This window comes from Aulonocara stuartgranti (assembly GCF_965226115.1).
Source record: "Aulonocara stuartgranti genome assembly, chromosome: 3".
NCBI lineage: Eukaryota > Metazoa > Chordata > Actinopteri > Cichliformes > Cichlidae > Aulonocara > Aulonocara stuartgranti.
Window position 1 is genome coordinate 78,924,963 of NC_138941.1, and position 72,089 is coordinate 78,997,051.

Sequence of the window (72,089 nt, forward strand, 5' to 3'; positions counted from 1 at the left end):
CAGATCTGGTTGACATTCCTGCTGTCAGCATGCCAATTGCACGCTCCCTCATTGCTTGTGGCATCTGTGGCATTTTGCTGTGAGACAAAACTGCACATTCCAGGGTGGCCTTTTGTTGTGGGCAGTCTGAGGTACACCTGTGCACTACTCATGATGTCAGATCAGCATCCTGATGTGGCACACCTGTGAGGTGGGATGGATTATCTCAATATAGCAGATGTGCCCACTACCACACATTTGGACTGATTTATGACCACTGTTTGGGAGGGATGGTTATATTGTGTATCTGGAATGAATTTTAGGTCTCTACGTCCATCCCATGGGGAATGGGAGCAGTAACAAAGGTGTTGCGTTTATATTTTTGCTGAGTGTATGTTAAAAAAAACCCCCAGAAAAACTGGAAATATACACAACAATAAGAGTAACAGATAAAAGTTAAGAGCATGTAGAGGTTTAAAGATAAGGACTTTTACACAGGTGAGTTTTGAGGGTGGACTTAAAAAGAAAAGTGACTAAAAGCGTGACTAAAGTGACTAAATTATGGAACGGTCTAACGGAAGAAATAAAAGACAGTAAAAACATAAAACAGTTTAAAGTAAAATATAAAAACCTAATTTTAAATAAGTATAAGAATGAAGAAAACGGGGTTAACCCAGGACGGTAATGTTGCTGGTAATGGTGTTGTGGTTCTTTTTTGTTTTTTTTGTTTTGGTTTGGTTTGTTTGTTTTCCATAACTTGTGTATCTGCAAATATACACATTCTGTATTTTTCATATGAAAGAAACTATACTGTGGTGGGGCTTGCTAATTTCTTGTTTTTGATTTATGTATGTTTTGTTTTGTTTTGCTTTACTTCATATGTTTCATATGTTGTTTGTTTAATTTAAGACAAAAAAAAATTAAATGAATGAGAGGTAAAACTTGAGGGTGTACGGACAAATAAGTGAATACTTCAGCCTACTCCTTTTCAAACAAATAATGGAATGATATTTTGTAATGATTGTGAAGGCACATGTTTGAAATGTTTGAAATAAAAATGAACTGAACTGAACTGAACTGAACTCTCTAATAAGCAGAAGATAGTAAGCATGTTTTGTTTTATTGCCCTACCTAGAAAGTTATAACTGATTAAGACCCCCAAACACAGATCAAACACAATCTAATAGAACTAAGATGGCAGAGCGCCCAGAGTCAGCAATTAGAAGGAGGTCATTGAAAACTCTTAGTAGGGCAGTTTCGGTACTGTGACGCGGTTTGAATCCAGACTGGAATTTATCACTTATACCGTTTATCTCTAAATGGGTCTGCAGTTGCTGAAACAATATTTTCTCTAAAATTTTTGACATGAATCGGCCTGTAATTTGCGATTTGTTATAATAATAATACTACTACTACTACTAATAATAATAATACATTCTATTCAAAAATAGCACCTTTCAGAAAACCCAAGAACACTGTACAGCAAATAAAGCAGATATATGTTAAACAAAAACAGAAAAACTGGAAATATACATAACAATAAGAGTAATTTTTTTGAGTAGTTTTGAGGGTGGACTTAAAAAGAAAAGTGACTAAAAGCCCCCCATTGTAATAAGACAAGCGGAAAGAACAGAGAGAGAGAAAGAAAAGATGAAGATCTGAGGCACTGAGATGGGAAGTTCATCTGTACTAAATCAGAAAGGTATGGTGGAGAGAGACTGAATGAATAGCCTTAAATGTATAAAGGATTATTTTAGAATAAATGCGAAATTTAACTGGGAACCAGTGAAGCTGCTTCAGGATTGGGGAGATGTGGTGGGTAGAGGAAGTCCTAGTAATAATACAGGCAGCAGAGCTCTGGACACGTTGGAGCTTGTTGATGGATTTTTTTTGTAAGGCCAAATAATAGTGAATTACAGTAGTCAGTTTGAGAGATGACGAGATTATGGACGAGCTAGCGGCCGTCCCAGTGCGTTAAAGCAAGAGACTTTTGCTAAGAACTCAGGTTGATGTTTAGCGCCCCATAAGAACATCTCAGTGCGTTAAAGCAGGAGACGTTTGTTACGGATTAATAGAATCGGTGTTTCATCCGTGGCGGTGTGTGATCCGTCTTAGTTATTAGGAAAAAAGTGTTGGTGTTGTGAACCGTCCCCGTGCGTTAAAGCAGGAAACGTGTGTTACTATTAGTTGGAAAGCGGGGTTTAAGGCCTTGTCGCGGCTGAGGGCCGTGTGTGTGTTCTGAGTTTGGCAACTCAACCCATCTTCGGACGCGTCATTGGGACCTGTGGGACAGGAGCCAGGTTGGTAACCTGGGCACCGGGGACGCCTTAAATAACTAAAGCTAGGTGTTGGATCCTAGTCGCGGTTGATAACCTGCATGAGAGTGGGCGCAAGTTGCTTCGTAGTGAGAGTACGACTGCTTGGCTCAGCCCACTGATTTCAGTGTGTGTAGATTGCGTGTGTGTGTGAAAGCGCAGTTAGAGTCTGTGTCTCGTCTGAAGTACGGGAGTCAATTAAAGTAACAAAAAGAATTTGTGTCTAAAAGTGTGTTTGTGGTGTGCAGAAATCGTGGCAGGAGGCCGTGTCATGAGTTGTTGCAAACTGTGGAGTCAATTGGGGGGTTGAATTTGGTTTTATATTTTTTAGGGGAAGAAAAACCGCGGTATCGAGTCCGTGGCGCAGTTTGAATAATTTGTGAGGTGCACAAGAGCAGACGGCACCCGCTCTGTGTGCCACTTAGGGCGTTGTCCGGAATAAGCAGAGGAGGAAGTGTCCTGCCGTGAGTTGTGAACTGGACTGCGAGAAGTAGAAGGTGTGTGAGTGCCAGCCTTAAGGTGTGGGCTCAAAGGTGAAATGAAGGAGGAGTAATAAGGAGCAGCTCGGAGGGTCCCGACAAAAACAAACGACGACATCTGGTGGTAAGTAACGGAATTCCAGGTGAGTTAAAAATAATGGCTGAACAAGAGGAGATTATTAGAGAAGGAGTGAGGAGTCCAACAGAGGGAGAAATGCAATGGAAAACTGTTGATAAGCAAAAAGAGAAATTAGGGGAAGCATTGAAGATCACCATGACAGGACATCTGACAGGTAAGAATGGTAAAATACTGGAAATGGGGAAGGAAATAATGAGTGTATGTGATCAAGCTGGAATAAAAGGTGATATGCGATGTTCTCTCGCAAAGGTTTTATTGGAAGCGGCCAAGGCATCCGTGGAGAAGGAGGAGAAACTCAGGAGAGAGTTGGATGGAGCACATACTTTGGAGAAGAGGGGAGTTAAGAAACAAATAAAAGAGGAGGAGGAGAAACGTGCCAGGCTGGCTGTATGGGGAATCAGCTGCCAAGGACTGGAGCACTGGATGAGGGAACCTGAGGAAGAGGAAGGTAAGTTGAGACCTGGTGGTCTTCCACACCCTCACCCTACAGCCCCTCCTTTTTCAGCATGTCCTCCACCATATTGTGGTAATTATCCAACATTGAGTATTGAGGATGGCAGGATGGAGAATGAAGAGGGAACGGTGCTGCGCCTAACTGGAGGGCAGGCGGAGTGTGACTATGAGGACCAGAACTGCCCTAAGCCGCAGCAACAAAACATAGTAATAGGACCTACAAAGACAGCGCTACCTGCTGGTCATACTCGGACTAACTTGGAACAAAAAGATGGGGAGGACGAGGAAGGAGAGGAAGAACAGTCTGGTGCAGCCGGAGCAACAGCTAGGACTCCTCTGGAATTATTACCCGAAGAGGTAGATAAACTGGTGGACATGGTGAGTAAACGGTTCAACGAAGAAGCAAAAGGTAAAAGCTAAAGGGAGTGGAGTCTTAGGTCCAGATGTGAGGAAGAAGGTGCATCATAAGGTGCAAATACCTAAGGTAAGAGGTGTTGACTCCTGGGATGGATGGATACAGGGCTCTCTGGAAGAGGATATAGATGAGTGTAGTGTGATTCAGAGTGCAGGAGGGGATGAAGATGACTCAAGAGGATGGCCCGTGTTTGGATCTCGAAGAGAGCGAGAGGAGATGGGGGAGAATTGGCTTCGCAGTGGAGGAGAGCTTGGAGGCTCATCCGATGTGGAGAAGAAGTCAAATGAAAGCGGCAGAAAAACCCCAGGGGGAAGTCATGCGACATCCCAGTTCTGCATTAGGAATGCCCCTAGTGGTTGCAGCAGGAGGTGAGAGAAGATATAAACCATATGGGGTAGGGGATGTTACATCCCTGGCGCAGATGCTCCCACCCATCATTGATGGAGGCGCGGGCTGGCTGAGACAACTTGATAAAGTGACATCAGGCACACAGCTCGCCTTGGGGGATTTTCGAGCCATAGCTGGCCGGTGTATGACAGTTACTACACTGGAGGAAATCCAGGTACTGGCAGCTGTCACCACTAGACCAGACTCTACACCCTTTTTTAGAGTGCAGGAGCAGATTGGGAATGCTGTGCGCCAACAATATCCAACCCCGAATGCGTCGGCCATTATTAAGAGTGGAACCTTGATCAACATTCTAGAGATTATGTAGAACAGGTGAAAGAGAAATGGTTGCAGAACACAGGTTATAACCCTTCCACACGTGGCCTTCATCAGGTTTGGTTTAGACAGGGGAGTGCTAGAGGGAGTACCAGAACAGGTAAGAGAAAAAACTTTAGATGACCCTGATTTAGAAGGGGCAGACGCACATCACTGGGAGAGACACTTGGTGCATCATTTGGATAAATATAAGCAAATCAAGGATAAAAAGAAAGGGGAGTTGGAGGAGCTTCAGGAACAATTGCTTAAACTTAACTTGGGAGAAGCGAAACACAAGGTAAGTGAAAAGAAAAAAGAGAATAAATTAACTGATTCAACAAAGGTGACGGTAGCTCAAGACTGCCCTCCTGAGCCTAAAATACCTGAATTTAACCCAAGTATTTATCCAATGAATCCCTGGACACATTATGATGGTTTGCAGAGTGCACCCATGGCCAGTTGGGGAGGTAATGTGTGGGCCGGTAGAGGAAGGGCAAGAGGTCGTGGTGACCCGGTGGGTGTGAGAGGCACCCTGGGGTATGGAAGGGGTGCGCCTGGAGTGGGTCGTGGGCCTAGAGGTGTCTGTTGGGTGTGTTATCAGCCTGGGCACTGGGCCAGAGACTGTCCACAGCAGCCACAAATACAGCAGCATATGGGCCCGCCTCAAGGAGGAAGGGGTGGCCCGTTCCATCAGGCTCCAAACCCACGCATGATCCCCGGACCAAGACCCCAAATGCCGACCTGGGAGGCCGGCTGGAGCAGCCAGGACTGGCAGCAGTGACACACCCCACAGGGAGGCCGAGGAGAGGGGGGAAAGGCAGACCCCTTACTCTCACTGACGGTGAATGGACTGACTCTGCCGTTCCTTGTTGATACGGGAGCTACTTATTCAACCATCCAAGAAGTTGCTGATAACATTAAATTATCTGGGGACGAGATCAGCGTGGTCGGCTTCTCTGGGGTTTCAATGACATTGCCAGTGACTGTTCCTTTAAAGACTGGAATTGGAAAGCAAGCGGTGGCTCATCCATATGTCATTTCAGCGCAGGTGCCTGTGAACTTGATGGGGCGAGACCTGCTCATCAAACTGGGAGCTGTGATCATGTGTGGGCCTGATGGTTTAACAGTGACTTTGAAGGATGGCACACAGCTTCCTTGTGTGGCCACAAGTACGAGAGGACAGTGGCTGCTGTCTGAGGACATCGTACAGTAGAAATTTACTGGGCCCGGCTGACGAACTCTGACGGCATCCTGGCACACGTCCAGCTCTGGCGGCCCTGGATCATGGCCCTGGACGTGTATGCTCCACCCATTGACCCATACCACGTGACACTCTTTTATGATCGTGAAAATACTGAGTGGTATGAAGACCTATTCCATGAATTCCTGGAGGGGAAAGCATGGAAGGTCTCTACCAGGGATATTTATGTTGGACCGCAGGGGGTAGCAGCCCTGGTCCACTTGGCGGAGGAACAAAAGAGCTGGTTCCGGATGGGTGATGAATCTGTGCCTGTGAAAGAGATGCTTTCTTTTTTAGGTCTCACAGGCTACAGCCGGCAGTACATTCCAGACTATGAGGGCCGCACTAAGCCTTTGCGTGATTTGGTGAAGCAGCATGGAATGAGAGACCTGATTGCTAAGTTGAACTGGACTACTGAAGCTGAACAATGCTTCATTTGTGTGTGAATGGGTGTGTGAATGGGTGGATGACTGGATATGTAAAGCGCTTTGGGGTCCTTAGGGACTAGTAAAAGCACTATATAAATACAGGCCATTTACCATTCATTTCTCTGAAACAGGACCTTTCTCGTGCAGTAGATTTAGTTGTGCCAGATTACCACAGGGACTTCTCCTTGGATGTTTCTGAAACAAAAGGGGTGGTGAATGGCGTTTTGTTTCAGAAAAAAGGGGGAGGCAGAAAGGTTTTAATGTACATCAGTGTATGTTTAGACAACATGGAGAAAAGGCACCCTACATGCACTCAGCATGTAGCTGGAGTGGCAAAGGCCATCCAGAAAGTAGCACATATAGTCAGAGGACACCCACTGAGAGTTTTAACAACACACAGGTGTTAACTCACAGGCCTTCACCATGACCCCACTTAGACAACAGAGGCTCAGCAAAGTGCTGGAGGCTCCAAATTTGATGTTTACACATGAAGGGATAAACATGGCAGACCAAATGGGGTCAGGGGAACCGCACGACTGTGCCCAGGCAGTCTGGAGAGAAGAGAAAACAAGAAAGCTGTAGTCCGCGTCTGTGAATACCCATGTGTACACCTGTGTGCATACCTGTGTGGATCAGCATGCTTGCATTCCTAAGGTTTCTCCATGTAACGATCTGCTAGGGAGTGTGGGGAGCCACAGCCCTGTCCTCTATGGTATCAAGCAGGTATGGAGGAGATCAAAACTCCAGACATCCAGAGGCCCCCAGAACACAAGAGACCAAGGAAGACCCACAGAGGGGCAGCTGCGCCACTGTTCCAGTAAGAGCTGAGGAGAGTCCCAGATGAGGGCTCGCCCAGCAGCCGCGGAGCAGAAGCCAGGGGGAGTTGCAGTGACGCGCCCGTGAGCTCCGTCGGCAGCCAGCTGTGCCTGAGTGACCGAGCCCCAGGCCGAGAGGCCGGGGGCACCCCACCTCCGAAATGGCCCGAGCGAGCCCCAATAAGCGGCCGCCAAGGAGTGAGCCGGTGTGTACCCGGACGCCCACCCCCAGACACAAAGAACCACCAACGCACCGACACCTGAGGGAGTCCGCCACCGGCAGGGGAAGTGGTGGTGGGTGGAGATAGGCCCTCCAAGGTTTGGAGGCCTGAGATGTCCCCAGAGAGGTGGCGTCTGATACCCAACCTGACATATAGACACAGACATACAGGCACACACAGACACAAACATCCATTCCCACCCTCATGCTCTCATATGCACTTACACCACACTCAACCAACGTGGAGACAGACATAAAGAGACGCTGTACACACGATCACACTCCCCAAGCGTACTCTACCAACCGGGTCTAGGTACCCTTGCTCCTGGAGGGGGGGAACTGCACCCAGACCCAGGTGGTGTTACCCTTTTCCCTGCGGTGGGGAGAGGCAGACCGCCTCGACTCTGCAGCAGCAGGGAGGCCCCACACCCCAGACCGCAGTCGGACGGCCAACCCCTCCTAGCCCCCCCACTCCAGCAGGCCGCAGAGAACGGGGGTGAGAGAAGACTCCAAACCTCCCTCCACCCGCTCATTGTAGTGTTGATGCATGTGTGTTCTAAGGTGCAATTAAAACCCAGGAGGGCATGGAGCTACCTGCCAAGGAGCAGCAGGTAAGCGCATAGTCCCTCCTGCTAGCCCTCAATGTCTACGTGTATTTAAAATTGAGAGGTGGGCAACGATGCCAGGGGTGAGGTGTACACCCTGATGGTAACTTGGACTCCGTGTATCGTGCCCACCCCCAAGATCCTATATGTATGTGTAATGAGGGTGTGAGTAATGTGAATGTCTAAGTTGTGGGATAAAATTGAGGCAGAGGCAGCCAGAAGGAGACAGAGGGGGGGGGGGGGGGGGGGGGGGGGGGGGGGTAGCCTCCTCTGCACCCTTGTGACATACCCCTACTCCAAGGCCCTGCATGTGTGGGTGGTTGTGGTGGAGCGGGAAGAGGGAGGCAGCTGGAGATGGGGAGGGAAGGAAGGGAGGGGCAGGTGACCCCTCCCTGGGGCCAGCTCCCCCACTGACCCCAGTAGGTACTCCCATACTCCGCAACCCGCCAGGGAAAGGGGGCCCAGGCCCATCCAGACCGGGGCCCAGTGCAGCAGCGCCCCCCGGCCCCACAGAGCCCGGGACAGTCCACCCAACCCCACCACAGAGAAAACTGCACCCAACCCCCCATCCACTCATCTTCCAGATTACATGAGACAATAGACGCCCAGGCTGAGATCTTCCTCCACCTCTCCTGTATCTCCCCCTCCTGCAGAGAGTTCCTGAGGAGAGGAAAGCTCCTGCAAGGTGTGACAATCTCCCCCACCAGTTGAAGAGCCCCCCAGGTGGCTCGACACACCGGCGGCACCATGCGCCAGGGATGGGCCCCCACGAGGAAACAGTCAGAAAAGAGCCCCCAACCGGACATGACCGCTGCCCCGGGTTGAGCCCCCCAAGGAAGATGCCTTGATCTGATGTGGTGGCAGAGGCTGTATCAAGACTAATGTAATCTAATAGATAATTTCTATATTGGTTAGAATTAAGATTGTTTTTATTTTTCCAGTTCATGAGGACTGTTTTCTTGGCTATGCATAGGGCAGTGAAAACCATATGGGCTATATTCTTTTCTGAAGTGACATTATCTAAGCTGCCCAACAGACGCGGACTACAGCTTTCTTGGCTGCTGCCTCAAAGCACATTGTGCGCTGTCTATCTTGCGTGCTGCACAATATCGTTTATTATTTAGTAACTATTGATATCTACTGCTAGCTAGTTTATTGTGATGGTGCTTTTTTTTCTTATTATGTTGCTCTTTGTTGTTTGCTTTCTCTTCTGTTTTTTTTTCTCCATACAGGTGACCCAGGTGTGTTTTTTTTTTTTGTTTGTTTGTTTTTTTTTTCTCTCTTCCCCCCTTTCTCACCGTCTCTTCTCCCCTTTGGTTTTCTTTCTCTCCCTCTCTTTCTTTCATTCTTTCCCCCTGTCCTATCCCACAGTCATGTCTGTCCCGTTTGTAGCAACTGAAAATAAAATAAATTCATAATTATAATAAAGGTCAATCAAATGGACCAATATGGCAAGGCCACGATGATCCACTTGGTAAAATAAATCCGCTTGGCATCTTTCTTGGCCTTAATACAACAATTCTGATGGCTATAGATCCAAACGGGACAACAACAAAAAAAAAAAAAAAAAGAGAAGAGAAGAGAAGAGAAAACAAGACCAGATCTCAAAGCGGAAGCCATGGAAGGAGCAGAGGATCTCTTCACAGATGGCTGCTGCTTTAGGGATGAGAAGGAGAGGCTCAAGGCAGGCTATGCAGTTGTAAGTAAGAGAGGGGAGCAGCTGGAGGTGATCAAAGCAGCAAAGTTGGAAGGGCAGCAGTCAGCGCAGAGAGCAGAGGTGGTTGCACTGATTGAAGCTCTGAAATATGCTCAAGGAAAAAAGATAAACATTTACACTGATTCAGCCTATGCCTTTGGAGCTGCACATGTGGAGCTGAGTCAGTGGAAGAGAGCTGGATTCCTCACTACCAATCAACAACCAATCAAACATGAGAAGGAGATGAAGGCCCTGGAAGAAGCCCTGGAAGGACCCCTGGAGGTAGCAATCATAAAGTGCAAGGGGCACGATGATTCGGCCACTTGGGTTGCTCGAGGTAATCGAGCAGCGGATTAAGCAGCCAAAAAGGTGGTTGGCTACACGGGGATCAGACAAATGGTAAGTGTGGGAATGGATTGGGAAGAAAATCCAGGGCTGGAACGCGAAGAGATCATAAAAGAACAAGAGAAGGCCTCTCCAGAAGAAAAGTCACTCTGGAAGGAGAGAGGAGCCATAAAGGTAAGCAACATTTGGAGGGGGTCAGATGGAAGACCAGGTTGAGCGAATGAATCAAAATTTAAAAAATAAATTGGCTAAGATCTGTGCACAGTTTAAAATGGATTGGGTTGATGCATTGAACATTTGAACATTTAAAGCAATTTAAAACACTTAAAGCTCTTGTCTTAAGTTTTACATCACAGGTGACTGCAGGCCAAGGACAGGAGCAGACGGTGCCAGAGGCAAAGTGGGTGTGGCTGAAGGTCTACAAACGAAGGTGGAACGAGCCCAGGTGGACAGGTCCATTCGAGGTGGAGACCAGGACCTCACACCCAGTCCGACTGAAAGGGAAAGGCGAAACCTGGTACCACTGGAGCCAGTGTGCTGTAGCGGAAGACCCTAAGAGGTCGGAAAGGCTCTCTGCAAAGGAAAAGAGGGGGAACTCGACTGAGACCCCCCACATGGATCCCAGCCCAGGGACAGAATAAATCCCTGATCCATGCAACGACTGAAGGTTAGTCTACCCCGGAAGTTGAAGAAAGAAGAGCAACAGAGAATCACCCGACTCAGAAGATAAAGGTTTTTAAAAACAACAACAACAACAACAAAACAAAACAAAACAAAAAAAAGTGAAATTACATTGGACAGAAAAGGGATGAGAGAAACAACCAAAATGGGGTTATGGGGAAATTGGAGAGCAATGGTAGTGTTAGGAGTGATAACTGTCATAATTGTAACTGTGATTTTTCTTGAAAGTGAATTGCCCAGAGACAGATCTGAGTCCACTCCGGGGATACCCCCTTCACAGGCCACGGTGGAGTGAACCAAACGCAGCAAAACAGGTAAATCTGATGAGTGTTTGGATTACTATGGCGGTATAGAGCTGGACTACGTTAAAGGGTCCACTACTTCGTATACATTCGATCTTTGTGCTGTCATTAAATGTAAAGGCTTAAATAGTTCATGGCGGGTATATGATGTTTGGGTAGGTTACAATCCAATGGTAGATATAGAGTGTAATAATCAGAAGCTTGGCTACCCCTATCACACTTATTGGAAGGGCCCGTGTGATTACTGGTCTACCATAGTGGAGTATTCTGGCACGTGGCGCCCCTACAAGGACACCACGTGGCAGAAGCTTGGGTTTCAGCGGGACTTCTCAACTGGGCAGAACCCGTTGACTCTCTCACTGACTTGCTGGTATGACACTGTGTGGCCTGCCCGATCTGTGGTGTATTTATTTATTTATAGGAGCAGATGTCTCAGGGAAGGATCCATACGGTTTGGTTAAAATTAATTTTAAAGATTCTGCACCTGATGTGGCTGAAATACACCTCCCCCACCATTGTCACTTTCTGAATCGGGCCCACAAATACTTGAAGTAGATTATACAAGACTCAAACTTAAACAGCTCATTTCAATGGCCACTGGCTATTGGGACAGCAATCTGTGGCTAGACTGGCTCATCCAAAATGCTAGAGAACAAAATGTTTCAGATTGTGTGGCATGCGCAGCTGCCCGCCCACATCTTTTCAACCAGCTCCCCTATATCCTGAAGACCAGTGGGGATTTGAGTGCATGCTCAGACTCACGAGAGAAGCGGTTTCTGAAGGTAATTGCACTACTTTAGCTAGTTTGTTTCCACCAATAGGTAATGACACTGTACTTGGTCCTTTCACACCAAGAAAAGCCAACTACACGTGTTTTAACTTTACTGCGTCTTTCCCTGACAGACATGAGCATGAGGCCGGGGAGATTAACGCCGATTGGTGCACTGTGACGTACCTGGCCAGAGGAAAGGTATCAAGAGACACTGGCACCGAAATAGGCCTGTGGGCACGTGCTGGTTTGTATTATTATTGTGGATAACCCATTGGAAGCATGGATGACCTCTGTCTTTGGGCAATGGAAAGGTTTCATTATGTCAATTATGGTTTCTTTGTCTGTTTTTATTGCAGTAGTAGTGACATGTGGGGGTTTTTGTGTGCCTTGTATCAGAGCTTTGCTTGTGAGACTCATCAATCGTGCTATGGGAGAATCTGATACAAAGGCCGAACCATGATGCCACTTTTGAGAAATGGGGAGTCACAGTATGAAAACATTATGGTGAGGGATTTAATTTAGTTTTATCTGCCTTAGGGCAGATAAAAAGGGGGACTTGAAGAAATGTTTAGCTGATTTAAAGTTGAGAAATGTGTTAACATAGAATGTAGAATTATTGTAGAGACACTGACACTGCCCTCAATGTAATAAAGGCCTGATTGTGTCATGAACTTAGGAGTAGAGTATAGGAGACCCTCCCCAGTTGAGCTGCGAAAGTAAAACAGAGAGGAGTTAATGCTGAGTGGAAATTCCCCAGAGAATGTTTGGGTGGGGGTCTCAACATTTGACCTGGATAACTGTGGTCTGGAAGGGAGATGAGTTTTTTTGACCTCTAGGGAGTCACCTACACCCACAGTGCTTTAACTGTTATGCACACTCATTCACGTGCAGTCACACATACACATAGACACACAGGAACGTGCACATGTAGGCATTCACATGCACACACTCAAGTGAAAGTATGTAAACATAGCACTTAGTTTTATGGCACCTTGTAGAGGGTTTAGAAGGGGGGTCACTGATACAAAACTGCATGTAACAGACAAAGGAGTTGAGATCTGCAGAGGAGTTCCAGGGTCCTGTACATCTCCCTTCTAGAAGGTGTAATCAATAGGTGTAATCAATAAGTGTGATCAATGAGTGTGGATTAATAAAAGTGTTGTGATTTGACTACTTAGTCCCCGGTGTTCTTTCTGGAGGCCTGAGGAATCTACGAACCGGGCGAAACTGTTTAGAGGTAACAATCTCCACAGAGTTTCCTGACTCTGTGTCACATGTGGGGTCAAAACGTTTCATGTGGTTCAAAGTTCAAAGCTGCTGACTGTCAGGAAGCATCAGACGAACATCATAAAACACCCCCTCTGACCTCAGCGCTCCAATCAGAGCAGGAAGGTCCCATGACGGAGGCACTGCGACCACACCCACACTTCCTGTCAGTCCCTCTGATTGATAGCCGCCTCCATCAGTATCATATATATCCATATAATCACCCTGACGCTATGATGTTGTGATGTTGGTGCTGTATGAACAACATTAAATGTTTTTACATATTAACATGATGTCTCTGTGTCTCTCTGTCACATATACAGTTCTTCTCTTTCAGATTTGTGTTGTTGTGTTTGTTGTCACAGGTTACAAAAAAGATTCTTACTTCACTCCAACGTATGTGAGTTTTTATTATATCTGCAAACATATATATATATAAAAAAAAAAACACCCAGCACGCCCCTGCGGGCGGTTTATCCTTCAAGCTCGGGTCCTCTACCAGAGGTCTGGGAGCTTGAGGGTCCTGCGCAGTATCTTAGCTGTTCCCAGGACTGCGCTCTTCTGGACAGAGATCTCCGATGTTATTCCCGGGATCTGCTGGAGCCACTCGCCTAGCTTGGGAGTCACCGCACCTAGTGCTCCGATTACCACGGGGACCACCATTACCTTCACCCTCCACATCCTCTCGAGCTCTTCTCTGAGCCCTTGGTATTTCTCCAGCTTCTCGTGTTCCTTCTTCCTGATATTGCTGTCATTCGGAACCGCTGTACACTGTACACTACCCCGGCCACTTGGTTATGGCGTTCCATGTATGCCCTGCCTGCTAGCATCTTACACCCTGCTGTTATGTGCTGGTGCATCTTTACACAGCCTTCACTTGGGGCCTTACTTGGTGTGATAGACCCCAGCCTCTATGGATATTGTGCTCCACCTGGATGGGATCTCACTTGGGGCGGGTCCAGGGGCATACTGTGTCCATCCATGAAAGAGTTCCGCACAGCCAGGCAAGATGACTGGAAAGAGTCTTTGGTTAGGATTAGGCAGTGAAAAAGCAGAGTGGTTAGGGAAACTGACCGAAACTCATGTTTCGTCATTGAATCCTAAGAAAATGTTAGTAAAGGTTATGGCTGACTCCACCACCCCCAGTGGACTCTGAGACAGCAGCACGAGCCAGCTTATTACCTGTTATTTACACTGCGTTTTACATACAGATTTCAGGACACATCAGTAATTGACCTCAAGAGAGGTTTTCGGCCTTTTAACAATTATAGGGAGGATTCAGGGTCACCTGGTCCAGCCCTAACTATATGCTTTAGCAAAAAGGAAAGTTTGAAGCCTAATCTTAAAAGTAGAGATAGTGTCTGTCTCCTGAATCCAAACTGGAAGCTGGTTCCACAGAAGAGGGGCCTGAAAACTGAAGGCTCTGCCTCCCATTCTACTTTTAAATACTCTAGGAACAACAAGTAGGCCTGCAGTGTCCATGTTCAAAGGCATTGTAAACTTTTTCTGTTGATTGTAAAGTTTTCTTCCCACACAGAGTGTACAGTGGACTCCAATGTTTTTGTCACTTTTTATGGAATCAAACTCAAAGTAATGTAAGTACTTCCAATCTCTCTCCCACACTCGATACATTTTCCATTGTTGATCTGCACATGTCCGTTACCATGGACGTCACACTTGTACATCATTGTCATGAGACACTCTCACCAACAAACACGGTTTAGTAATGCAGTAACGCAGCGTGCTCGATCCCTTACATTACCCGTTACTTGAAAAAGGTAACTGGATTACTTGTAACACGTTACTGCCTTTTTTTTTCTTTCTTTTTTGCCTGTCCCATTTGGTTCTTTAGCCATCAGAATTGTTGTCTGAAGACCAACAAGGATACCCAATGGATTTACTTTGCCAAATGGATCATCGTGGCATTGCCGTATTGGTCCATTTGATCGAGCTTTGTTTTTATTATTTATTATATTTTATTTTCAGATGTTACAGACGGGACAGACATGAGTGAGGGATAGGAAAGGGAGAAAGAAAGAGGAAGGAAAGGAAAAACAGAAAGGGGGGGAGAAAAAAAATAAAAATCTCCTGGATCACCTGTTGAGAGAAGAATAGAAAACAAGCAAAAAAACAAAAAAAACAAAGCAACATACTAAACACAACACCATCGCATTAATCTAGCTAAGTGTAAACAGCAGTAAATACTAAATATTCAATGTTGTTGTGCAGCACGCAGGACAGACAGCGCACAATGTGCTTCGAAGTAGCAGCCAAGAAAGGTGTAATTTAAGTCTGTGACAGGGGATTTCTACGAATCTCCCAAACAGTTCTTCATTATTTTTTTTCGTCTTTTTTTTTTACTAAAAATTTTTTTCCAAGCGCACCATGTGCTTTGAGGCAGCAGCCAAGAAAGCTGTAGTCCGCGTCTGTGAATACCCATGTGTACACCTGTGTGCATACCTGTGTGGATCAGCATGCTTGCATTCCTAAGGTTTCTCCATGTAATGATCTGCTAGGGAGTGTGGGGAGCCACAGCCCTGTCCTCTATGGTATCAAGCAGGTATGGAGGAGATCAAAACTCCAGACATCCAGAGGCCCCCAGAACACAAGAGACCAAGGAAGACCCACAGAGGGGGCAGCCGCGCCACTGTTCCAGTAAGAGCTGAGGAGAGTCCCAGATGAGGGCTCATTCAGCAGCCGCGGAGCAGAAGCCAGGGGGAGTTGCAGTGACGCGCCCGTGAGCTCCGCCGGCAGCCAGCTGTGCCTGAGTGACCGAGCCCCAGGCCGAGAGGCCGGGGGCACCCCACCTCCGAAATGGCCCGAGCGAGCCCCAATAAGCGGCCGCCAAGGAGTGAGCCGGTGTGTACCCGGACGCCCACCCCCAGACACAAAGAACCACCAACGCACCGACACCTGAGGGAGTCCGCCACCGGCAGGGGAAGTGATGGTGGGTGGAGATAGGCCCTCCAAGGTTTGGAGGCCTGAGATGTCCCCAGAGAGGTGGCGTCTGATACCCAACCTGACATATAGACACAGACATACAGGCACACACAGACACAAACATCCATTCCCACCCTCATGCTCTCATATGCACTTACTCCACACTCAACCAACGTGGAGACAGACATAAAGAGACACTGTACACACAATCACACTCCCCAAGCGTACTCTACCAACCGGGTCTAGGTACCCTTGCTCCTGGAGGGGGGAACTGCACCCAGACCCAGGTGGTGTTACCCTTTTCCCTGCGGTGGGGAGAGGCAGACCGCCCCGACTCCGCAGCAGCAGGGAGGCCCCACACTCCAGACCGCAGTAACACGTTACTGCCTATCTCTGCACCTAAGAATGTCATTGTTTTAATCCAGAGTTACTCATATAAGGTTATGCATTTGTGCCTAAGAAATGATCCAGCTCCTCATATAAGTGAGGTAACACAGGTGGATATCAGTAATGTGCGTGCTGGAGCTGCTCTTCTACCTAGTTGTAGCGGCAGCCTTCGGTCCTTCTTTGCCGCTTCTGCAGAACGTAAAGTTTCTGACTCGTGCTCTTGTTCAGTCGCTTGGATGCCTTCCGGTAGCAAAAAAAACGAGGCGAAGGAGAAAAGGGGCAAAACATTTATTTTCCAAACAAATCGAAAGGTACAAAACAAATGCCTCTGGTGGGCGCTCCGTTTATATTTCCTTTATGTTACAACCAAAAAATAACATTAAAACGGCGACGGTCAGAAAACTGTTGCTCCACGTCCTGCTTGCTTACCTAACCTTTTTTACCCACACCCCTCCGCATGCGGGCCAAATACACACCCCTTTACGACATCTACCAACACTTTACAACAACAACAGACTAATAAAGCAGGATTAATTTATGGAGCACAGCATATTACATTATAACATAAAATGATCAAGATTATAATGGAAACTTAAAGATCATGACAAATACTTAAATATGGCATGATGTAACTGAGTGAAATTATTGGCCTGGACTTGGCTCCAACATCCTGGCCCCTAATTGTTCTTGTGAGCCACAAAACAATTACTCTTATACATACATCTATATATTGTTCAGAACAACAAATCAAACCTTTCAGATAACGAACAGACAAACTGCTCATATGGCACATTAATGTCCTTATTCCAACAGAAACTTCATTTTGTCTTGTTACAGCAGGAACTCTTCTTAGGCTGGAACATGTCTTCGCGGATGCGTGTATGTGTGTATGTTGGGGAGATTAGGGAATGGAGTCAGAGGTTCAAGCACATGACTCGCCGTAGGAGACCAGCCTTTACCGCTGTCTCTTGAGTAATATGTAAAAGGGGCGCTACATATCACACTCTAGCAGCACACAAAGCTTCGCCACAGGTCGTAGGAGAATGTTTTTGCTGGTTTTCACCTTGGCTTGACGAACCCGACCCTTGGCATCCTCAAATGTCTGAATCACTCGACCCATTAGCCATGAATTTCTTGGAGCGGAATCATCCACGACGAGAACAATATCACCTTGACTGATATTTCTTTGTGGCTGGGCCCACTTTTGTCGCCTTTGCAAGTCTGGCAGATACTCCTTGATCCACCGTGTCCAAAACAAATCCGCCAAGTACTGGACATGCCGCCATCTACGCCTTGAGTACAAGTCGCTCCTGCTGAATACTCCAGGAGGTAGTGGAGTTTTGGCTTTCATCAAAAGCAAATGGTTTGGCGTCAAGGCCTCCAGGTCATTCGGATCGGTAGAGACTCTTGAGATAGGGCGGCTATTGATAATCGCCTCTACCTCACACAGCAGTGTGTGCAGACCCTCCTCATCAAGGATCTGCTGCTCCACAACGGAGCTGAGCACTTTGCGTATGGACCGTATCTGCCGCTCCCAAACTCCTCCAAAATGCGAGGCAGCAGGGGGGTTGAATATCCATGTGATGCCTTTAACCAACAAGGCTTCTTGAATCTTTGCATTATCCAAAGCACGCACTGCTTCCCGCAGCTCCCTCTCTGCACTTACAAAGTTTGTTCCATTGTCAGAACGCATCAACTGAACCTGTCCCCTCCTAGCAATGAACCTCCGCAATGCATGAATACAAGAGTCCGTGTCCAACGAATTTGCCAGCTCAATATGCACAGCCCTCACTGTCAAGCAAGTAAAAACAACGCCATATCTTTTGATCATGGACCTACCCCTTTTGATTTCGAAGGGACCAAAGTAGTCCACACCGACACTTGTGAACGGTGGCTCATCGGGCGTGAGCCTTTCAGTAGGAAGATCTGCCATGATCTGACTTGCCGCTTTCCCATTATGCCGTCTGCAGGCGACGCACCGGGACAAAATCTTCCGGACAGCAGCATGAGATCTTAGTATCCAGTACTTCTGCCGTACCTTTGACAGGACGTGATTCCTGCCACAATGCCCAAGATCCTCGTGAGTAGATCTGAGAATGAGAGTGGCTATATGCTGATCCTTAGCCAAGATTGCAGGGTGTTTTAACTCCTCTTGCATGCTAGATCTGCTCAATCTGCCACCCACTCTCAGAATGCCATCCTGTACAACTGGCGACAACTGACAAAGAGGGCTATCCTTTGACACTGTCTTTCCTTGTTGCAGCTTGGCAATCTCTTTGCCAAACCGCTGCCTTTGACTAAAGCGCACTATCTCCACTTCCGCCTCGGCCATGTCACTCACAGAAAGTGGCAAGATGGGAAGGTTAGCCTTGAAGTGTGTCATTTGCTTCTCCTGCTCCAATCTTCCATCATAGAGATTCGCTTTTAAACCCTTCCTCTTTCGAGCAAGAAGCTTCAGCACACCTTTTAATCTCAGGACCCATGCAACGGCTCTTTTAACCCGACGCCAGCTTGAGTAATGATGAATGAGCTGAGAGGTGGCGTCTGCAGCTTCTTCAACCACAAGAGCATATACTGATGCTTCTTTGACTTCTGGGTCATTACAGATTGGCTGGCATACACTGTCGGGCATTTCTGGCCACTCCATTTCTGGTTTCAAAATGAAATCTGGACCCATGATCCATGTCTTTGCCTTGAGAAAGGCACCAACACTGAGCCCTCTTGAAGCAAAGTCTGCAGGATTGGCCGAGGTGTTCACATATCTCCACTGAGAGACAGCTGATCTATCCTTGATGGCAGCAACTCGATTGGCAACAAACGTACGAAACCTTGCTGTTTCATTCTTGAGGTACTTAATCACCGACGTGCTGTCCGTCCAAAAGACAGACTCCTCCAACTCCAACTCCAGTTCGGCTCTTACCATCCTGTCCATCTTTGCTGCCACCACTGCAGCAGTAAGCTCGAGTCGTGGTATGGTAACTGGCTTCAATGGTGTAACCCTGGCTTTACCAATAATGAAAGCACTATGTGGCTGGTTCAGATTGTTTTTTGAAACCAGATATGTGGCTATGCCATACCCCCTTTCACTAGCATCGGCAAAGTGATGAAGTCGAGCCGAAGAGATCTTGCCAAGGTTGACTGGTCTCACACATCTGTCTACCTCAAACCTAGCTAAGTGGTGTAAACTGCCGACCCACTGTTGCCACTGCAGAGACAGAGCTTCTGGCATGAAATCATCCCATGCATGCTTTGTTCTGCTTAGCTCTTGCAGGATGTGCTTCACTGGCAAGATCAGAGGGGATAAAATCCCAAGTGGGTCATATATAGTGCTTACCATCGAAAGCAGTCCTCTCCTTGTGAGTGGTTTGCTCTCAACCAGAACTCTGAATTTCAGCGTGTCAGACTCCACGCACCACTGAACCCCTAAAGCTCTTTCAATAGGGAGGCAGTCCCTTTCAAGATCAAGCTCCTTGACTTCTTTAGCCCTGTCATCCTCAGGTATAGACGCAAGCACCGCTCTGCTGTTGGAAATCCACTTAGTGAGCTTGAAACCTCCTGCAGCGCACAAAGCCCTGAGGTCCCGAATCAGTGAGATTGCCTGCTCTTCAGTGCTGACAGACTTCAGGCAATCATCCACATAAAAGTTCCTTAGAACAGTGTTCGTTACAACATGGTTGAACCTCGCCTGATTGTCCTCAGCGCACCTTTGCAGCGCGTAGCATGCACAGCTTGGTGAAGAAGTTGCACCGAACAAGTGAACTACCTTTCTGTATTCCTTGAGGCCTTTACCAAGATCTCCCTGTGGCCACCACAAGAATCTCAACAGATCAGCATCTTCATCGGGAACCCTGACTTGATGAAACATGCCTTCAATATCAGACATGAAGGCAACTGGTTCCTGCCTGAACCTCATCAAAACACCTATGAGGGAATTGGTTAAGTCTGGCCCCTGCAACAGCTGTGAGTTCAGTGACATGCCTTGATACGTGGATGCACAGTCAAATACCACTCTCAACTTGTGCTTGGTTGGGTGGTAGACCCCATGATGCGGGAGATACCATATTCTGCTACCACTTTTACAAGTTTCTGCCACAGGAACTTCTTCGGCATAGCCCCTTTCCAGTGTCTCTGTCATAAACTTTGTGTACTCTTGATGAAACTCACTGTCTCTTAACAGCCTCCGTTTCAGGCCTTCTGCTCTTTGTACCGCCACAACACGGTTGTTTGGAAATGCAGCCCCCTTGTTCTTTAAAGGAAGGCCAATGGTGTAGTGACCATGAACCTGCTTCACTGACAGTGACACAGACTCCATAAATTGTCTGTCTCTGGCTGACATTTCCATTTTCTCAGATAACTCATGCTCAGGGAAGTCGTACTTCATTTGCTGCTGCGAGAGCTCCTCTAGCTTTGTCACCGATATCCTGTTCACCATCACCGGTGGCCACTCAACAGCTCCTTGAGCAATACCCTCTTCTCTTAGCAGAGGTCCATTAATCGTCCAGCCTAGTGCAGTTTTTACAGCATATGGGCCGTTGCCCTCACTGTTGATAACCTTCCAGGGCTCAAGCGCCTTTGGTACATTCGTGCCTATTAACATACCAATTTTTCCATCAATCTGCTTGAGCTGAACCTCCTTCAAATAAGGCCATCTGTCCACATCGCTTTGTTGTGGAATGTTCTCCTTTGTTACTGGAATCTCTGCCTGTGTGAAAACCTGGGGAATCTTCAAAAAGTTGTCCTCATCCAAACCACTGACCTCGAGACCCTTAACGACATGAGTACTGATTGTCGCTTCGTTTCCCATAGTGCGGAGCAGAATGTTGGACTTTTTTCCTGTGACCTGTAAATCCTTCATCAGCTCATCTGTACAAAAGGTTCCAGTGCTTCCTGGGTCTAAGAACGCGTATGATTCAACTGTTGTGTTGCTCCTTGAACATCTGACCTTCACAGGCACAATTGAGAGTGCACAGACTGCTTTGCCAGCCCCGGTACAACCGCATGTTTCACTGCCTGCTGCTGGAGAAAAACTTGCTGCTGGTTCTCTGATACTTTTTCTGTCACTATCAGGAGAAGAGTACTGCTCCTTATGCAGAATGGTGGGATGTTTCTGAGAACAAGTCTCACACGTGTGTCTTTGCTGGCAGCCTTTGCTCAGATGCCCCTGTGACAGGCAACCAAAACACAAGCTCTTTGATTTGAGGAAATCAAGCCTTTCTCTGTGAGGCTTTTGCTTGAGGAGTCTGCAGGTACTGAGGTTATGCCCTCCCTTATGACAGAAAAGACACTGTCTTCCACCTGTAGGGCCTATATTTTCCCTTTCCCTCTTTGTCTGCTCTGCACTGTTTAATACAGGTGCTGTATTAGTAGCAAAGATGCTTTCCCTCTCCTTGAATTTCAGAGCATTCTCTCTGCACACCTTTGCTTTGCCCTTGTCTCTAGACAAAGTGGTGTCCTGAATGTTACCAAATAATGGGTGAGAAGCGATCTTTGCCTGCTTCTCTACAAAACTGACCAGATCAGCGAATCTAGCTCTCATTGCTGTACGTTCTTGAATGTCACAGGCGAAACCCCTCCACCTTTCCCTTAATTTAAAAGGAAGCTTGGAGATGACTGTTCTCATATTAGTAGGGCTATCCATCTCCTCAATGTACTCCATGCTGTCTACTGTGTTACAGCAACTAGTGAGGAACATAGCAAACTCCGTCAGTGCATCACCATCCTCTGGCTTGATTACAGGCCATTTTAGAGCTCTTTCAATGTAGGCTGAGGCAATAGTATATTCATCCCCGAAATGCTTGCGCAGAAGCCTCTTAGCTTCAGCGTAGCCCCTGTCAGGATACATGTGTGAACAGCTACGAACAAGAACCTTGGGTCTCCCTTGGGTGAACTGCTCCAGGAAGCGCAACCTATCTCTATTGCTGTCTGTCCTTTCCTCAATCCCATGCTCGAACGCTTTCATAAAAAACCCAAACTCCAGTGGATCCCCACTGAATACTGGAACATCCAAAGGAGGGAGAGTGGATGCTTTCTGTTGTTTTACTAGGAGCTCTGTAATCTCATTTTGTCGCTTCATGACATCCAACAAGTCTTTAACATCAGCCATCCTGCCTTGACTAGTAATAGACTGGCTATTATCCTTCTTATTCAATGGATGAGGAAGCCTGCTACTCCTTTCTGAGCCCTGCATTACCTCCGACTCACATTCTCGACCGACATCTCCATGTTCTGGCTGAACCAAACCAAAACTGGCCCCAATACTTTGGCCCGGAGCTCTTTGGCAGGTAGCCATTTTGTTGACCAAGTCAGCAGAAGTGTTATGGGCTGGCTCCTTCACAGTCAGCACCTCAAGCTTTGCGTTAGCTGCAGCAATAGCTGTTTGCAACTCCCATTCCTCCCTTTTTGCCTTAAGAACAGCTTCTTGTCTGTCAATCTCCATCTTTTGCTTTAATGCCTCAGCACGTGCTACCAGAGCAGCCCTCTCTGCCTCAATCTTTAGCCTGGCAGAATATGTGGTCGAAGACACAACAGAAGAGGTTCGACTGCTTCGATGTGCTTTACTGCGTCTGGACGAAATTGCTGAAGCACTGTCTGCAGGCTCAACTTCAGCATCAACCATTCTTGCTTCATCTGCTTGCATTTCCACTCGTTTTAACCATCTCTCTACTTTCTCCACAAAACTTCTCAAATAGCTAGCCTTTGGCTCATACCACTGTGTCTGATCATGAAGAAGTTCCGACTCAGTCAAGTGATTTTTAACTGCATCGTTGTTTTCACAAAACTCAATATATATTTTTGAGAAGTCAGTGGCTAATTTAACAGCCACTTCCTCAAAATTGCCGTCATCTTCCATAAGCTCCTCAATCTCTTTTATCTTTCTACTAAGGTAACCCAACTTGGTTTTCCTTGTCACTTTAAGATGCTGAAGCTTTTCCTCTTGTGCTTTAAAAGTTGGCTTGGAAACTCTTTTTTCCTGCTGCTCCATATTAATTGCGCTGGCATAAACCTTTCAATGCAATTAATCCTTTACACAGGCCATGTACCACTTAACCATACAGGAATTTTCACAAACCGTAAAGCAGGCACAGCCTCTTACTTTTCAGATGCGGGGTTTTCTTACTGCCGAAAGGATCCGGAAAACACGGGTAGACTTAAGCGCATCCTCTTTCACGTCCCGTTTTCCCTTGCCGCGCCGCGGGCCGATTAACTCTGTGCGCCGGTGACGCGTGCGTAATCCTCTCACTTTCGGAGCAGTTTTCTGACTAATGTAGCGGCAGCCTTCGGTCCTTCTTTGCCGCTTCTGCAGAACGTAAAGTTTCTGACTCGTGCTCTTGTTCAGTCGCTTGGATGCCTTCCGGTAGCAAAAAAAACGAGGCGAAGGAGAAAAGGGGCAAAACATTTATTTTCCAAACAAATCGAAAGGTACAAAACAAATGCCTCTGGTGGGAGCTCCGTTTATATTTCCTTTATGTTACAACCAAAAAATAACATTAAAACGGCGACGGTCAGAACGGCGACGGTCAGAAAACTGTTGCTCCACGTCCTGCTTGCTTACCTAACCTTTTTTACCCACACCCCTCCGCATGCGGGCCAAATACACACCCCTTTACGACATCTACCAACACTTTACAACAACAACAGACTAATAAAGCAGGATTAATTTATGGAGCACAGCATATTACATTATAACATAAAATGATCAAGATTATAATGGAAACTTAAAGATCATGACAAATACTTAAATATGGCATGATGTAACTGAGTGAAATTATTGGCCTGGACTTGGCTCCAACACTAGTGTTAGATTTGTATTGTTGATTGTCATTCATGCTTAGAAATATTTACTCATATATGCTTAGAGTTTATAGTCGATGTCATATTGATAGGGGTCTGATCCTTAATAGTCTGCAAAGACTTTGTGTGCATTCCAGGGTGTTCTGGCATTCACACCCTCCTGGGAGCATGGCAGCGGTCGTACCTTCTCTTATTGTTTCATGGTAGGATAAACACATCTATATCTGTTCTAGTCTAAGTGCCTTTTGTTTAGATGAACTGCTGGACTCCCAGGCCAGCAGATTTAGGCAAGTCTTTTACGGGGTCACACTCCAGATCTATGAAGTTTGTCACGATTTGAGCATGCTGTTTAGGGTCCATGGCCACATGTTCCAGCGCTGTAACCATGAGTGAGCTCATGTCATGAATAAATGTATCATAATAAATATCTACTAATATCATAACAGCAGCAAATATTGAGTATATCAGTACAGACTTCAGTCTTTCATGGGTTCAATGCTGATAACTGTTTTTAAACAAACTTTATTTTTTGCATTTGTTAACAAGTATTAACAAACTGTATTAACATTTATGGATTAACACATCTGTGCACCGCAGCAATTTCCTAATGTTGTAAACCTCAACATCTGGCAATAAACCCATTCTGATTTCTGATTTCTGATTTCTGTATGTGTGTAAAGCATGCCCCCCCCCCCCCCCCCTCCCCACCCACCCACCCACAGCCCCTTAGTGAGACAGAACAAACAAAAACCCTTTTCCCGTAAAGGCAAATCAATGAAGACAAATAGAATAACATGGGGTAATACTGCTGGGTCCAGAGGGTCAGAGATAATGACTCATTCTCAGCAATGTTACAGTTTAAAAACCAGACCAGAAATCCCTCCACACTCAGCAGTGTGACTGTCACTGCAGTTATTTCAGTGGGCTGAAGTTTGATCTGTGTTGTTTACTAAAGTGCAACAAAAGCTGTTTAACATGTTTCATTTTTAATTTGGACAGAAACATTGTGATTTTTGTCTTTTAAGCAAATATAGCAGTCTGTGACATCACTGATGAATCCATCCGTTGTGTTTGAGCCTGTTATCACTACACAAACGTTTGTTTAGTCTTTCCCGAGAAATAAAGTCAAAAACATGGCAGTCAGACATCCCAAGCTGGGTAAAGGGCACTGTTGGTGGCTACGCTTACTGTAACGCCCAGTGATTTTAGAGAATATCAGTAGTTACACACTACAGTGGGATATCCCAGCACTGGTGTTAAGACAAACATGGACACATACAGAACAGAAATAATATTTTGTAACAGCCGAATTAAACTCTGAGCTGATTTAGAAACATCACCTCGGAGCACTGTATGTTACTGTAATATTTTACACTGAATGACAAACTTTACTGTTGTCTATAGTTTAGTGTTCAGTGCTGAAAGCAGGATTGGGATTTTATAAATGTGTAAGTGATTGACTTTGTGGAGATCAGAGTACATGAGTGCGTTTCAAACACGTGGCTGTTACGTGGGTGGGGACGATCAGCCAATATTTAGCCGAAGCTGACACTGAGAACGATCACAACCAGTCATGGACCGTCTCTGGATCCTGAGCTGCACTCTGTGTGTCCTCCTGAGCTGGATACGTGTGAATCAAGCGGTGGCTGAACCGTGAGTTTGTCTTCAGCGTGTTTTTGTCTGTGTGAGTTGTTCACTGCAGTAACTGCTGTATGTGTGATGCTGTATGCAGCCAGTACCTGGTGGCCATTCCTGCAGTTATTGAAGCTGGAGCTGAGGCCAAATTCTGTGCAACTCTCCGACAGCCCAGTGGGACTCTGGTCATGACTGTCACTTTGATGTCCCGAGAGAAGAACACAACCTTATTCACGCATACGTCAAATGAGGCCTTTCAAACCTGTGTTCAGTTTGAGGTTGGCAACCAGCACTTTCACACACAAAGTGTGTTTGTTAGTTGTTATCGTAAGCATTATTGGCTTTAATGACTATCTAAATATCCCACTGTCTCAGGCTCCTTTGGTACAAAAGGAGGTGCAACATTTTCAGGTGGAGGTACGAGGAGACACATTTTACTCCAAACAAGTCAGAAAAGTGATGATCCGAGCGTCTGATACCTTCACATTCATCCAAACAGACAAACCCATCTACCTCCCTGGACAAAAAGGTAACAATGTGATGTTACGTTATATAAGACATGTAGTTCATTCAAATTCCATCATCATGAGCCAGCTGCTCCACCATCTCCAATTTGTGTAACAAGTTTTATGGTCCAAAATTTGGACACACATGCAATGATTGATGTGAAAGTTGTGCTTCATTTAGCAAACGCTTTTCAAGATATTTAATACGGTCCATCGACCGAAATATTTGTTCGCACTTTGAAATCTGAGTCCATCTTTGAATATAACTATTTTAAAAATTCACAGTAATGCAAAATAAAACATGCAGAATACTCAGAGTGCATGACTCCCCCCAAAGGGCAAAGTCCATATTATATCACTCAGACATGATTTATTGTTTGTACCATCTGTCCCCGATTAGAGTCAAATTCATTTTATGTGAAAGTTTAATGGTTTTATCCTTAATAGTTTTATTGTTCACAATTAAATTATGTTCAAACATGGAATTTAAAGCACCAAAGTGGAGGGCCACGGGTGCCAAAATGTATGAAACACATAATTAGACAATAAATGAAATGTCTTGTCAATTAAAATATAAATTAGTGATACCAATTCAATTTAAATAAATTATATATATATATATATATATATATATATATATATATATATATATATATATATATATATATATATATATTAGGGGTGCAACAATACCTGTATCGATATTGAACCGTTCGATACAGTGCTTTCGGTTCGGTACGCATATGTATCGAACAATACAAAATTTCAATTTATTTTATCAACTTTTCTTCTGAGGACGCTGTCTGTGTTGAGAGCTCAGTGGATCTGCGCTCGACAGTGCAGCCTAGGTGGAGTAGTCGAACGCGGTAGGTCGTTAACAGAGATTTGCCGTGTTGTGGCTTTAACGTCATTTCAGATTAACGCTGACAGCACTAGTGGGAACACAACGAATATGACTGCACATTTACGCCGACATCATCCTAGTGCAAAGACAAGTGGAAGCAGACAAAAACAACAAGCACGCATGCTACAAACTTTACCCGAGTCATTTAGACATCTTGGCATACAGCTTGATGTCATCCATGTACAGGAGGTGGCTGACAACTGCTCCGTTCCGTAGTCGGTATCCGTAGCCAGTCTTGTTAATGATGTCACTGAGGGGGTTCAGGCCTATGCAGAACAGCAGTGGGGACAGAGCATCTCCTTGGTAGATCCCGCACTTGATGGTGACTTGTGCTTTGGGCTTGGAGTTGGCCTCAAGTGTTGTACGCCATATCCCCATTGAGTTCCTGATGAAGGCTCTTAGGGTCCTGTTGATCTTGTACAATTCTAAGCATTCCAGTATCCAGCTGTGGGGCATTGAGTCATAGGCCTTCTTGTAATCAATCCAGGCAGTGCACAGGTTGGTCAGTCTGGTCTTGCAGTCTCGGCTGACTGTTCTGTCTACCAGTAGCTGGTGTTTTGCGCCTCTGGTATTCTTGCCAATCCCTTTCTGTGCCCCACTCATGTATTGACCCATGTGCCTGTTCATCTTAGCCGATATGATGCCTGATAGGAGCTTCCATGTAGTACTGAGGCAGGTTATTGGTCGGTAGTTGGAGGGGACCGGTCCCTTCTTGGGGTCCTTGGGGATCAGGACCGTCCGGCCTTCAGTTAGCCATTCCGGGTGTCTCTCGTTAACTAGCAGCTGGTTCATTTGTGCTGCCAGACGCTCGTGGAGTGCAATCAGCTTCTTCAGCCAGTAGGCGTGAACCATGTCGGGCCCTGGTGCTGTCCAACTCTTCATACTGGAGACCCTTTCTTGGATATCTGCCACTGTGATGGTTACTGGACCCTGTTCAGGGAGGTCGCTGTGGTCTGCCCTCAGATCCTCTAGCCACTGAGCATTGCCGTTATGGGTTGCATCCTTCTCCCATATGCTCTTCCAGTATTGCTCCGTCTCCAGCCTTGGTGGTGCTGTTCTCTTATTGTTCCCTTGCCACTGAGAGTACACCTTTGCTGGTTCTGTGGAGAACAGCTGGTTTATTCTCCTGCCTTCTATCTCTCTGGTGTACCTCCTCAAGCGGCTGGCCAAGGCTGTGAGTCTTTGCTTGGCAGTTTCCAAGGCCTCAGGTATGGACAGCTTGCTGTATTTCTTATGCACCTTATTCGTCGCACCTTTCTGCAACTCCGTTAGTTGGCTAACCTCCCTCCGTGCTACTTTGATCTTGCCCTCTAGCCTCCTTCTCCATGGAGGGTACTGCCCCTTGTGGCTGTTCAACTTGTAGCCAAGCATCTCACTGATCGTATTGTAGATCAGCTTGTTAGTGTTGGTAATCATGGTTGTAGGTATCGTCCGTAGTGCTGCATTAACATCATCTAGCAGACCTTCTGGAGGTACTTCACGTAATCTTGGTAACCAAGGTTTCAAGCTTGGCCATGATCCTATTTTTTAGGTCAGTTCCTCTCGCACTCAACGATCCTTCTCCTATCGCACTTGGGGCTATGTACCCAATCTCGGGTGGGGGTGACCTGGCGTCCTGACTCCTCCTTGCCGTAGCATTTGTGTTGAGCTGTGAGAGCAGTCCCTTCTTTCGAATGTTGGAACACTGAGCTACTAGTTGTTTCGCCGTCATTGTGGATGTTGGGTATCGAAGAATCCATAGGTACCTCATTCTATTCGTGTAGCCCCTTCCGCCAAGGTTACTTGCGTAGTAGCATTCCAACAACGCCCTGTTTTCGTCTCTTGCCCACCGATGCCTTCTTGTTCCAGTAGCCCACTTGTCATCAGGGTGCCCTGGTTCCTCAACACCTGACGCGGACCTTGTTGATCCGGGCGACGTCCGAGCCGGCATGCCTTCATATTTATCTGTCTCGCTCATGTCTGCAGTAGGCTCGCTTAGGATAGGGGGTCTAGCCTTAGGACCCTTACTGGATACAGACGCCCCAGGCAGGAATCGAACTTGCGATCCTCTGCTCCAAAGGCGTGTAGTCTAAAAAAAAAAATATATATATATATATATATACACATATATATACACATATATATATATATATATATATATATATGTATATACATTAATTAAATATCAGTGATTTCATTTAAATAATGTAATAAGTTATTTGAATGATCTCAAAAAGTTTCTTTTCATCTGGATGTTTTCAGTGGGGAAACCCTGAACCAGTGACTTTGTTTTGTTCCAGCCAGGGTGCGATACCAGAGCTCTGCTTTGCACTTCTTCCATGTAGCGAACGGCAGATTGTTCCTTCAGTGGGCTGGTTTCAGTCATTATGCAAATGTACTGTTTATAAGATTGGGGAAACTTGCAGTCAGCTGAGATTGAAGAAGTCACCTGGATCAATTTCTCCACTGAAAACGTCCAGATGAACAGAATCAACTTTTGGAGATTTACTTACCTGGATAATTGAGCGTACACCAACACACATTTAGGTTTTTATTTCTGATTTCCAGTTTCCAGCACATATTTAATGATCTTTTTATATATTCAATTCATTTTTTCTCATTTTGATTATTTACAAGGATAGTTAATTATTTCATTGTCCAATTATTGGTTTTCAATTTAATTAATTATTTTGTGTTCATTAATCAGTTTTATCTGTCACCCATCAAACTCAGGGACACAGACAATTTAATGCTTTGGCCGGGTGTCTGTTTATTTAGTGTGCCCTGCTTAATGCACACAGCCATTCGGACCTGATGGAGCTACACCACAAGAAATATTTTAAAATACTTGCCGTGTCACCAAATATGATTTTATTATTTTTATGTAGTGCAACCTTCAAGCATTTGGTCGGTCTGTCCACATAACCACCAATTCATATCAGTCCCTTATCTGAGATCTGTATTGACTTGCTGTGTAGGGTAAAAATCAGATGTTGTGTTTGTTGATAAGCTGCAGTGACAGATCACGATGCACTGCAGCACAGCAACCATGAAATATTTAATTGAAAATTGAAACTCAAAATACATAATTTAATTAATAATAAAATTGTTTAGATATTTAATTAATTATTTCCATTTTAATTAGTAATGTAATTAAGTGTTTATTTTGTTAATTTTAGCAGTCATGGCCCCAACCCTAATGGACCTTTGTTTTAAAGTATAAGGAGAGAAACAGAGACACAATCTCTTTAAAATTTTTCTCACAGTGAATTTCAGAGTCGTTGCGATGGATAATAAGATGCGACCGGCCAATCAGCTGGTGAGTTTTTGAACAGTGTTATTAATGATGCTGTTTAGAATTGAGATGCAGTGATTTACACAACAATTTCTTAACTCCACCTGTCTTTGGTTCTTTCTTTCAGTATGATGTCATTGAACTTCAGGTCAGAGAATATCTCCAGAAAAGGTTTTTTTACTTCTGCTGTAAATGCATCAACACAATGCTGAACACATGGAGTCAGACTTGATTGTTCCCTGCTCACTGCTTATGTACACACTGCTTCTGCAGTATTACTCCAGGTCACTGACAGTTTCAAAACTGGACAAATTGGGTTGCATATATACAGAGGTGGGTCGAGTATCCAAAAATGTTATTCAAGTAAGAGTAGCATTACTTTAAAATATTATTAAGTAAAAGTGAAAAGTAGTGTTCAAAAAAATACACCAGAGAGATTGCTGCCAGCGCTCGTAGGGTCAGGTGCAGCTGCCATTCCAGCCAGTCTTTAAGCCTGTATAATGATATTGACAACAAAGAGTTGTACTGGTCTTACAGCCAACAGGAAAATGTCCAGAATGCCAGATTACCAGTCAAACCCTGCTGTCACCACAACTTTGCACTGCCAGTAAAGTTAGAAAGCTAGCTCCCTGTGACTCATAGCTGACAATGGCCTTACCAGCTTATTATTCCTTTCATTGGTATTATAGAAAATGAACAAATAAACAAATGTTCAAAATAATTATTGTGTTTTTACACCTGCCTTTTCATTGGCATTGTTGTCATTTTAGAGGCAAGGGAAACGATATATATATATATATATATATATATATATATATATATATATATATATATATATATAAAAAACACCCAGCACGCCCCTGCGGGCGGTTTATCCTTCAAGCTCGGGTCCTCTACCAGAGGCCTGGGAGCTTGAGGGTCCTGCGCAGTATCTTAGCTGTTCCCAGGACTGCGCTCTTCTGGACAGAGATCTCCGATGTTATTCCCGGGATCTGCTGGAGCCACTCGCCTAGCTTGGGAGTCACCGCACCTAGTGCTCCGATTACCACGGGGACCACCATTACCTTCACCCTCCACATCCTCTCGAGCTCTTCTCTGAGCCCTTGGTATTTCTCCAGCTTCTCGTGTTCCTTCTTCCTGATATTGCTGTCATTCGGAACCGCTACATCGATCACTACGGCCGTCTTCTTCTGTTTGTCTACCACCACTATGTCCGGTTGGTTAGCCACCACCATTTTGTCCGTCTGTATCTGGAAGTCCCACAGGATCTTAGCTCGGTCATTCTCCACCACCCTTGGGGGCATCTCCCATTTTGACCACGGGACTTCCAGGTTATACTCGGCACAGATGTTCCTGTACACTATGCCGGCCACTTGGTTATGGCGTTCCATGTATGCCTTGCCTGCTAGCATCTTGCACCCTGCTGTTATGTGCTGGATTGTCTCTGGGGCATCTTTACACAGCCTGCACCTGGGGTCTTGCCTGGTGTGATAGACCCCAGCCTCTATGGATCTTGTACTCAGAGCTTGTTCTTGTGCTGCCATGATTAGTGCCTCTGTGCTGTCTTTCAGTCCAGCTTTGTCCAGCCACTGGTAGGATTTCTGGACATCAGCCACCTCCTCTATCTGCCGGTGGTACATACCGTGCAGGGGCCTGTCCTTCCATGATGGTTCCTCGTCTCCCTCCTCTTTCTTGGGTTTCTGCTGCCTGAGGTATTCACTGAGCACTCGGTCAGTTGGGGCCATCTTCCCAATGTATTCGTGGATGTTCGTTGTTTCATCCTGGACTGTGGTGCTGACACTCACCAGTCCCCGGCCCCCTTCCTTCCGCTTAGCGTACAGCCTCAGGGTGCTGGACTTGGGGTGAAACCCTCCATGCATGGTAAGGAGCTTTCTTGTCTTTATGTCAGTGGCTTCTATCTCCTCCTTTGGCCAGCCTATTACCCCAGCAGGGTACCTGATCACGGGCAGGGCGTACGTGTTGATGGCCCGGATCTTGTTCTTACCATTCAGCTGACTCCTCAGGACTTGCCTGACCCTCTGCAGGTACTTGGTGGTTGCAGCCTTTCTAGCGGCCTCTTCATGGTTCCCATTTGCCTGCGGGATCCCCAGGTACTTGTAACTGTCCTTTATGTCTGCAATGTTGCCTTCTGGTAGTTCAATCCCCTCAGTTCTGACTACCTTCCCTCTCTTTGTTACCATCCGACTACACTTCTCCAGTCCGAACGACATTCCAATGTCATTGCTGTATAGCCTGGTAGTGTGGATCAGTGAATCGATGTCTCGTTCACTCTTGGCATACAGCTTGATGTCATCCATGTACAGGAGGTGGCTGACAACTGCTCCATTCCGTAGTCGGTATCTGTAGCCAGTCTTGTTAATGATCTCACTGAGGGGGTTCAGGCCTATGCAGAACAGCAGTGGGGACAGAGCATCTCCTTGGTAGATCCCACACTTGATGGTGACTTGTGCTATGGGCTTGGAGTTGGCCTCTAGTGTTGTACGCCATATCCCCATTGAGTTCCTGATGAAGGCTCTTAGGGTCCCATTGATCTTGTACAATTCTAAGCATTCCAGTATCCAGCTTTGGGGCATTGAGTCATAGGCCTTCTTGTAATCAATCCAGGCAGTGCACAGGTTGGTCAGTCTGGTCTTGCAGTCTCGGCTGACTGTTCTGTCTACCAGTAGCTGGTGTTTTGCGCCTCTGGTATTCTTGCCAATTCCTTTCTGTGTCCCACTCATGTATTGACCCATGTGCCTGTTCATCTTAGCCGATATGATGCCTGACAGGAGCTTCCATGTAGTACTGAGGCAGGTTATTGGTCGGTAGTTGGAGGGGACCGGTCCCTTCTTGGGGTCCTTGGGGATCAGGACCGTCCGACCTTCGGTTAGCCATTCCGGGTGTCTCTCGTTAACTAGCAGCTGGTTCATTTGTGCTGCCAGACGCTCGTGGAGTGCAATCAGCTTCTTCAGCCAGTAGGCGTGAACCATGTCGGGCCCTGGTGCTGTCCAACTCTTCATACTGGAGACCCTTTCTTGGATATCTGCCACTGTGATGGTTACTGGACCCTGTTCAGGGAGGTCGCTGTGGTCTGCCCTCAGATCCACTAGCCACTGAGCATTGCCGTTATGGGTTGCGTCCTTCTCCCATATGCTCTTCCAGTATTGCTCCGTCTCCAGCCTTGGTGGTGCTGTTCTCTTATTGTTCCCTTGCCACTGAGAGTACACCTTTGCTGGTTCTGTGGAGAACAGGTGGTTTATTCTCCTGCCTTCTATCTCTCTAGTGTACCTCCTCAAGCGGGTGGCCAAGGCTGTGAGTCTTTGCTTGGCAGTTTCCAAGGCCTCAGGTATGGACAGTTTGCTGTATTTCTTATGCACCTTCTTTGTCGCACCTTTCTGCAACTCCGTTAGTTGGCTAACCTCCCTCCGTGCTACTTTGATCTTGCCCTCTAGCCTCCTTCTCCATGGAGGGTACTGCCCCTTGTGGCTGTTCAACTTGTAGCCAAGCATCTCACTGATCACTGCTGCCGTATTGTAGATCAGCTTGTTAGTGTTGGTAATCGTGGTTGTAGGTATTGTCCGTAATGCTGCATTAACATCATCCAGCAGACCTTCTGAGTGTACTTCATCTACACTACACTAATCTTGGTAACTGGCTACGGGGGATCCAGGTTTCAAGCTATACCTCGTCAATCTCTAGCTGTGAGAGCAGTCCTTTCTTTCGAATGTTGGAACACTGAGCTACTACTATGTGTAGTAGCTGTCACTGTCACTTGATTTAACAGGATCCTCACAGTAACAGGATTGGACAGTGGCTAAATGAAACATCCAATAGCAGAATACTGCAGCTTTCTTACTCCTTGGACGCTGAGGCCCCTGAGGGACCGTACCAGATCATTGTGTCAATGGGTGAGAGGAAAATATCTCACAACTTCAAAGTGGAGAAATATGGTAAGTCAGTCTTATTTATTCTTAAATTCTTTGTTGTAATGGAGTGCAAATGCTGACATTCATATTTCCCCCAGTTTTACCCAAATTTGATGTGACAGTAAATATATCTGAAGAAGTGAGTATTGGGCAGGAAGACGTTGAAGCTAAAGTGTGTGCAAAGTAAGGAAAAGTTCTTTCAGGACAAATTATGTGTTGTAAAATCTGGAGTTTGGAGAGCAAATGACTCATAATGTTTACTTATTTTTCTTAAAACAGGTACACGTATGGACAGCCTGTACCAGGACGTGTTACAGTCAATGTGTGCAGACCTATTAATTTGTATAGAGGTTTTGGTATATCGTCGCACGATTACGATCTTTTGGCCCTATTGCAGATGGGTGGCTCCTGCCACACAGAGACAAAGCAGGTACAGTTATGGCTTCATTTCTCTTTTATTCCCTGATACTTTGGGTACATTCAGGCCACTGCATTAGCATTACGGCACACGGGTTGCCTGCTGTACTCAGTTAAGCTGGCGCCGTGTGTCCTCTTTACTTTTTTTCACTACAGTTTCATTGTCTCATATGTCACATACTGGGTTATGTGCCTTCATTGAGCCGTGAGCTAAGGCAAGTGGTGTGTTTCATTATGTCTGACACACAAGAGAATACAATTTCAGACTGTTACACTGACACAAGCAGAATGAATAGCTACAGGGTTTACTGAAACATGCAAACACAAATAGAAATACAGCCTGAAGTCTCTCAGGCAAGCTTCCATGAGTTCAAACCCCATTGTTAGATTCAAAGAAGGACATGGGAATAAAGGATGTGCTTTTGCAACAGGCTGCTCAACAATGTGATACAAGTTCAAACTGGTTGTCTGCTAAGTTGTCTGTTATGTGTAGAAACAATAATCCCTTGAGGCAGGTGTCCTTGTTGTGCTTGGATGGTTCATAGGTCAACATAAAGTACCTGATGCAAATAAAGGAATGAAAGAAAAAAAGCTTTCTCTAGAAATGATCAGGTATGGGGACTGAACTGGAAATGAATGTAAAAGCAGCCAAAGTCTAAACAAAAACTGCTCAAGCAGGAAGAAATTAACAAAGTTTGGCTCTTTGGAAGCCAACAAACAAAAAAAAGGGTGGTTGGGTGAAGATTTTTTTCACAGTACTGTATAACATATATATGGTAGTACTGAGATTTTGAGGATGTAAATGAGATGCTGCTGGGAAATTTAAACGATACAGTGGTTTTGTGAGGTGATACCATCATACTGCTATACAGGCCCAGCTCGACAGGATGTTTGGGATATTGTGGAGGATACAGCGTCTGTTTTTTCCAAAAAGAATTTCAGATTTCGATTCATCTGAGCACAGAGCAGTGTTTGTCGTTTTAAATGAGCTTTTGCCCAGAAAAGAATGCAGCGTTTCCAGTTCGCATTCACATTTGACTTTTGAACTTTGTGCGCAGATATTGATTTGTGGAAGTGCTCCTGAGGCCATGCAGTGATCTGAGTGGCAGAATGATGACAGTTTTTCATGCATTGCTGCCCAAGGACCTGGAGACTGCATCTGATAGTGGATTTCAGCCTTATCCTTTGCATGTTTTGATGACATTGTGCGCTGCAGATGATGAGATATTCCCCGTCTTGATAATTTTACATTAATGAAATTATTCTGTCATTGTTCTACAATTTGTAGACACAGTCTGTTGCAGATTTGTAAACCTCCGCCCGTCTGTATTTGTGAGAAACTCTGTCTCTCTATGATGATCTTTTTATACACGTTTATCTGAATGATCTGTTGCCAGGTAACATAATCAGTTGCAAAATGTTCCTTCAGCTGTTTATGTTTAGTACAACTGACCCCTCCAGACTTTTGTCCCCCCACCCTGCATTTTTAAACCATATTGCTTTCATCAAATTCTAAATGAGCTCAAGTCTTTCATGACTCCTCTCTAGTTTGAACATTTAATATATTTTATAGATTAGACTGTGAATGAGATTTGATTCTAATTTTGGTTTATTCTTGTATCAGTGATTTTCTTTCTTTATTGTTCTTTCCAGGCAGACAAGACTGGCTGTGCAACTTTTTCCTTCAACATGTCAATTTTTACTAAAATGGACCAAAAGGTGCTTCAAGATGTTCTGGATATCAGGGCCAAAGTGGAAGAAGAGGGAACAGGCAAGTTGTGTTATTCCTTTAAAATGACACATCAATGTATGTTTAACCAAAAAGGCATTCACAGGATTGTAACATGAAAGTTTTTACATTCAGGTGTTTCACTCCCTCAAGAGAAGAGAGTCACGATTTCTTACGTCCTTGGAAAAGTGTCTTTTATTAACGTGCCCAAGGTTTGGGAACGGGGATCTAATGTGGAAGGAAAAGTAAGCCTAACATGTTGTTTTCAGCTCAGTTTGTCGTAGCAAAGCACATTTAAATTGTTTGTATTTTCCATTGATAGAGCATTGTGTTCTTCAACAGGTCAGAGCAGTGTACCACAATAATACACCAGTTTGTGACGCACCGGTCTACCTGTTCACGGGACGAATGTGGCAAACACGCTCACTACAAAATCTGACAACTGACAGCAACGGTGTGGCCTCATTTTCTTTCAGCACTAATAACTTTGACCAGGATATCCAACTCCATGTGAGCTGACACACGGAAACAATGTGTAATTTAATGCAGCCATGACAGCAGCCTGAAGCCACAATTGGTTTGTGATAGGCTGCAAATGTCCAAATACCTCCCACAGTAGGAAGCTGCAATCCTGAAACAGTTTATGACTCATCTTCCTCCACCTTTGCCTTGCTTATAAAGTCTCGTTGTCCAATGTTATTTGTAGATCAAGTTTTTAAATTTTTGTTTCCTATCCCCAACTAGGCAAGCCTGACACCAACAGTGGGCAACCCAGGATATAGAACTGCATACTATGACAGGGGATTTCACACATTATCCATGTCCCAGCCGTCTTCTCCTGATATTAAAACAATCAGCTCTCTAGAGGTACAGAAGAAGGATAAAGCAGTGTCCTGTGACGCAGAAGAAGACGTATCAGTCAACTACACTATAGTGGGAGAGTCTCCGGGGTCTGTGGATGTCATTTATCTGGTGAGTTATCTCTGGGTTTACTACAAAGTTGAACATGACCAGACTTTTTGTGTGTTTGCTAAAAAACTACTGTTGTAATGCCCATCATGACTGAAGAAGAAACTTTCAGTCCATCATGAGAATCCAGCAGCTTCGATCTATTTCAGCATAAATACTGATCCAGCCCAAACTATATGCTTTAGCAAAAAGGGAAAAGCCTAAACTTAAAACTCGGAGGGCGTCTGTCTCCTGAATCCAAAGTGGAAGCTGGTTCCACAGACTTCAGGTCTGGTCCCTGTGCTTTGTCCCTCATCATTTTCTGTCAGCTTAGTAATTAGCCTCAGTGTTTGGTCCTTTGTTCATGATATCCTTAGTTTTCTCTCTCTGCTAAGTATTTATATTCTTAGGCCTTCGTAGATTTAGTCATTTCTGTTCTCAGTTAATCATGCTTTCCCTGTGTTTCCCCTGCACTTTTCAAGTCTCGTCTTTTAGTGACTCCACGTTTAGTTATTTTCTGTTTTATTTTTCTAATCCTTTGTTTTGTGCATCTTAGGATTCTCAGGATTTGTATGTGTAAAAAGAATTTATGTGTGCATAAAAAAGAATTTGTGTACGTGAGAAACTCTGCACTCAAGTTTCAAGTTACAAGTACAAATTTTGACCCTATTTTTCTTCCTTTCATCTGATTGGCCAATGTCCTGTCATATAGTTAGGGCTGGACCAGGTGACCCTGAATCCTCCCTTAGTTATGCTGCAATAGATGTAGGCTGCCGGGGGATTCCCATGATGCATTGAGTGTTTCCTTTCCAGTCACCTTTCTCACTCACTATGTGTTAACAGACCTCTCTGCACTGAATCATATCTGTTATTAATCTTATTGTAGGGTCTACCTTACAATAGAAAGCACCTTGATGTGACAGTTTTATTGATTTTGTACTGTATAAATAAATTGAATTGAATTATTCCGATTGATTCTCACTGAAGGCATCAAAACATCAAAATGAATGAATACATATTTAATCATTTGGTGAACAATGCTGAGCACTTGTTGGCCTATTTTGTGGTCCATCTCATCCCAAACCATCTCCTTTGAGTTTAAGTCAGGTGACTGTGGAGGCTAGGCCATCACTCTCCTTCTTGGTCAAACAGCACTCACACAGCCTGGAGGTGTGTTTGGGGTCGTTGTCCTGTTGGGAAATAGATGATGCAATGGCATGTGGCTGCAGGATGCTGTGGTAGCCATGCTGGTTCAGTGTGCCTTCAGTTTTGAATAAATCCCCAACAGTGTCACCAGCAAAGCCCCCCCCCCCCCCCCCCCACACACACACACACTATCACACCTCCTCCTCCATGCTTCACAGTGAGAACCATGCATGTAGAAACCATCCATTCACCTTTTCTCTGTCGCACAAAGACACGTCAGGTGGAACCAAAGATCTCAAATTTGGACTCATGAGACCAAAGCACAGATTTCCACTGGTCTAATGTCCGTTTCTTGTGTTTCTTGGCTGAATCGTAGCATAAATGAATCACTCACTCACTCACCCCCTCCCTCCTGGCTCACAGCTTCTTCTTCTGCTTGGTTGGCAACCAATGTTAAGGCGCATTACCGCCCCCTGGCTCACAGCTCAGTGGACATTTAGATGTGAAAATATATATTTAACACGTGAGGAAAATACTAATAAAATAAAATAAAAATAAATAAAATAAATGTTACCTTTAGAAATCTTTTTTTTTGCTCTTTTTTGCTCTATAAAAATGGTTGTTTTTCTTTTTCAATCACTTATCTTACCTGTAGGATTTACTAAAAAATGGAAACAAATTAAGTTTGAGTGAAAATGTAAATTTTTTGCACTCTCTGGTCAACTGACTCAGTGACTCAAATGACTCAAAACACCCGATTCACTTTGGTGAGTGACTCACTAAAACTCGATTCAGCAAAAAGAATCAAATTTACCATCACTACCTGCTACTGGAACTCTGTGTGGCATTTATCTGGACTCTAATCTGAGCTGCTGTTAACTTGTGATTTCTAAGGCTGGTGACTCTGATGAATTTATCCTCAGCAGAGGTGACCCTTGGCCTTCCTTTCCTGGGGCGGTCCGCATGTGAGCCAGTTTCATCGTAGCACTTGATGGTTTTTGTGACTGCACCTGGGGACACATTCAAATATGAATTCTAACAGTTGTGTCAGCTGTTCTGTCAGCCGTGTACCAACCTGACTTTTGCACAAAACAACTGATGGTCCCAACCCCATTAAGAAGGCAGGAGATTCCACCAATTGACACTGATAAGGCTCACCTGTGAGGTGAAACATGTCAGGCGAGGGTTTGCAGCACTGTTGTGCAGCAAAGTTGTGTACAGGGCTTTGAGTGCTCAGAAAGAGTAGAAAAGCGCTATATAAGAACCAGTCCATTTACCATTACCATTCACTGCCAGTAAAGCAAAGGGAAGCTCTGAGGAGTCTAAAACATAAAACATATTTAGAGATATTTATATACTTTTCTTTGCTTCAGTATGCATCTACATTGTAGAAAGTATTAAAATAAAAATTAAAAAAACACTGAATGAGAAGGTGTGTCAAAACTTTTAACTGGTAGTGTATATCCACCAGTGTTGGTCAAGTTACTTGAAAAAAGTAATCAGTAACTAATTACTGATTGCTTCCCCCAAAAAGTAATTAATTACTTAGTTACTTAGTTACTTTTTAAAAACACGATTTACAACCTGAATAGGTGATAAAGTGATAGATCTTTCAGCCCAATTCTACTTTTTCTACATAATCCATCATACAAAATGTAATCAAATGGAAAAGTCTCTCTTTTTAAAACTTGTTTTATTAGTTTTAATCTTTTAACTTCATGCATCAAGCAAAAATTTAATTATATGCAACATTCTCTGACTGGAAGAAATTAGTTTAACATTTAAACCTATTTTCTGCACATTCCAGCACATAAAATAAAATATTTTTTGTGTTTACACTCAGTCTTTCAAATAGATGCAAGTAAAACACAGCAGAAAATAAATAAAGTCAAAGACTCAGCGGTCCTGTTGCTCTATTTTCACCTGTAAAGCAGGACTGCGATAGGCGGAGGTTTACCCTGGTGCAGGTGTGCCGCGGTCAGTTAAAGAATCCGCGAGTTTCTCTGTGAGTTTCCCATTACGTCGTTGCGCACTCGGTGCTTGTTTGGAAGTTTAGGGTTTTTTTTCGCTGTAAAAAGAAGTTTTCTTCCCACGCACAACAGACGCTAATGTTTTTGTCACTTTTTATGGAATCAAACTCAAAGTAAGGCCAGTACTTCCACGCTTTAAACGCTGCACGCTCATACTCTCTCAATCAATATGTGATCCACTGTTGATCTGCACACAGCTGTTGTCACTAACGGCGCACTCGCTTACGTCACTGTCGTGAAACATTCTCGCAAAAAATCACGGTTTTAGTAACGCAGTAACGCAGCGTTCCTACGGGAAAGTAACGGTAATCTAATTACCGATTTTGCAATAGTAATCCCTTACTTTACTTGAAAAAAGTAATCAGATTACGCGTCACTGCCCATCTCTGATGTCCACAGATATCAGTGCTAGTTCATTCTTGTTTTTAAATGATTTCTGTCTTCCAGGTGTTGTCCAGAGGAGCAGTCACCATGCAAGGACAAACACAGGTTGAAGTGCAAGATAGATCGGGTAAAATTCCCATATTTCCACAAATGCCACAGCCAAGCATTGACGTTGGTCTGTTTTGTTGATCTGTGGATGCATGTTTGGACCTGTGTTTCAGTGAATGAGGGCCAGGTGTCCTTTAAAGTCAGAGTGTCTCCTGAGATGGCTCCAGAGTTCCAGGTTGTGGCTTATGCCGTCCTGCCAAGTGAGGATGTAATTGCCCACAGTGCTGACTTCTCTACTGACAAATGCTTCAGCAACAAGGTGAGTGTAATTCTAGAGGTGTGCTGTGTGTTTGGTGTCTGCAGTCATGCCATGTCGTTCAAATCAAAGTCAAATTCAGTTGGCTAAATCACCTGAGGATTTCTAGCATCAGTAAATGGACTGGTTGTTGCACAGCTGTTTCTACTCTACCTAAGGATTCAAATTGCTTCTTTATATGACCTCATGACCCGCTCACTCCCATTTATACAAGCACTTTTTCAATGATGATGCAAGTCCTACCTATCTAACACTGACACAGTGTTCATACAGTGTCCAACGTGGGCTACAGCCATCACATGGGACTCATGATTTGTCACTCACCACAGTGAAGCAGCTCATTTAGCCAGCTGTGAGTGGGGACTCATCACAGTCACTAAACTTCTACGGGTGTTTTGTGTGTGTCAGGTGTCAGTGGAGTTTTCACCGTCTTCAGCCGTCCCAGGTGAAGAGACCAACATGCAGGTGACGGCCCTGCCACGTTCTCTGTGTGGTGTGAGCGCCATCGACAAGAGCGTTCTCATCAAGGAGCCTGGGAAGACTCTGGATGCAGATAAGGTAACTGCTGATATTAACACCAGTGAGGTGGACACATCCCTTATTTCCAGAGCCCGTAGTGTCATGAGTTACCAGCAGCTCATGCCTTCGCTCCGGTACTTGTGTCCTGATAAGTATTCTTTGGGCAGTCGTACATTGAAGTGTTTTAAACAGTCAAATGCTGAGTTTGTCTTAAAGCAAACTGGTATAAAAAATACAAGGTTACAAATGCATGTGTCTGTGATGACAGTCTTTCTAGCGAGTAAGTAAGTACCATGCTTGTTGCTCATGTGGTTGCAGACAGCAATATTTTAATCTTATAAAATTAATTCCTTTTGAGCAAATTAATATTTCAGCATGGAGATAAATCCAGGATCATGACTTTTTTTTTTTTAGCAAATAATTCAACCATGCAAACAAGTGTATGACCTGCCAATCACTGTCTGCTTTACTTGAGAAGAATTTAACTTTGCATCAAAACTGCTCAAATACACGAGTATTTGTTGATGTTAAACATACAGCAAAACCTGGAAAAAGTGATACTTGGTGAGTTTAAGGAGCTACAGAGACAGCTTCAAATGGAGAACACTTACTGTAGCCATATAAGTCACTAAGAACGATGTGTTGTTTATAGTAAAATTGTAGAACTTCTGTAACATTTGGTAAACAGATACTTCAACTACAACACCTCACATCTGCGAACACTTACTGCTGACTTGATCATTTTTATTTATTTATTTTTTCAGAATTCTTCTTAGATAATGTAGCAATTGATTTGAGCCTAATCTGTACTTGTATTTACACCAGTACTACAGGTAAGAGTTAAAAAACACATGTGGATCAAATGTGACCAGGCAGGCAATAAATGTTTGGAGGTTTTGCTGATCTGCACTTTTCTTTTCAGATATTTGACTTGCTCCCACTCAAGAAATCCTCAGGTATCCCGTATGAGGTTGATGATGCTACAGACTGCCTTAATGTGAGACCAAAAAGATATGTTTTGCCGCACCCCAGTCAAGAGCAAAATGACGCCTATGCAGTTTTCCAGGTAAAATACAAGTATACCTGTGAGTCCGTCAAACTTAATCTAAATACAATAGTTTTTGTTGTTGCACCAGTTTTTGCTGATCTTTGTGTGCTGCTGAAATATGTAGAAAGTCGGACTGAAGATGGCGACAAACTTGCTTTTTCGATTGCCTTCATGCCTCAAGTTCAAAGGAAAAGTCTACCATCAAGGCCCTGGTGTCTACTATGATGGCCCTCCTCATGTCTACTATGGTGAATCATTCACTTGTTTGTGTTGTGTCTGGCTATAAATTTTGCTTTGTATTTACCAAAAAGAAAACAGGAAATTAATTTTTCTTTTTTTATTTAGCTATGGCTCCCCGGTTTGGAGATGGTTCTATTCAACTAAGTAGTCCTGGTCTGGGATCTGCTGGGCAGCTTCCTCCACTAATAGAGACAGCTCGCTCTTTCTTCCCTGAGACATGGATCTGGGATCTGGTGGAAGTTGGGTAAGTATCTGTTGTGAAGAGATCTGGTGCATATTCCATTTTAAAAAGTTTATACGATCACATTTAGAAACCCATGTGAACTTTCTGCTGTGTCTTTGCACACATGAAAAAGATGAAAATAGAATAATTGTGAGTTTTTTCTTGAGCATGTTTTGATGCTTCAGGCTGATGTTTTGTCATATTTAAAGTTTTGTGGGATACACTATTTCACTGTCATCAGCACCGTGGAGCTCTTTTACTTTGTCAATGCAACATATACAAGTCATTCACACTGCAGGATGTAACTATGATATACAAGTAATTTACAGACATAAAAACATGTTTGATTATGTTACAGAATATGTTTGTGTGTATCTGCTGCTTCAGAGACGATGGAAAAAGGGGCGTGTCCCTGACTGTCCCAGACACCATCACCACCTGGGAGACGGAGGCTTTCTGTTTGTCCTCTCAGGGTTTTGGTTTGGCTCCTCGTAAAGAAATGAAAGTCTTCCAACCTTTCTTCCTTGAACTCACCATGCCCTACTCCATCATCCGGGGGGAGCACTTTGAACTGAGGGCGACTGTCTTTAACTACCTGACCAGCTGCATCATGGTAATGAATGATTAAAGTGTTTAGATACATGTCTGTTCATAGCCAAGGAAAGCCATACTGAAAACATGACTTTCTAAGCAAAATTTATATCATAGTTATTAAAATACAATAGAAAATATCTTTTCTTTGGCAATATAACCATGCAGGATGCAGGCCGTTCTTGAAGGGCCCCTGCTCACCAACACCTGCAAGCTCACCTGTAGGTGTGTTCACATTTGAACTCAGGTTTAAATGTAGCCATGTCTGTGTTCCTCGTACAGGTTACTGTCACTCCTGGGCCGTCCTCAGATTACACCCTCACGCCTCTCTCTGGTGATCTGTACACATCCTGTTTGTGTGCCAACGAGCGCAAGACCCTCAGGTGGACCATGATCCCAACAGCCTTAGGTGAGGATCAGGCTTTGGTCCTCCACACTGCCAGGAAACCGCTGTGTGGCAGGCTGAGTACGACCCAAGTGCAGCACCCAGAAGCAGGAAGTGAACTCTCAGGAAGTGACTTAAAAAGAATCCACATAAGATGGCTAAATAGAATAAATGAGATTAAAACAATAAAGAGCAATTATAAAAACACTATGTGAGAAATACTGCTGAAATATAAGTTATCATAATGAAATGAGAGAATCTGAGACCCAATAAGCTATATTCATGGAATTTAGAAAGCTGTGTGTGCATTAGACGACAGTGAGTGTGCAGTGTAGAGCTAGGACATGTAGACAGTCAAATGCTGCTGCAAATCCAGAATATAACCCCTGTGTTTGGAAGGCTAAACGTGGGGGTTGTAGGGAGTGGGGCAGAACGTCTATACCTCCAGTCTGAGGGCAGCAGCTGCCTCCATCCTCATGCTTTACTTAATGCAGCTGTCTTAGCCAATTACAAGTCATTTTGAAACCTTCCTTTCAATTCATTATGCATGCTTCCCTTGCACAGTATCATTAGAACAGACTGTTTGCAGTTGCATTGCCATGCAAATGATTTCTTCTTAATCTTAAATGGATCTTATGATTTGCAGTACTTTGGCCTCCAGCAGGACTCAGCAGCAACCCTGACATCATTTTGGACTGTTTTTTTCAGCTCATGTTTTTCATGCCTGATGCAGTAAAATTTCCAATTGTAATTGATCTTACCTTCGATTTAGAACCAACATTAAATCTAGATTTAGATCTAGTGTGATCACAGTTAACCGCCTCCTTTTGTCCCAACACATTTCCTTCTAGTTTCTACAAAATCTGTAAAATAACCTCGGTAACCTTTATTTTAATGGAGAGACGAAGAAGGTGACCTGTGCTGCTGCTTTTAGGGGCTGTGAATGTGACTGTGTCTGCTGAGGCCGTAGCGTCCCATGTGTCATGCGATAATGAGGTTGTGAGCGTACCAGACAGAGGTCGCATCGACGTGGTCACCAAATCTCTCATAGTGAAGGTCAGTGTCATAAATACGAGACGAGAAAAACATTTTTACTCATAAAATTTAAATTGTTACTCATTTTAAAGATACTTTTCTTCAGGCCGAGGGAACTGAGACGACAAAGACATACAACTGGCTTCTTTGTCCAAAAGGTCGGTATGATTTCCATCAGTTACAAAGTTTAAATAAAGAAATGACCTAAATGCTCAAAGTTAGCAGTGGAGTGCACTGTGTACATAAAATGTGCCAAATTTTCATCTTTTACTTTCACAAAATGTAACGATATGTGCTGAAGATCAGGCCACCTGGTGACTTTGGACAGTAACTGTTGTAGTCGTGACTTCCTGATTGGACGTTTGTTGTGTCTGTACACAGGAAGCCCGCTGACGGAGGAAGCAGAGATACATCTGCCTGAGAATGTGATAGAAGGATCTGCCCGCACTTCTGTATCAGTCCTGGGTAAACCTCATGATTTCATCTCAATTTTGATTCAGCCAAATAAAATATGGCAGGTTAAAGCTTTGTTAAAAAGGCAAATTACGAAAACAACAGAAAATAAAAGAGACGTCATGTTCAAGTAAAAGTAAAAACCGTATTCAGCTTTTAAAAGATGATTTCATTTATAGATAGACCCACGTCTTCCTGGCCTTGTGTGAAAAAGAAATGGACCCCAAAAAGGCTGTTTGTGCCATTCTGTGCAGGAAGAACTGCAGTCTAGCTTTAGTCATAAGTGTTGTTTGAAACGCTGAGTTTTGGCCCAGTCACACCAGAGGGTTTTCCAGCGCAATCGTTCTGGTCATGCAGAATCATGTCAGTAGGATTTAAGTCCAGATTTTGACTCGACCACTTTCTGGTGTCCTGGATCATTTTCCATCTTAACCCTCTGCGGTCGACGTATGCGCCGACACGTCAAAATCACATGACCAATTTAAGACGACACAGCTACAAGATAGTGAGGGGATTTCTTTCTCTTGTTGGAGAACCGGCTCTTTCGGCTCGGCGCATTAAAAAGAGCCGGCTCTTTCAGCTCCCAACCGACTCTTCAGGTTGTTTTGTTGGTCGAAAGTAACGGACTTCAGACTATATACCAGTTCTTGAATTGTGTCGATGGACCACGTAAAACCAGAGTTATGATAAAAAATACACATAAAGTTTTTTTCTGAACAAAACAGCGGCGTTTACAGCAGGAAGAACGGTAAAAACGGCGTTTTCTACAGACAGCGCTAGCAACCACTCTCTGCTTGTGCGTGAAAAAAGAAAAATAAAAAACACTCCTTCCCCATTGGTGTTAGAGTTTACCATGTCAGCCAATCAAAAAATGATATGGCAACATGTGACGCTTGGTTATTTAGGGAGAACGGCATTTTTAGTAGTGACGGAAAGCGAGCAAAAGAGAGAGAGAGCGAGTTTTCATATGTCACACATTAGTGACGTTTAGCGTGTTTGGAGGCTGTAGTTAGTGTGTTGTGTAGTTATTGTGTTGTATTGTGTGTCAGTTATACTGCTGAATGTCACATTTGCTCCAAAAACGCCGTCAAAGGCAGATTCCAGTGTAAACGCTGTTCCCACATGGAAAACTGGACTGATGCTCCTCCTGCTGTCAGACCTGGTTTAGGCCTGTGCTGTTCTCCTCTGTCTTATACTGAACACAAATCATTTGTGTGCCTTCTTATTTGATGCAGAACTGATTGTTCTGTAAATAGATTTAAATGGTTATGTAAAAACGCCTGAGGCCTGGGCTGCATTTTTAGGTAAATAGTACCATATAACTTTGTTGTTTGCAAAATTTGTGCATAATTTTATTCTTTCTATTTGCATTTCAAGTTATGAAAATGATTCATTAAACATGTTTGTGGGTTTTACAGTAAAAAATTTAACTTTTTCTACTCGGATTTTGACATTTTTGTCTGAATTTAGATCAATTGTGCTAATATAGTATACCAAAATGAAAAAATAACTCAAATTTCAGATATTTAAAGCTGTGCTGAAAGTAACGATACCAAACAAGGCAAGATAAACAGTTTTTAAAGGTGAGATATAGAGGTAAAATCAAAAGTAGTCAAAAACGGCCAATTATACCCTGACCCCAGAAGGTTAAATGCCCAAGTTTTAGATTTAAGGCACAAACTGATAGCTGGACATTCTCCTGGTAGAGAGTTCTTCCCTCCAGGTCGTGGCGAGCTACTGAAACGGCAGAGGCATGATTTAACACTGGGCACCAGCTGCCTTAACCAGACTCCTCCGTCGCTAACCGCCTGAACCCAATGCCCCACCCCTCCCCTGCAGCTGAGCCGCAGACAAAGCTACGCCACACAGCCCCAGAGCATCACACTGCTACCACCGCTGTTGGTATGATGTTCTTTCTATGAAATGATGCGTCACTTTTAAGCCAAATGCAACAAAAGTCAAAACTTTTTCTCTTCAGTCCACAAAATATTCTCCCAAATATCTTGTGGAGCATGGAGATGTTTTTTTGACAAATGTGAGATAAGCTTTTGTGTTCTTCTTGGTCAGCAGTGGTTTTGTCCATGAATGCTGTTTTTGCCCCGTCTCCTTTGTATTGTTGAATCGTAAACTCTGACCTTTACAGAGGAAGGCAAGGCCTTCAGTTCTGGGTGTTGTTGGGATTCGCTTGACTTTTTCGGTGAGTCGTCGATGTGCGATGGGGTAATTTCGGCCACATCTTTTCTAGTTTTCTCAGTTGGTGGATAATGGGTTCCAACATGGTGCACTGGCGCTCCAAAGCTGTAGAAATTGTTTTTTAACCCTGTCCAAACTGATAGATCTCAAGACTTCCCGCCTATTTTTGAATTTCTTTTGGTCATGGCAACGACGTGTTTCTTCTGGACGTCTTTTAGCCTGCTTCCCTTTGTCAAACAGATTGTACTTGAGTGATTTCTTGATCCAGCAGGTCTGGCCTTAATCAGGCCTGGGTCTGGTTGGTGAAATGAAACTCAGTCTTCCCAGAAATATTTGGTTAATCACAGTCAATCTTTGATTTTCAGTTTGGATGTTTTTTTCGCTCAGCAAATGAAATCATCATTTAAAATTGCATATTGAAGTATTCAGGTTATCTCTGCCCAATAATACAAAGTTGTTTTACGCTAGTTTTGTTAGTTTTAGTGAATCAATGTTTTTGATCAGGTGACATCCTCGCCCGGGCTCTGAAGAACCTGGATGGATTGCTGCAGATGCCGTATGGATGTGGGGAGCAGAACATGGCTCTCCTGGCCCCCAACATCTACATCCTCCACTACCTGAAAGGCACACAGCAGCTCACCGCAGCCATCATGGAAAAAGCTACTAACTTCCTCACCAGTGGCAAGTTTTTATTGTTTCCTCTAAGAAGGAAATCATTTGAATCACTTCAACACACACGGTTCAAGAAACAAGCCGACAGGAGGCAGAACATTAGCCGCAGTTTCTGGTCAAATGTGTCATTTTCCTCATCTGTCAGCAAGAGTCATTGAATTTCCCAAATCTCGATGTACACATGCAGATCCATAAACAAATGGAGTCCAATCATCACCATAGCAACAATGTCTCGATCATGGTGTCCCTGTTGTTACAGGATACCAAAGACAGCTCAACTACAAAAGTGCTGACGGTGCTTACACCACATTTGGAACAGGACCAGGAAACACTTGGTGAGAACATCACTGATCAAACATGTCACAAACCAGAGAGGTTACACTGGTTTTTAAATATCCCACCAAACAGAAGACGTTTCTTGAAGTTTGACTACCCATTAATAACATAAACATGTCTACCTCTAATACTTAAAATAATTCTCCATTTAATCCTTTGACTAAGCCAACATTAACAATACCTTTTGGTTAATACTGTGTAATTTAGTAGGTAGGAAGGAGCATTAGAGCCACATAAAAATGTTATTGATCATTATTAGAATAAAGTCAAATTTTAAAGCTTAAAGTTATTTTACTTTAAGAAAAAGTCTAAATACTATTTCAATAATAAAGTCTTAATACTGTTTTGTGAAAAAAGTCAAATTCAAATCTAAGAAAACAGTTGAAATGATTACAGTTGTTGCTTCAAACGACTGCTATACCCTGTATAAAATGCCTTGAGTAGATGTAGTGAAATAAATCAGTGGTCTTGTGATACAGCATAGATCCTCTTTATTCCACGAGCGTGGAACCATCGGTATCCTTGCATCTGTACATTAGCAGCCATTTCCTTTTATACAAATCTAACCACATGCAGCTTTCTGCACCACTTTCTGCTTTTCAGTGTACTTATACTTACTGCCACGCTGTTTTTATTGCTACAAGTGACATCAGTTCCTTCCTTGTTACTAAAACTGAGTCTGAAGTACGATTTCACTAATTCAGAGGGTAAAGCAGTTTGTCCTGAAATAACTGTGATATCCACATTTCTGCTTTTGTCTCAAAATACATTTTCAAATTTAACCTTGAAATTTCAACTTTATTTTCAAAATGATCAGTATTTCTTTCTCTTAATGTGACCTCACAGCCAAACATTTCCATCATTGTAAGACGTGTAAGTGTTGTTTTCTTTCTGTCAGGCTGACTGCGTTTGTGGTAAGAAGTTTTGCCAAAGCTCAGTCTTTCATCTTTATTGATCCCAGAAAGATCGAAGAGTCTAAGACCTGGCTGCAACATAAACAACAAGAAAATGGCTGTTTTGAAAAGTCTGGGAAACTCTTCAACAACGGAATGAAGGTAACCTGCAGTTCTTCGCTGTTAGACTGTGGAAACAGCCTCCAGTCTGGATTTAACAAATTTTATTAATAATGTCATGCATACATGGAAAACACTGTACTACATACTGTAATAGCTCACACCAGTATATTCTATTATTTTATTCAAGAAATAATTTCCATACATCTTGTTCCATTCACACCAGCACTGCTTTCTATGTAGCATTCACACATATTTATACTAAATACAAAGTATGCACTAGAGACCAACTTGGGATTAGTATCTTGCCCACAAATATTTGGCATGCAGGCTGGAGCAGCTGGGAATCAAACCACCAACCTTCTGATTAGTAGATGACTACACAAACTGTTTATAAGGCTGGGGAAACCCGAGGTGAAGAAACATCCACCTCACTGGAAATACAATGTCCAGATGAACAAAATCAACTTCCCGTTCATCTCTTTAGCTGGATGTTTGAACATGCATCAAGACATTGATGATACTAAAACCACATGCAGCTGAAAATCATTTTCATGACTTCATATCCCTGAATGTTGGTGCACTGATGATAAAGTGTCTATGATGTCTTCTGTTGACAGGGTGGTGTATCTGATGAAGTGACTCTCAGTGCGTACGTTACTGCTGCCTTCTTGGAAATGAATACATCCCAACATGTGAGTAGACTCAAAGAATATCAAGGTATTCAACAAAAAAAGGAGTAGAGTTTGAGCTGCTGAGCCATGGAGTTAGGTTTAACCAGCAGTCTTGCACCCTGCTGGTATGTGCTGGATTGTCTCATGGGCACCTGGGGTCTTGCACGGTGTGATAGACCCCAGCCTCTATGGATCTTGTACTCAGAGCTTGTTCCTGTGCTGCCATGATTAGTGCTTCCGTGCTGTCTTTCAGTCCAGCTTTTTCCAGCCACTGGTAGGATTTCTGGGTATCATCTACTTCCTCTATCTGCCGGTGGTAACATACTGTGCAGGGCCTGTCCTTCCATGATGGTTCCTCGCCTTCCTCCTCTTTCTTGAGTTTCTGCTGGCTGAGGTATTCACTGAGCATGCGGTCAGTTGGGGCCATCTTCCTCGTACTCGTGGATATTCGTTGTTTCATCTTGGAATGTGGTGCTGACACTCACCAGTCCCTGGCCTCCTTCCCTCCATTTAGCATGCGGGACTTGGGGTGAAACCCTCCATGCATGGTTAGGAACTTTCTTGTATTGATGTCAGTGGCTTCTATCTCTTCCTTTTGCCAGTTTATTATCCCAGCAGGGTACCTGATGATGGGCAGGGCGTAAGTTTTGATAGGCTGGATCCTGTCCTAACATTCAGCTGACTCCTCAGGATTTGCCTGACCCTCTGCAGGTACTTGGTTGTAGCAGCTTTCCCAGCAGCCTCTTTGGGGTTCCTATTTGCCTGTTGGAGTACTTGTAGCTGTCCTCTATGTCTGCAATTTTGCCTTCTGGTAGTTCGATTCCCTCAGTTCTGACTCTTTGTTATAATCCGACTACATTTCTCCAGTCCAAATGACATTCCAATGTCATTGCTTTATATCCTGGTGGTGTGGATCAGTGAATCGATGTCTCGTTCACTCTTTGCATACAGCTTGATGTCATCCACGTACAGGAGATGGCTGACAACTGCTCTATTCTGTCAGTATCCGTAGGGACAGAGCATCTCCTTCATAGATGATGATTGTGCTATGGGCTTGAAGTTGGCCTCTAGTGTTGTATGCCACATCCCCATTGAGTTCGTGATGAAGGCTCTTAAAGTCCTGTTGATCTTGTACAGGTCTAGGCATTCCAGGATCCAGCTGTGGGGCATTAAGTCATAGACCCTCTTGTAATCAATCCAGGCAGTCTCGGCTGATTGTTACAAGTAGCTGGTGTTTTGCACCTCTGGTATTCTTGCCAATGAGTGGGGCACAGGAACATGTGTCTGTTCATCTTAGCCACTATGATGCCTGACAGGAGCTTCCATGTGGTACTGAGGCAGGTTATTGGTCAGTAGTTGGATGGGACCGATGGGATCGATCCCTCCAAGACTGTCTGGCCTAGTTGGATGGGACCGTTCCCTTCAGGACTGTCCGCCCTACAGTTAGCCATTCTGGGTGTCTCTCGTCACCTAACAGCTGGTTAATTTATGCTGCCAGACGCTCATGGAGTGCAGTCAGCTTCTTCCACCAGTAGACGTGAGCCATACTAGTGTATGGCAAGGTGCTGGCCAAGGCTGTTAGTCGTTGTTTGGCAGTTTCCATGGACAGCTTGCTAAACTTCTTCTTGGGCACCGTCTTTGTCACACCTTTCTGCAGCTCCGATAGTTGGCTAATGTCATGATTCGAGTTTTGAGGAGAAGACAAACGACTGCATGGTCTCAGTAGATGCCAGAATAGTGATCTTTATTACACACTTCTAAGACAGAAGCATGGGAAGACAAGCATACAGCCACAGATCTCCGCCGGGCGGCGGCTCTCCATATCTTTTATATTATTCATGATGACGTCACACAGACCTTACTGGAAATGATATCAAGTCCCCACAATCCCAAAAGTTCTCCTTATATAGACATCAGATGGTACTTTTAGAGAAAAACAAGTGTGTGATCTGTTGTGCATTTTGTGAAACTGTGAGTCCAACTAGAGGAGATGTCCTGAGACGACCTCCCTTTGTTAATAAGTGTGTATGTGAGGGAACGTGCGTGTCTTTCATAAGTCTGTATATATGTGCACGTTAGTGAGGCCTGACTACGTGCAAAACTGAATGTAACAGTCCAGCTCGAGTGGAGTGGTGATGTTGCAACAGTTTAAGCAGAGAGAAAGTAAGCTGGTGGAGAATTACCTTGTAGCCGATTTACTAAGAAACTAAGAAACTGATAAACTGATGCAGACTAATGAAGTAATAATGAACCTACAACAGTGCATGTAAATGATATCAGTGAGATTAAAATAACATCCATTATCCTAACAACTCCTTTGAAACAATGTAAGACATTCAACATAATACAGGTCAATCCAACAGATCTAATGATTTTCACACTCTTCTAAGTCAGAGGTCTAATGCAAACTAAAACTACATACCATATTATAATGCAACTACTTTGATCTCATATATAAGGTAACATATGATAACAAAATAATCTCACATTTCCCCCTTTAATCTCTTCTCCCAAAGAGATTCCTTACATCGTACACTCTAATGTTGCAATGTCCACATCTCCTTGGTCCCGAGACCCTCTGTCCCCCTTTAACGGGTGGAGTGTATGGGGGATGACCTCTGCCTTTACGCAGTTCAGATGCAAGCAAAGTTAGATTTACACCCATGACAGCAGTTACGGATGACACTCCCATCAGTCCCCAATTCTCCCACAGCTTTATTTTTGGGCTCCGGTTTTTCACCCCCTTTTTACCACTTATACCCTTCAAATGTACTTAGAATAGCCCCTCTGTCTAACGGGCTTTTAACCTTTATTTTATTGGTGCAGCTACCAGTATCTTCCAGTCGGGTGATTCTCAGCTTCTTTCTTCGACTTCCGGGGTTAGACCACCCTTCAGTCGTTACACAGATCTGGGGATTATTCTGCCCCACTTTCAAACAAAGATCTGTGTGTTTGTTGTCCGTTATCACCGCCGTGTCCCCCTTTTTGCCAAAAGCCTCTCGAACCTCGTTGGTCTCTGGTGTTCCTAGTTTTCGCCAACCCCTTCTTGGTTATTGTTGTGGTTATGGGATCCATCTTCTCAAGGAGCCCCAAGGCCATGACACTTGACCCCAGTTGCTGTGAAGGGTCCCCATATCTCCGTGTCCCCGTCTGGTGTCTGTTCCCTTCTCTGCAAGAGACAGAAAGCCAAAACCTCTCCTGCGCTGGCTCTCCTAACCTAATGTTGTTGACTTTGTTTATTCCAATCCTATGCTATGCCTATGTGTGTAAGCGTGCATGCATTTAACCCTCTGCACGTGAAGTCAATAGCTCCAATATATCAATCCGATCCGTTGTCGGATGAAGCACAATAAACAACAATTAATTTAGACAGACCAATATTCCTTATTTCAAAACTAATTACCCAAGATCACCACGGACAGAACAGAAGCCCCACTGAGTGAACATTTAATTTAGCTTAATTCCTCCAATTCAGCACCTTTGGACATTACTCAACAGGCGGTGCTTACCTGTCTTATTTCGGGGCCCATCACTCAGTCGAGCTCCTGGCCGTCCGTCTGACACCACTAGAACGTCAGCCAGGCTCCATTAGTCTCCCCTCAAACCGGGTTTTCGGCACCAGAAATGTCATGATTCGAGTTTTGAGGAGAAGACAAACGACTGCATGGTCTCAGTAGATGCCAGAATAGTGATCTTTATTACACACTTCTAAGACAGAAGCATGGGAAGACAAGCGTACAGCCACAGATCTCCGCCGGGCGGCGGCTCTCCATATCTTTTATATTATTCATGATGACGTCACACAGACCTTACTGGAAATGATATCAAGTCCCCACAATCCCAAAAGTTCTCCTTATATAGACATCAGATGGTACTTTTAGAGAAAAACAAGTGTGTGATCTGTTGTGCATTTTGTGAAACTGTGAGTCCAACTAGAGGAGATGTCCTGAGACGACCTCCCTTTGTTAATAAGTGTGTATGTGAGGGAACGTGCGTGTCTTTCATAAGTCTGTATATATGTGCACGTTAGTGAGGCCTGACTACGTGCAAAACTGAATGTAACAGTCCAGCTCGAGTGGAGTGGTGATGTTGCAACAGTTTAAGCAGAGAGAAAGTAAGCTGGTGGAGAATTACCTTGTAGCCGATTTACTAAGAAACTAAGAAACTGATAAACTGATGCAGACTAATGAAGTAATAATGAACCTACAACAGTGCATGTAAATGATATCAGTGAGATTAAAATAACATCCATTATCCTAACAACTCCTTTGAAACAATGTAAGACATTCAACATAATACAGGTCAATCCAACAGATCTAATGATTTTCACACTCTTCTAAGTCAGAGGTCTAATGCAAACTAAAACTACATACCATATTATAATGCAACTACTTTGATCTCATATATAAGGTAACATATGATAACAAAATAATCTCACACTAACCTCCCTCCTTGATCTTAGCCTCTAGTCTCCTTCTCCTTGTGGCTGTTCAACCTGTAGCCAAGCATCTTTCTGATCACTGCTGCTGTACTGTAGATCAGCTTGTTAGTCTCGATAATCGTGGCTGTATGTATCGCATTTACATCATCTAGCAGATCTTCACATCTTGGTAACCAGCTACGGGGAATCCAGTTTTCAAGTTTTGCCATGATCCTATCTTTCAGGTCACTTCCTCTTGCACTATAGCACTTGGGGCTTGGTACAAATCTCGGGTGGAGGTGATGACATCTCCCCCCTGACCTGTCGTCCTGGCTCCCCCTTGCCGTAGCATTTGTGTTGCACCTCGTCAATCTCTAGCTGTGAGAGCAATACCCTTCTTTCGAATGTTGGAACACTGAGCTATTAGTGTTTTCGCCGTCAATGTGGATGCTGGGTATCGAAGATTCCATAGGTCCCTCATCCTATTCATGTACATTTGCATACATTACATTTGCATAATGACTGAAACTAGCCCACTGAAGGAACAATGGGCTGGGAGGTCACTTCCTTAATCATAATTATGCAAATTCTCATGACCATTGATCAACAACCACTGACCAAAACCCACTGATCAAAGACCACTGATCAATGGCCATCAGTACCATTCACAGAGAGTTGGGGAATGGCTGCAATCACAGCATTGTAAGATGGTGACAGATGTACCCTTATGCCCCCTCCTCGATTCAGAGATGGTCTTTCCTTTTTCACGTAAATGGCCTCCTTGACCCTACACTCAAACCAGCGTTCCTCCCTGTCCAGGTTGTTACATCCTCATCATTGAAAGAGTGTCCACTGGCCTGTAGGTGTGAATAGACTGCAGAGTCCTGGCCTGACGAGGTGGCTCTTCTGTGTTGTGCCATCCTCTTAGCCAGAGGTTGTTCGATTTCCCCGATGTATAGATCCTGGCAATCCTCCTGGAACTTAACAGCGTACACTATGTTACTCTGTTTGCGTTGGGGTGGACCAATTTTTGGCGCAGCGTGTTTTGGGGTTTAAAAGCCACAGAGACACAGTGTTTAGAAAAAAATGTGCCTCAGCTGCTCCGATACTCCTGACACATACGGGATCACTACAGGTTTTCACTTAGGCAGCGGTTGTCCTTCTCTCCTGGATCGGCTGGAGCTTAGGTTTACGGTACACATCAGCTTTTAAATGTCCCCCATTCCTGATGGAAATCTCACAGTCTAAGAAGACTAACCTGACACTTTTCATATCCTCCCTGGTGAATTTGATGTGTCGTTCCACTGAGTTAATGTGATCTGTGAATTGTGGAACGTCCTGAGAATTGATTTTCACCCAGGTGTCATCCACATACCTGAACTCTCACCAGCAAGAACTGGTATCACCACCCAACCTGTACAGTGTTTTTTCAATATGTTCTTTATATTGTAAATACTACTAGCAGATTGCTCCAGTCTTTGCTTGATCTGTACTTTCCTCTAATTGCTGTGTTTTCTATTATCACGTTGATGTTTTGAGTGACTGAATCAGGAACTCTGCCTCCTATTCTTCTCACACTGGGTTTAATGAAAGAAGGTTTCTGTTTGTCCATTAAAGTTCTTTGTTTTGATCTTTTAAAGGATCCTGTGATGAACAAGAGCCTGGCTTGTCTCAAGGAGTCTCTCAGTGACCTGAGCAACACCTACACTACAGCTCTGCTGGCCTATGTGTTCACTCTGGCAGGAGACGTGGAGACCCGTGCTCACCTTCTGCAGCACTTAGACACAGTTGCAGTGAGGGAAGGTGAGTCATCCTTTAGCAGGACATCATTCAGGCTTCATTAGCATCACCGTGACTGTTATTGTGTTTGTAGGAGGTTTCCTCTACTGGTCTCAGACAGCAGCAGAAACATCAGCCTCCCTGTCAGTGGAGATCAGTTCTTATGTGCTGTTGGCCAAACTCAGCGCCTCCCCGACTGCTGAGGATCTGGGATATGCCTCTGGTATTATCAGGTGGCTGACTGGGCAGCAGAACTATTACGGAGGCTTCTCCTCCACTCAGGTACGACACCACCCGAACAGTATGAAGCTCATCTTTGAGTACAGTCTTAGACAAAACCAGGGACAAAAGAAATAATACTGAAGCTTTCAGTTTTCTATCAGATATGTAAAACAGATTTGTTTTAGCCAGGCAGAGAAGTTTTTATTCTTTAGTTAGAATATAACATTTAATTCTAAAAATTCATTGTTTTTACAGAATAGCAATGTTACCTCAGACTTCTGTACACCAACTACACGTAACAGCCTGTAAATAACAGATCACCTGCGAGTTTATACCTGTAATTTCTATACTTTGATAATTCTCAGTTAAAGATATTTTAACCTGTTTAACGTTTATTTAACCAGGAAGTGAACTTTGGAAAACTTGGGATTAAGGATCTCTTTTGTGAGAGGGTCTCAAAGTGACACAGGCTGTTTTAACTTAATGTCTATTCCACTTAAGCCCATGAAATATGGAGACACATGCTGTGTGTGTTAACCACAATGAATCCATCCTGTAGGACACGGTGGTGGCTCTTCAGGCTCTGGCTCTCTACTCCACTCTGGTGTTCAGTGCTGAAGGTTGGAGCACAGTGACAGTTCAGGCTCCCAGCAGTCAGCTGACGTTTGATGTAAATCAGGGCAACAAACTGCTCTACCAGGAGGAGGCGCTGCAGGACGTGTCAGGAAAATACAGCCTGGAGGTGAAGGGCACTGCATGTGCTTCAGTGCAGGTCAGTGACAGCATCACGTGAGAAGCTCCTGGTTGATGTCAGAGAAAGGGTTTCTTCTTTTTCTTTTTCCTTATACAACTTCAGAGAGCATTAGCATTGTCACATGTAATAAAGCTCATCTTGCACATGTATTTTCATACACAATAAAGACATTAGACCTGGCAGTAATAACTGTAGAGAGTACAATGCTATTTTAAACTAAATTGGAGAACTGAGCAAAAACAAATGAACTTTCTGTCTGTATCAGAATCAGGGAAACTATTAATCCCAGAGGGAAACTGAGTTGTCATAGCAGCAAATATACAACAAACATCAAGCACTCGTATAAAATGAGTGTAGATATAACAGAGATCCTCATATTAAGATGAATATAGACATATAGGTATGACTATAAAAGTATGTGTGCTAATATGTGTCATGGTGTAGAACAGTGACAGCAGGGTGCATTGAGGTGTGATTAGTTCTGTTCCACACGTGACCCAAGTGTGTTTCCCAGATTTCTGCCACCTACAACATCCCAACACCTGCTGATGTCACCACTCTCAGTGTGAAAGTCCAACTAGAGGTCAACACCACCAGTGAAGCTGCTAGACCCAAATTCACTGTGCAAATACAATCACTGTAAGTATGTGACAGGTGAGAGGAGCGCTCTTTACCCGTGTGGAGGAACTGCTGGTAGATGAAAAGCAAGTGTGCACACAGGTCAGTATAATCACACTGTTCAAACACAGGTACAGTGGAAAGGAGGAAACTACAAACATGGTGATCCTGGACATCAAAATGCTCTCTGGATTTTCCCCAGACCCCGAGTCTTTGAAGAGTGTGAGTAATTAGACAGATTCTACCAACGAGTGCATCTCATGTGATAATTGTGAGGATAATAATAAAATGATGTCATCTCCTCACAGCTCAAACGTGGCCTCCTGGTGAGTCGTGTTGAGCAAAAGGAGGATCACGTTCTGGTGTACTTAGAGGAGGTAAGTGAAAGTCACCGTGGGGACACCAGATGATGATCTTTGGGACAAACTATGTCTGCGATTGTTTCTGTCTCGTCCAGTTATCAAAGGACACACCCATCAACCACAGCTTAGAGATCATCCAGGAGCTCCCAGTGGACAACCTGAAGCCAGCCGTGGTCAAGATCTATGACTACTACCAACCAGGTCCAAGTCTAACTAAGCTTTACTCCAACAGCACACTGACACACTTCAGAGGATCAGACTGAACAGTTCATACAAGCTGATGTTTCCATCAGTGACTCAGAGAAATGACACGTTCATGTTTTTCTACCATGTTTCTGTCAGGTGACCAGGCTGAGACCCAATACATGTTTGTCTCGTGAGCTGCAGGTACGAAGCTGTAACAACACACAAGGACACCTTTCACACACGTTCATGTTCACAGCATCAATGCAAAGAACTTTGAGCTTTTACTAACTTGTATTCTTCGTCTCACAGTTTGAAGAAGGTGTGGCTGGTCCTGAGGTTTAAACCTGCATTTGAATAAAGATACTTTTTCTGCTCACATGTGTGTAAGCGTGTGTGTTAACAGCTCCAGTATTATTAGTGCTTCTTTAATAACAGGCTTCATTATTAATAATCGGCAGAATGGAAAATATAGTGCTGTGAATGCACCGCTGAGACTGGCCTCATGCCACATTTCTGTCTTTGTGCAGGTTTAGACAAAAACAAAAAGGTGCAAGTGGGCAACAAGTGGGCAACAAGTGGGCAACAAGTGGGCAACAAGTGGGCAACAAGTGGGCAAAACATTAAAAGAGCTAAACGTGCTCGTGGGAGACATTGAGTGACAGCTGGCAAGTGACGTCCACGGAAATACAGACAGAAACGTGTGTGTGTGTGTGTGTGTGTGTGTGTGTGCGCGCGTGTGTGTGTGTACGTGTGTGTGTGTGTGTGTGTGCGCGTGTGTGTGTGTGTGTGTACGTGTGTGCGTGTACGTGTGTGTGTGTGTGTGTGTGTGTGTGCGCGGGCGTGTGTGTGCGCGTGTGTGTGTGTGTGTGTCTGTGTGTGTGTACGTGTGTGTGTGTGTGTGTGCGCGCGCGTGTGTGTGTACGTGTGTGTGTGTGTGTGTGTGTGTGCGCGTGTGTGTGTGTGTGTGTCTGTGTGTGTTTACGTGTGTGTGTGTGTGTGTGCGCGTGTGTGTGCGTGTCTGTGTGTGTGTGTGTGTGTGCGTGTGTGTGTGTGTGCGTGTGTGTGTACGTGTGTGTGTGTGTGTGTGTGTGTGTGTGTGTGTGTGCCTGTCTGTGTGTGTGCGCGTATGTGTGTGTTTGTGTGTGTAAGCTGGAGGAGGTCTGGGCCTCTTTGCTTAGGCTGCTGCCCCCGCGACCCGGCCTCGGATAAAGCGGATGAAGATGGATGTGTTACATGGAAAAATACAAAGATCAGTTTCAGAGAGCTTGTTGGAACAAATGTGTCATTATTAATAGTCTTGTAACGTGCACACAGTCACTACATGAATCTGTGACTGTTTAGCTCAATTTGAATGTTAAATAATTAAATAATGTGGTGGCAGATTTCTTTTCTCATGTATTAATTAGAGATGGACCGATCCGATATTACGTATCGGTATCGGTCCGATACCGATACCGATACGTAATAGTTTGTGGAGCTTCGCAACCCGGCATTTCATCTCCGACAAAGTTATCCCCGAGAGAAGTAAAGCAAGTGTGTAAGTCCATCTCTGAATGTTTGTAAAGCATTCCTGCGTTAAGCTTAACAAGCGACTGCCTCTTCTTGCTGCTACTTCAATCATGAAACTGCTTAATGATCAGCTGATCGGCTTTTCTGTCGCAAGTCCGTCTCTCTTGTTTGTTTTTGGCCCACTTTGCACCAGAAAGAGGAAACCAGCGGCTGAACAACAACAGCAGCACGTTTAAGCTTGATAAGCTGTTGTTAGAATTTATTTAATATTACTTTCTACACCAGGATCTTTTTCTACAGCTGACGGCTGGTAACTGTGCAGGGGCGGATCTAGCTAAGTTTAGCCAGGGGGGCCGATAGGGCATGAACAGGGAAAAGGGGGCACAAAGACATACTTTTCTTTCTTATTCTCATTTAAAATGTTGAGCTTTTAATAAATAATTATCTGACACCCAAAGTTTTAATTTGATGTAAAATGAATAGAAGTCAATTACTGTATATAGTGACTATTAAGTCTAATATATATACCCTAGTAAGCTATAGTACTTTTTCCTTTGGGAAGGTACCATCTCTGCAGTCTCCAATTTTGTTGAAGAAAGATGTTGAATCTATTTAATATTTCTTGAAAAATAATTGATTTCTGTGCATATTTTTTCACACTGCATCAAATTAAGGTTGAGTACGTCGATTAAGCATCATGAGGTGGAGCGTGAGGGGTGGTTCCCTATTTTTTATTTATTTATTTTTGTTGTTGCTGGGAGTTGGAACCCTATTAGTCAAGTTGCTTAATATTTACGCTAAGTACTCTTTAAAATACCAGAAAAGGGAGGATGGTGTAGGTTTAAGTCTATTAGATTGATCAGTATTGCTGAATTATGAAATTTTTTTTTTTTGCATACAGGTATAACAGAATAGCTTTAGTGTAGTTGTTGTTTTAAACTTGAGTATGAACTTATACAAAATGCAGCAAGATATTTAAAAAAACAGTTTTATTGATTAAAACACACTATATCGGATTCATATCGGTATCGGCAGATATCCAAATTTATGGATAAATTTATATCGGTATTGGACATAAAAAAGTGGTATCGTGCCATCTCTAGTATTAATCACATATTTAATCACATCTCATTAGTTATAGTAATATCACTTTCTCACTTTACCATAGTGAGAGCACTCCTGTCACTAGTTTACATGCACGTGGAAAGTTACCACAGGGAGGCCGTTGTAATGGGAGACGTTAAACAGATAGTGGGACTCCTGCTTATCAGGGATGTAAATCTTTAGGTGACGGCCAAGCAGAAAACAAGGTCATAATTCTCTGTGTGAGGGAGGAGGTATAGCCCCCTGTGAGAGGGGGGGCTATACCAACATGTGAGAGTCTGTGGATGTTCTTTGTCTGTGTGTCTGTATAGAAGATGTGAGGGCGGTGGCCACAATTCAGAGATGATCCTGGTGTTTCACTGGGATGCTCTCTCCATATTGCAGTGTGTTTATTAAACCCACTTCAAATCAAGCTCACTGACTGTGTTGCAGGTTATTGTTAAATATTCCACGACAATTTGGCGTTGTCGGCAGGATTCCTCCGGTGAGTTTCACTGAATCACGGGCACGCAGTGACTGGCCATCCTGAGGTAAAATGGCCTCAGTCTCACCGTTGTTTTCAAAAAGGGGGAACCGCGGTGTGTGCTTCAGCGACTCACACATGCAGGAATTTTTAAAAGAACCAAGAGAGGCACTGAAAAGGATCTGCAACGGTGAGATGTTTTGATTTGGGAGCATTTTCAATCGGACCAACAGGGAAAGCCTCGCTTCCTTACTGCTGCAATTATTGGGTGCAGGTTCCTAGAAACTTAGTTTGGGTATTCTAGTGGGTATTCTTGTTGCAGTGGTAAGTGCAGGATCTTAGAAGCTCAACAAGTTCAGCCTTCTAGTGTATGGTTTTTTAGCAGTTTTGCACCAGCAAAAAAGGCAGAAAGGCCGGACAGCAGACGCGCTTGTTCGTACAATGGCAGCTGGGCCCAGCAAATGGGGGCGTCCCTACAGGTGGTCCGGGTGAAAACCCAATTTTTATTTTTTTATCTTGTTTTATTTTAATTCTTTGGCCATAGAGTTTGGTCTGGTTAAAAAAAAAACAAGTGTGAGAAAGAAAGAGCTGTCGACAGAGAAAAGAGTTGTTGTTTTTTTTGTTGTTGTTTTATTTTTTTTTGGACGGACCGCTGGGAGGGAAACCTCAGGAATTCAATGCCTAATCTCAGGACCGTCATGGGAAAGGACTCTGTCCTTAGTTTACGGTGTTTAGCACTTTTGCACCACAAGGAAAAGGCCGGACGGTGAACACGCTTGTCCGCAAAGCTGAGCTCAGCAGTACGGCCATAGGAGGCATCCCTCTGCCTAGTCCGCGCAAATCCAGGTTTTGATTGCATGATTTATCTATTTTTTCTCTTTCAGAAATATGGGAAAGAATACATGCAGTACGAAGTGTGTAGAAACAGGAATGCAGTAAAGAGAAGTGTGTCTGTGTGTAAGAGGTGCTGTGGGTGGTGTATAACCAAGAGTGATGGACAGAGATGTGTTAAAATGTGGACAGAAGAATAAGAGAGGGAAAGTGTTAATAAGTAGTGATGAAAATGATATTAAATCTGTCTTAGTGTGCTTGTACAGGTGGCTACTGTTGTGGAAATTTATTAACAAAGCCTGCAGACACGATGAGCAGTTAAATGGTGATAGCGGCTTGTCCGTCTCTTTTAGTTGAGCTACCTTAATAAAACTATTTATTTGAACCCTTTTGCCTCCTTGACTCCTTTTTCTGACCCGGACACTTTTTGTTACTTCCCCCTCACCACCTAGACCCCTCAGGGGAACGTAACAAGTGTTGCGGGAATTGCCGTCTTGTGTGTGACTGGGTGCAGTAAGGAGTGTATGTGATGTGTGTGTGAGCATGCGCGTGAAGGAAACGCGGGGAGCGGAAGAAGAAAAAAAAGAGAGAGAGAGTGTGTCATGGTTAAAAAAGTTAGCAAGCATCTCCCCTCGCGTCTCCCGACCACGGTCAGGGGACTGACGGCGAGGAATGGTTAACACAAGGATTTAAACTTATTCTACGCTAGATTCGACACAGCGAACAGCATGAGACCGGACAGTGTGCGCACCGCGGATGACGTCAGTGCGCACACTGTGTCTGAGGAGGATGTGTGGATGTGCTTCAGGAAGGTGAACGCGCGCAAAGCTACTGGTCCGGACGGGATTCCCGGCCGCGTCCTCAAGTCATGCGCGGCTCAGCTGACTGGAGTGTTCACACACATCTTCAACCTTTCCCTCTCTCTGTCTGTAGTCCCAGCCTGCTTCAAAATGGCCACCATCGTCCCTGTACCCAAATCCTCCACCATCTCCTCATTGAACGACTGGCGACCTGTAGCCCTGACCCCCATCTTGAGCAAATGCTTCGAGAAGCAGGTCAGGGACTTCATCTGCTCTGCACTACCCGACTCACTGGACTCTCTACAATTCGCATACCGCCACAACAGGTCCACTGATGATGCCACAGCCCTGACACTACATACCGCCCTCTCGCACCTGGAGAAGAGAGACACGTATGTGAGAATGCTGTTTGTAGATTACAGCTCAGCATTCAATACCATTGTCAGGAAATCTGGTGTATCATTGATGTAGCTGGGATGCTTGTTCGGGGTTAGGTAAGAGGCAAGCTAGGTCTTATAAAGCAATTTCCGGTGTACTACCAAATCATGGCCTGGCCACTGTTGCATTTTCCTTCCTTGTGTCACACATGGGTCCATCTTATCCCAGATAGCAAATATTCACTGAAACAATGTTAAATCAATATCAGGCAATTCCATTGAATCAACATCAAAATCTGATATTGAATTTACATCACTTTTGCACCCTCCGTTAATATTAAAACAATGTCAGAATTTGATATTGAATCATTGTTTATTTCTTAGCAAAAAACAATTTCAAGTACAAAGTCATGGAAAGACAAAAAAAAAGACCTTTCTGGATCATATTGCACACATATGCAGATGTTTTGAGGCAATTTACTTTGTATACAGCAGCCATAGAGCGAGAGTCAGGGTAAACGGTGGGAAAACCGAATGCAGGGCTAACAAAAGCACCCTTTTAGCTTTATAACGGAAAGACATGAATTTATGACATGAAAATGTTTGTTCAGAGTTGAATGTTTTCCATGAAATTTATACTTTTCTCATTTTGTATAAGCTAGCTTTAGAGATATCATGTATGTTGTAAACCAAATTGACTATGTTGTAGAACTCAAGCTATTAAATTCCAAGACTTGGTGAATCTTAAAACAGCGCAAATAATGTATAAAGTAAGAAATAAATTGCTTCCCAAAGAAATCTGTAAATTGTTCATAGAAAGAGAAGGTGGGTATAACTTAAGAGGGAAATGGAATTTAAAAATACAAAGTGCTAGAACAACTTTAAGAACTATGTCTATCTCAATTGCAGGAGTTAAATTATGGAACGGTCTAACGGAAGAAATAAAAGACAGTAAAAACATAAAACAGTTTAAAGTAAAATATAAAAACCTAATTTTAAATAAGTATAAGAATGAAGAAAACGGGGTTAACCCAGGACGGTAATGTTGCTGGTAATGGTGTTGTGGTTCTTTTTTGTTTTTTTTGTTTTGGTTTGGTTTGTTTGTTTTCCATAACTTGTGTATCTGCAAATATACACATTCTGTATTTTTCATATGAAAGAAACTATACTGTGGTGGGGCTTGCTAATTTCTTGTTTTTGATTTATGTATGTTTTGTTTTGTTTTGCTTTACTTCATATGTTTCATATGTTGTTTGTTTAATTTAAGACAAAAAAAAATTAAATGAATGAGAGGTAAAACTTGAGGGTGTACGGACAAATAAGTGAATACTTCAGCCTACTCCTTTTCAAACAAATAATGGAATGATATTTTGTAATGATTGTGAAGGCACATGTTTGAAATGTTTGAAATAAAAATGAACTGAACTGAACTGAACTGAACTCTCTAATAAGCAGAAGATAGTAAGCATGTTTTGTTTTATTGCCCTACCTAGAAAGTTATAACTGATTAAGACCCCCAAACACAGATCAAACACAATCTAATAGAACTAAGATGGCAGAGCGCCCAGAGTCAGCAATTAGAAGGAGGTCATTGAAAACTCTTAGTAGGGCAGTTTCGGTACTGTGACGCGGTTTGAATCCAGACTGGAATTTATCACTTATACCGTTTATCTCTAAATGGGTCTGCAGTTGCTGAAACAATATTTTCTCTAAAATTTTTGACATGAATCGGCCTGTAATTTGCGATTTGTTATAATAATAATACTACTACTACTACTAATAATAATAATACATTCTATTCAAAAATAGCACCTTTCAGAAAACCCAAGAACACTGTACAGCAAATAAAGCAGATATATGTTAAACAAAAACAGAAAAACTGGAAATATACACAACAATAAGAGTAATTTTTTTGAGTAGTTTTGAGGGTGGACTTAAAAAGAAAAGTGACTAAAAGCCCCCCATTGTAATAAGACAAGCGGAAAGAACAGAGAGAGAGAAAGAAAAGATGAAGATCTGAGGCACTGAGATGGGAATTTCATCTGTACTAAATCAGAAAGGTATGGTGGAGAGAGACAGAATGAATAGCCTTAAATGTATAAAGGATTATTTTAAAATAAATGCGAAATTTAACAGGGAACCAGTGAAGCTGCTTCAGGATTGGGGAGATGTGGTGGGTAGAGGAAGTCCTAGTAATAATACGGGCAGCAGAGCTCTGGACACGTTGGAGGTTGTTGATGGATTTTTTTTGTAAGGCCAAATAATAGTGAATTACAGAAAGAAGCCATTTACGTCTACTGTGAGCGACCATCTTTGAACAGAGGCGGGGTTTACGACACCAACTCTCTGCCATCTATAATCCTGTTTTGAGATCCCTTCCCAGACGCCCTAACGCCCATTTGCATCCTGGGCCATCTGACCTCAGGAAATCACACGATAGGGTGGGGCCAGGTTTCACAATGAGCTCACCCGAAACCCTGGCTGATTAGGACCCACACCCGCTTTCACACCTTGGCTCATGCGATTAGGTAGAGGATCATCAGGGGGTCCTTTTGTCCCTCTTTGGAGGGAAACTCCCACTGGGTTTAAATCTGGGACTCCCCACCAATTGGACCCTTAGAACTGAAGAAGCTTCTCGAATGAGAGGTGAAACGTCTTCAAGCAACTCAAAGAAGTCCAGACGCTTTTCTTTCCAAACTCCTTAGACAACTGAATGGTATATTTACGAAAAATGTGTCAGAGTGGAAGAAGGTAAATGATGAAAAGGAGGGGCCCGAGGACAGATCCCTGGGGCTCCCCAGTCGATAGAGGAGAAGGCTGAGAAGTGAAGGATTTCAATTGAATGAACTGAGTCCGGTCAGACAGGTATGATTTAAACCAGGCTAAGGGAGTATGAGAGAAGCCAATAGAAGCTAATCTGCTAGGAAGAATGGGATGAGAGATGGTGTCAAAGGCTGCACTCAGATCAAGGAGAATAAGGATGGAGAGGAGACCAGAATCAGCTGCCATAAGAAGATTGTTTGTTATCTTTATAAGAGCAGTTTCGGTGCTATGCAGAGGACGGAAACCAGACTGGAACTGTTCGTAAAGGTTATTATCAGTTAGGTGTAGATGGACGTGTGAAACAACCACTTTTCAAGAATTTTTGTGAGAAATGGTCGATTGGAGATAGGACAAAAATTGTTAAAGTTGTTGGGATCTAGACCTGTTTTTTTTTTCCAGGATTAGGGTGATGGTGGCAACTTTGAAGGCAGCAGGAACAGTTCCAGCAGTGAGTGAAGAGTGAATAATAGCAGATATGAGGGGAAGGAGAGGGGGTAGACAGGCTTTGACAAGGACTGTGGGAATAGGATCAAGCTGGCAGGTAGAAGACTTTGATTTGTGGATGAGATCAGCAATATCAGTTAAAGACAGAAGTTGAAAAACAGAAGGGAAGTGAGAAGGGGGTGGAATTAAGATGGAGGAGCTACATTGAGCATCACTGAAAATATTCATAGGATTAGAGAGTCGCAGAAGTTAGATGAATAGATATGAGCGGGCAAAGAGTCAGGTGGCCTGTAAAAGGAGTTGAATAATGAGAATAGGGTCTTGGCCTCAGGAAAAGGGGGAGTATCCCCTTTTCCTGAGGCTGCGAACCAGAATGGTGATGGACTCCTGGAGAGCTCCGTGTTTTGGAAGGCAGGGCTCTAGACTAACTTTTTGCCATGCGCGTACCGGTACGCCTAACTTTAAAAAGTTAGGCGTACCGGCACAAAATTTAGGTGCACACAAATTTTATAATAATTTATATAATATAATGTGTTTTTCTGGATACACTGTGCTTTTTCAGCATTCAAAGATTGATGACACCGTGTCAGAGCACTGGCTATGAATTTCAGAAGGATCAGGCCTTAACTTAACAGAAAAGTTAGCTATAGTTCTTTTCCTATTACAGCTACATCCACTTCTGTCGTGCCTAGGCTGCTCACTAGGGCTGGGTATCATCACTGATTTCTATAATCCATTCGACTCCGGTTTTCAAAGTCCCGATTCGATTCAACTTAGCCTCAGACAGTCAGAAATATTATAATTCTGATCATTTATCAGTACTGACTTCATCAGAATTGTGAACATCACAGCAGATGCCTTTGTGTGAAAGTAACTGAGAATAAAACACAGAAAAACATGAAGGAGATTTTCCTGGTCTGGCTTTTTATAGCAGATGACCTTAAAAATATTCTACAATGTTCTGCATATAAAGTTTAAATTTCTTCAGTATTGAACAACAGAAAAAATAGGCTTTCTTGTCCCAGGTCATTTAAGTGAAAAAAGAAAAAGACAGCAGCCACAGCGCTGTAAACAACGGTAGACTGGTGGGTAATAAGTGAATGAATAATACAGAAAACAGAGATTGGAGACGGGAAACTGTTCTTGAAGTACAGAGAGCGAGAGAGAGCGAGAGCTAGCTGTGCATGAAGTGTGATTTTAATAATAGTGTTACTTGAGTTGTTTGTTATGTTTGTTATGTGAGTTGTTTCACTAACGGTTTTCAGTTGTGTTAATAAACCTTATGTTTTTCTTCTTATCTAACCCCCTGGTCTCTGGGCTCATTTATGTTACGTCCGCTGTCGCCTAGCAGAGCCGGGTCGTAACACCGGTTGTGTGACATGTTTTTAAAAAGTAACTAAGTAACTAATTACTTTTGAAAATAAGTAATCAGTAAAGTAATTGGTTTACTTTCTTGAAGAAGTAATTAATAACTAAGTACTATTTTCAAGTAACTTGACCAAAACTGCTTATGTGCATCTGCCAGTTGCGGTTCTTAATAAGTTGAATCCCGAGCAGGTGATCTTCAGACAGAACAGCAACAACAACAAAAAAGGAAACACAAACCAAAGGCATTGTAAAAATCTCAATCAGGTTCCACAGAATCCCTTCCAAATTTTTCTGTGGTGCGACTAAAAAAAAATATTTGGTTGCACCTGTGCAACCAACTGTTCGGGTAGCAAAAAAAAAAAAAATCTGCAGCCTTCTCTGTGGTCAACAACAGACACACATTTTGCCCCTATCGTGGACTAAACCGATCTGATTGGCCGTGGTCCAGTTGAAAGTGCAGGTGGAAGTGGGAGGTGAGTAGCTTGAATAAAGCGATATCGATTCATTAAATCCTGAATCGACTTTTAAACATAACTGTGTTTTGCCAGAAACGCCAGATTCTCAGATTAAAGCTCACAAAACCACTTCAACAACAACCAAACAGCAGATGAGAGCAGGTACACGGACTCCACACAAAGACGTAAACACAGAACGGACCCGACGCATCAGAATCAGCTTTGTCTTTCTCGGCTTTCTCACCCGACGGCCCGCAGACGGACACGCTGTCGGAGCTTAGCAATCCTGATGCGTCCGGTCCGCTGTGATTACGTCTTTTTGCGCTGATTCTAAGCTGCAGGTTTTGTCTCTCCAACCAAAATTCGCCGAGCCAGCAGCAGAAGAAGCAGCAAACTGCGCTTCACATTTGATCAATGTTGTCATGAATTCCCTCTGACTTTTGCTGTTTTGCTTCCACCACGATAAAAATCACACTTCCTGCACAGCTCTCTGTGTGTACTTCAAGAACAGTTTCCCATCTCAAATCTCTGTTTTCTGCATCATTCATTCGCTTATTACCCACCAGTCTACCGTTGTTTACAGCGCTGTCTTTTTCTTTTTTCACTTAAATGACCTCGGACAAGAAAGCCTAATTTCTGCTGTTCAATACTGAAGAAATGTAAACTTCTTAAAATTATGCTACATTTCAGAATATTGTAGAATATTTTTAAGGTTATCCGCTACAAAAAGCCAGACCAGGAAAATCTCCTTCATGTTTTTCTGTGTTTTATTCTCAGTTACTTTCACACAAAGGCATCTGCTGTGATGTTCACAATTCTGATGAAGTCTCATGTGTATCAGTACTGATAAATGATCAGAATTATAATATTTCTGACTGTCTGAGGCTAAGTTGAATCGAATCGGGATTTTGAAAACCGGAATCGAATGGATCATAGAAATCAGTGATGATACCCAGCCCTAGTGAGCAGCCTAGCCACGACAGAAGTGGATGTAGCTGTGGGTAATAAGAAAAGATGAAAAGAAGGATTGATAACTTTTTCGTTAAGGCCTGATCCGTCTGAAATTCATAGCCAGCTCTGACACGGTGCCATCAGTCTTTGAATGCTGAAAAAGCACAGTGTATACAGGAAACACATTATATGCTGCAATAAATGCACTGCCCAAGTGTCCCCTCTCCCCACTGCCTTTCAGCAGCAGACAGCAGCAAACAGGTCGTCAGAGAAGGCGATGTGATGATTAAGTTCAACATTTTCTACAATATTGACAAAGCACTTTAAGCACAAGTTTGTTAGTTAATAATTTACAAATCAATATTGTCTGTATGGACTTCAATTCCCCCCCCTAAAAAGTGCAAATGTAAAACTGCGGTGTTAAGCGATGCGGTTGAAAAATTTCGGCGCACTGGTGCAACCCTGGCAAAAAGTTAGTCTAGAGCCCTGATATAGTGGCAGAGAACTGGTGGAGAACAAACAGGTCCTCACTGTCCTGTATGTCCCCCATCACTGATTTCATCCCAGTAGATGTCTTTCTGAAAGTGCAGAGCTGAGTTTAAGGATATAATCTACCCATTGTTGTCATCGTCAACGTCCTGTACAGCTACCTGAATGCGACTCCAACAGAGGTTTTACCTGTTCACTGTGACAGCCAGTGGGCTAGCCTTGCTTTCCTGTCGCCTGTCTCTTTCAGGTGTCTAGTTGGTGGAGCTGACCCAGTTTCAGATGCAGCACACCAGTAGGCCAGTCCCCAGTGTGTTATAAAGAAACTCTGACTGAACATCCAGGTCTCCTTCTTCGCTCCTTATGCTTCCCTGGGTGATCGAGAACTTATCCTGATATGGTGCATTCAGCCATGGATGTCGCACCACTTAATCTGTTTTTAGGTTTCTTTACTTTGTTCCATTAAAATATCTTATAGCATATTAAGCCTTTGTGTGGTCTCTCTCTTCCTTGTCACATCCTTTGAGCCAGGTTGTGCAGTTATTTTGGTCTGATAAGCTTTCTAATGTTTCATTAAGAGCTCTGTACTACCTTGTTAGATTGAAGGCAGTGCTGTCTGTGTTATATTTGTCTGGATAAATTGGTGACTTGTAGACACAAGGTCAACTATGGTGTTCCACAGGGTTCAGTGCTAGGACCAATTCTGTTTACATTATACATGCTTCCCTTAGGCCAGGGGTCTCAAACTTGTGGCCTGCAGGTCACCTGCAGTCCATGTCATCCCCACTTGCGGCTCACATATTGACGTGAAGAAACATTTTTCAAATTATTCAAAAAATGATTTAATATGGATGCAATATGAGCAGAGTTTTACAGGCATAGCGCTAAAGAATGTAGCCTCATGGCTAGGGATGGGTATCGTTTAGGTTTTATCCGATACCGGTGCCAAACCGGTACTTTTGAAACGGTGCCGGTGCTCAAACAGTGCTCAAACCGGTGCTTGAAGAATGGAGAACAAAAACTTTGTCCAAAAACCTCTCATGTTCGGCTGGTTTTTTGTAAAAAGATAACAATGTTAGCCTTTTCTGCAGCTATAGGGCATATATGGTATCACTCTTGGCTGGAAGCAGTGCTTAAACAATGGAAAAAAACACAAACTTTGCCCAAAAACCTCTCATGTTCAGCTGGTTTTTTGTAAAAAGATAACAATGTTAGCCTTTTCTGCAGCTATGGGGCATATATGGCATCACTCTTGGCTGGAAGCAGTGCTTAAACAATGGAAAAAACACAAACTTTGTCCAAAAACCTCTCATGTTTAACTGTTTCCCACTTTTTCTTTGGTCATTTTAGCCTTTTTGGCCAGGGTGAAGGGAGTATCTGCCATCAAACAAGAAGACAGCCGCATGTAGCTATGATGATGTTTGCTAGTTCACCTTACATGCATTAATGTAATAACGTGGTTAGCCTACTCAACGTAAATTACACAGGAACAACATTAAGCTACTCACGCAGAGAAGAACAG

At 43.8% G+C, this 72,089-nt stretch overlaps 1 protein-coding gene across 1 annotated transcript; it reads left to right on the top strand.

Moving 5' to 3' along the window:
• Window positions 1-25,543: 25,543 nt before the first annotated feature.
• On the top strand, window positions 25,544-59,329 carry LOC309692882 (alpha-2-macroglobulin-like; the record flags this gene model as incomplete). Its single annotated transcript, XM_082511713.1, has 36 exons — window positions 25,544-25,623; window positions 25,703-25,883; window positions 25,981-26,134; window positions 30,261-30,313; window positions 30,417-30,437; window positions 34,074-34,239; window positions 34,314-34,398; window positions 34,495-34,645; window positions 36,286-36,403; window positions 36,497-36,606; window positions 36,704-36,871; window positions 37,106-37,333; window positions 40,933-40,996; window positions 41,091-41,236; window positions 41,642-41,791; window positions 42,675-42,818; window positions 42,925-43,048; window positions 43,146-43,284; window positions 43,651-43,876; window positions 44,137-44,263; window positions 45,174-45,295; window positions 45,381-45,432; window positions 45,656-45,739; window positions 48,425-48,601; window positions 48,852-48,927; window positions 49,827-49,983; window positions 50,562-50,636; window positions 56,676-56,838; window positions 56,909-57,096; window positions 57,596-57,808; window positions 58,305-58,429; window positions 58,540-58,630; window positions 58,717-58,785; window positions 58,866-58,971; window positions 59,113-59,157; window positions 59,266-59,329. 35 exons carry the CDS (start codon window positions 25,544-25,546, stop codon window positions 59,148-59,150), a joined length of 4,371 nt encoding a protein of 1,456 aa, XP_082367839.1. The 3' UTR covers window positions 59,151-59,157; window positions 59,266-59,329.
• Between the last annotated feature and the right edge of the window lie 12,760 nt (window positions 59,330-72,089).